We start from the raw sequence: 72,089 nt of genomic DNA on the forward strand, positions 1-72,089 counted from the left end.
TTCTTTTGTCTCTGCCCCTGACTGTGCTGGTTTCAACCCTGCAGCTCTCTTTCTCCCAGGTTTCTGCTCTCTACATTTTCTGGGATTTTATTTTTTGGTGGTGGGAGGGTGCAGTATGAGTCTTGAACACAGGGTTTTGCACTTACTAAGCAGGTGTTTTACCACTTGAGTCATGCATCAAACCCTTTTTACTCTGGTTATTTTAGAGACAGGGTCTTGCCTTTTGCCCAGAGTTGCCTGGATCAAGATCCTCCATCCTGCTATAGCTGCTTTGACAGGCATGTACCACCATACCCAGCTTTCTTCTGTTAAAATGGGGTCTTGCCATCTTTTTTGCTCTGCTGGCCTCCTGATCTCAGATTCCAAAATTGCTTGAGATAACAGGTGTGGTGTACTGTGTTGAACTAATGGTTGAGATGGGATCTCATGAACTGTTTTCCTGGTCTGGTCTTGAATCTTGAGCCTCCTGATCTTCACCTCCCAAGTAGCTAGGATTGCATGTGTGAACCACTGACACCAGGCTTGTTTTTTGGTAGTTGTTTAAATAAGTTTCCATCTGTTTGAAGTTGAAACTAAAATGGTGTTTGCTGAGAATTTCAGTCTTTTACCTTAGTCTAGACCTCCCCTTCCTGCATTCTTCAGTCACTGATACATTCTTTGTGTCCTTCTGTTCTGCAGGGGAAATAAAAAGAGTAATAGAGCTGGGGACCAGTGTTCACACCTGTAATTCTAGCTACTCAGGAGGCAGAGATCAGGAGTATCAAGTTTCAAAGCAAGTCCTTGCATACAATGTGTTATTTAATTCTGAGAACAATTCTAAAAGGTATATCCATTATTATTAATTCAATTTTAGTGATAGGAAACTGAGCTTATGGATAAGATACAATTTCCCCAAAAGTCATTTGTTTTATCACTTAACCAGTGCACAGCCCATAATTTCTCTATCCTTTCACAGAGTAAGGGATCACTATCTCACTTACTATCAAATGTTGCCATGGAGATGAGTCATGGGGACCATTCATGGATGCTTGGAGCCATAGACAGAAGGCAGTTCCTGAAGAGGGGACTCTGGGAGAAGAGGGTCTTGACATGACCCTCAGTTGCAGTAACACTTCTCCCAGTGGTGGCACCTGATGGAACACAGACTTTCTGGTGATGTCTGATACCCTTTCCCTCACTGAGTATTAAGATGGACACATTTCTCCCATCTCACAACTTTCTTGGCATGATGATAGCATCCTAAATACTATTTTTTGAGACTGTGTGTGTGTCAGACACTGCAATTGCACTCACAAACATTGTCTCACTCTCTTAACAGCTTTGGGGGGGGTATGTCTTAAGAATACACACAATGTATGTGAAAATCAATTCCCACACATTTGTTCCAATTCTGTTAATAAATTTGAAAAATTTCCCAGCTGAGTGGGCAAACATTGTACCACAATAGTTTTATTTGCTCTCATTTTTTTTGTCGTTCTTGTGGGATTTGAACTCCAGGACTCACATTTGGTGCTTGCTAGGCAGGCACTCTTACCACTTGGACCACTCTTCCAGCCCTTTTTTTGTGATGAGTTTTTTTGAGATAGGGCCTCGCAAACTATTTGTCCAGGGCTGGCTTTGAACTGTGATCCTCCTGATCTCTGCCTCTTGAGTAGCTAGGATTCCAGACATGACCCACCAGTGTGTGGCTCATTCTTTGCTTCAATATATCATTGAAGCATATAGCAGGGGACAAAATAGACCAAGTCATGACCCAAAACCCACATTCTTGATTGGGCATGATGGCTTATCATTATAATCCCAGTTAATAGGAAGGTAGATATTGGGAGAATCACTGTTCAAGGCCACCCTTTGCAAAAACTTAGCAACCCCACCCCAATCAATAAGCTGGATATGGTGACACAAATTTGTGATTCTAGCTATGGTTCAAAAGGCCATAGGTAGGAGGACTGTGGTCTGAGGCTGGCCCCAGATGGAAACAGGAGACCTTACCTGGAAAATAACTAAAACAAACAAACAAAAGTTGTGGTTGAGGCTCAAGTGGTGGAGTGCCTGCCTAACAAGTTCTAGGTCCTGAGTTCAAACATCAATACCTCAAAGAAACAATTTTTCTGGACAGAAGCCAGCAGCAGTATCCAATAAACAGAGAGCTACCACGTGGCAGTATGCATAAGAAGAAAAGTAAGAGAAAGCATATGGCCAGGGGTGTTGCTGTTTTCTAGCATAGTTGAGGGAAGGTGCTCAAGTATTCAAGCAGAAAGCCTGAGGCTGTAAAGAAGGACTCCTGTGGACAGTCAAGGGAAGTGTGTTCGAGGCAGAGGTATGTGTATATGTTCTGAGGCAAGAACCTGATTGGTGTGCTTGAGGGAAGGTAAGGATACTGGAGCAGGGTGGTAGAAGGCTGGCAGAGTGGCTCAAGTGGTAGAGCACCTGCCTAGCAAGCATGAGGCCCTGAGTTCAAACCCCAATATCACCAAAACCAAACCAAACTAACCAACCAACCAACCCAACAGTGGTAAAGGGAAAGAGAAACAGAATCTTTGGTCAGAGAAGAAGCAGAGCCCACAATGAAGGAATTTGTGGGCATCATACGAATGTTGGATTTCTCCCTGAATGAGACAGGGAGCCATCACAGGACTCTGAGCAGAAGCGATGTAATGCAGTGTGCATGTAGAAGGATCAATCTCCTTTACTGAGAAGGGTCAAAACAGGGAGACCAAATCAGAAGCTATGGAAACCACCCAGGTGAGAAAGAATAATCACGTAGATGCCAGCAGGATGCTAGCAGATACAGCCTCAGTGTTTTCCTGGATGCTAAGAGAGAGATGCTTTGAGAGTTTAGAAGAGATCTCTGATGCTGAAACTGTTTCTGCCACTGTAACTCCCACTGCAATTCCTGTTATAAATCCTAAACCAACAAGAAAAGGTGTCAATTAGACAGGTTTTGGGCTTGGGACAAAGCTCAAGTAGTGGAGCACTTGTTTATCAAGAGCAAGGTCTGAGTTCAAACCCCAAAAATTTGAGGGGTTTTTGGCAGTAATTACTGCGGTTTGAACTCAGGGCCTCACACTTGTTAGGCAGGTGCTTTAGTACTTGAGCCACTCCCCAAGACCTGTTTTGTGTTGGATATTTTTGAGATGGGTCTTGAGAACTATTTGCTCATGGCTGGCTTCAACCCATGATCCTCCTGATCTCTGCCTCCTGAGTAGCTAGGATTACAGGTGTGAGCCACTAGCAACCAGCTATAAGTGCACTTCTGAGAGTCATTACTTCACAGCTGGTAGATAAACTGGTGACAAAATTGTACTTACTAGCTATCATTGTCATTTCTGTTAGAGGGAAGAGGTACAGATGCACAGGAAATGTAGCATTTGAGTTAACTGTGGTTGTGGAAGGGCCAACAGTAGGGACACACATAGCTCTCAAGAAGTATTGAGTACTGACAGTCGAGTCAAACATGTAACAAATTCTCATTGTTGAAAGTTCTGGCATTGAAAATGGGAAGCACAACCTGCCTGTGGTCACCTGCCACAGTCTTCAGACATGGTAGAGGTGTCTTGATGGGCCTTATTTAAGAAGGTGACAGCTGGTGGAGTGGCTCAGGTGGCAGGAGCACCTACCTAGCAAGCATTAGGCCCAGAGTTCAAACCTCAGTATCACAGAAAAAAAAAGAGGTGACAGTCTTACATTGCTGTCATAGGGTAATATTCTGGTGTGAAAGGAGGAAAGAATATATTGATAAATAGGGGGTGCAGTACTATCTTCCCAGAGCATTATCTTGCAGAACCTTTGCATAAGTGAACCCAAAGCCTCTCCCAGAGTTTGTTTCAATTTTAGGCTCTTGTACCATCTCTATTATGATATGGCAGGAGTAAGATAGCACAAGTGGCTCCCTCCTTGATACGCTAAGTTGACACACACAGGTAGGTATAGGAGCCAGACCTGTACTCCTGTGTTTGACCTCTCCTGTCATGTTGCCTTTAGGCCATTGCCATCGGCTCCCAGAATGCAGCCTCCACTTTTCCACACATAAAAATTATCCCTCCAGCGGTTGTGGATGTAGTTCAGTGGTTAAGTGTTTGCCTAGCATTCACAAGGTCCTGAGTTTGATGCCCAGTACCTCAAAACGAAAAAACAAACAATGACCCCTCCAGACCTGCCTAGGGTGGGGTTGTCCCCCACAGTATTGGAGGAAAATGGGTAGCATTGTCATTCAGTCCATTATGACAAGGCAGAGGCAGAAGAGGGACAGGACCAGGAGCAATCCAGGATGCAAAGTCAGGGATTTGTCCTCGGGTGAAGGAAGTCTGAAGGCTTCCCAGAATCCAGGCTTTCTCTGTAGCTCTTCTCCTGAGGCCTCCACACAACAACATTTTTGTGTTCCAATCACACCAATACAGACTTTCAATACAGGCTACAAAGCCCAATCCACATTTTTAGGAAGATGTTCTACCAATATGCCATTTCTCTTTGCTCCACTGAGTTTCTGCCTTAGGTTGCCTTGTGTTGATGTAACAGGACACCTGAGATTGGGTAATTTTTGGGGTTTTGGTCACACTGGGGTTTGAACTCATACTTGCTAGGTAGGTGCTATGCACTTACACCACTCCACCAGCCCAAGAGACTGGGTAATTTATGAAAAACAAGAATCTCCTCAGTTTAGGAGGGTGAGAAGTGCACATGACAAGAGTGGTAGCAGTTAATTCCTGAGCACCTGACAAAAGGTTCTACCTCCCATTACTTTTGCATTAAGGACTGAGTTCCTTAAACGGGATTTTTGGGGAAAACATTCAGACCACAGCACATGATGACATACCAATTTAAATTTGGTGTATGAGCACTGGTTTCTATTTCCAAGAAGTCATATTCACAACATATTAATTTAAAAATATAGGAAAGCCAGTGAAACAGGGAAAGACTCCCATATCAATAAACCACTCTTATTGATCACATTCTACTATGATGGCTTCTATACCGTGCAACCTGCCATCATTTATTTCCTTTACTGTCCTTAATATTTACAACTTGTAAATGAGCATTTCCACATTTGTTCAGCACCTTACAAATCTTTAACACCAGAACTGGCAAAAGTAGTTTTTTTCTATAAAACGTACAGAGCATAGAGTGCCTGAATTATTCATGCTTCTCTCTGTATTGTATGGTATACTTGCAATTTTTGTCTTGGCAAATCTCCCAATGTTGCAAAATCCTACAAATCTTAGAAATATATGTGCCTGATTCAAATTACTACAACCTGAATGTTCCTGGTGAGTCACAATTTGAAAGAAATGTTACCAAAATCATTCTCAGTGGTTCATACTTTGTTGTTGTTGCAGTGAAGTTTAACCCCAGGGACTCACACATGATCCAGAAGAGCCCTCTACCACTGAGCTACATCCAGAGCCACCTTCTTTTCTTTTCTGGTTTAGAGATGGAGTCTCACTCTGTAGCCCAGGCTGCCTTGGAATTCACTATGTAGCCCCGGCTCACCAAAAACTCACGATCCTCCTCCCTTGAGCTTTCCAATTCTGTGATTAGAGGCATGTGCCAGAACACCCAGCCTGGACTACTGAGTTTCAAGTAAGGCAAGAGGACAATCAAATCTAGAGTGGGAGAGGAATTTTCTGGCTGAGTTATGTCAGAATGGAAAATGTTGTTGGAATTCACCAACAGCCTAACTTGCATGGCAGTTTACAGAGAAAGATTGAACCACAGGCAACACAAGGCTTACCAAAAATCCTATACTTCATAGTGATGATCTCTCAGTGCAATGTCCTAGTGTGTCAGCACACAACATTGGAACTGTAACAGAAATCAAGAAGACATTGGAATTGTAACAGAAATCAAAGAGATAACAGGAGAACACTGCAAATTTTGTGTTTGGTGTTGTTTTACAAATATGGCATCAAGTAGTCAGTGTTTAATATCCTTAGGAGTTGATAGTCTGCAGTATACTGTACTCAGTAAATTACATGAGATGTTCAATTCCTTATTAGAAACCAGGGTTTGTGAAGGATGATCTGGTCAGCCGAGGCTAATTGCAATTTTCTAATTATATTTCAGGTCGTCTTAGCCAAGGAGGGATAGTAGATTATGTATATTAAGTTAATTCTCACCATAATGATATTTCTTGCAATGATGGCTACATCAAGATAGAAACTCTTAGGTCAGAGAAAGTAGAATGCCTGGCTGAGAATGAGTTCCCCAAGATCAAGCTTCAGTACCACAAAAAAAAGCTAATCTCTTCAAAATTGTAGTTTCTACCAACTTATTCCTTGAAGTATTTTGACATGTAAATCAGCAGAACGCAATATTCTCAGATTTTTTTGTGCATTATATGCAAAAATTTATATAGAGTACTGCCCATTATAGAATGTATGATTGATTAATAGTGGTATCATGGTCATCCTTGTTTTAACATGACAAAGAATTTGAACATGGCACATAAACAAATGAAGGTCTGAATGGAAACCCATGGTTTCATGTGCCTGGCTGAATGGAAACCCATGGTTTCATGGGTTTCATGTGCCCGGCTGCTACATGGCTCTTACCCTTATATACAGTTTTTGATTACTTAAGAAGAAACAAATATGTGCATGTGTTTGATTTTCTAAAATCCTGAATAATATATCCAATAGGACAAGAGATATAAGGAATTAAGTAGGAAAATTCAGAGGGCAAGTCAGGCAGGCAGTCCCCATGGGCAATGGCAGGGCTGCTCTCTGGTCAACAACAGCCAGGTCCCCAAATCCCAAATACGTAGATCATTCGTCTCTTCTCAAGCCCTGAGAAGCTCATGGAATTGACTCACTCCTAGAAAGCAGGGAGGGAAGGAAAGTGAGGACACTGGTTCCCTGAGGTTGCCTCATCCATGGCAGTGTCCCTTGGGCCCCAGGATCCCTGTAGCAGAGGCAAGGCAGCAGGACCAGAGGAGTCAGTGGGCAGGAAGAGGGGGAGGGATAAATGATGGTGATTGGGCTCCTTCAGGCTCCCTGTCCATCTGACTATGCCACATTGGTGCTCCTGCACAGGGACTTTAAACCAGGGCCTCTTACCAGGGTTCGGCAGTAACAAGTGTAGGGCCTGGAGCTCCAGGTGAATTTCCTTTTCTCCCATCCACCTGACTAGGAAGGACCTGAAGAACTAACATCCAGAAGTGACACAGAAAACTACCTTTTACACAGCTCCTCAAGCAATTTGAGTCCATGGAGCAGAAGACATCAAGACAGTGTGATGATTGCTCAGCAGACTTTATCTTTTGTGGATTTCCTGCTACATCATAGGTGGGTTCTATGGAAAGGTGAGAAAACTGAAGTGCAGACAGAGGAGAGCTATTGCTCAGTCAGCCAGGATGTATATTGGCTTTTAACATCCCTTCTTGATCTGTCTAGCCAGAGACTAATAGAAAAATGGCTGGGGAGAGGCAAAAGAGACAGGGAGATTGAGAAAGAAGAGTCTCTATGTCATCTCTATGGGATATAAAGAATAAGGAAGACATCAATGGGCCAGATGAGGTGATGGTGAAAAGTTAAGGATGACATGACACAGACAAAAGACAGGGAGAAGATGGCTGAGATCAGAGATGGTCACAGAGAGGAAAGAAAACAGTTTCCTAAGAAGAGCTATCCATGACAGAGCAACAGGAAGAGCAAGATGGTGTCTGAGAGAAGGCAGACCCAACCCATGGTTCTGAATTGGGGGTGACTCTGTCCCCCACTGGACATTTGGCAATGTGTGGTATCTGATGGTCACTATTGGGTTATAGTACTGGCATCTAGTAAATCAAGGTCAGAGATGAATAAATACTACTGTCCTAATTGTCCCTATGCTAAACTTGGATTATACTAAAGGTTTTTTGAGCAGGACATGTACATGCCTGGCTTAGTCCCAAAGTTTCTGGATGTTAAGCTAAACACATCATACATTTCCCCTAAGTGCAAGAAAGTTCTATTTATGCCTGTTTCCCTTCAATTTTTCCCTCACCTCACTCTCTTTCTCTCTCCCTCTCTCTCACTTTCTATCTCTGCTTCTATCTCTCTGTTCCACTCACAAAATCCACATAGTATTATAGGTCAGTCTTGGCATTGTCTATTACCTGGATTTGACAAATGCTCAATAATAGATCTCCACCATTACAACATCAGACAGTATTATTTTACCCCCTTAAGAATCCTCCATGTGGTTCTTTCTCCCATCTTCCGTCATGAGACCCTGGAAGCCACAGACACTTTATTTTCTCTATGGTTTTACATTTTCTAGAATGAATAGATCTCCCTTTTAGCTACATCTAATCTGTGTCATGCCAGAGGGTGGCATTTTCAGCCTCAGCTGTCACCTCCAGATGTGACCCATCTTCATCTTCTCATAATTCATTCTTTTTGTGGATAATTGGGATGTTTGGTGACATGAAGAAAGACAGTGTGGGTATGATCTACCATGGGGAAGGGTCATCTCCTTCATCTGAGAACAGCTTCTGATTTTCATTAATAGCCACCAAGAAATAATGAGATAATAAGAGGTCAGGAAAACACATGCATTGTCATCAGACAAACCTAAGTTCAGATCCTGGTTGCCATACTGCATGGGGCATGGTACCTTGGCAAGTGAGAGTGCTCTGGGGGATTCAGCTTACTTATCTGTAAAACAGGGAACAGAGCAGGTACTTCCTATTTGGGGGTGGGGAGTATCAGAAAAAACCACCGAGTCATTGCTTGGTCCAGGGGACAAAGTCAATAAGGGGCGGCTATTAACATTGGGGATATTTCTGCCGAGTCTGTAGTATTGGTGTTGTACAAATAACAAATCTTGATGTCAAGGACTCACAGTCCAGTGCTGGGGAGAGATGTGGTTCCAATCTGATGCTGATCAGGAAGCACATGACAAAGTCATGAGCACAGATTTTATAAGCACTTAGGAGATGGTGTTTGGGCATCACCCAAAAAGAAGTGACTAAATCGTGGGAAGAAAATGTCCAGGTCTGTGCAGAGCAAGCCACACTGAAGCTATGTCTTAAGAGAAATAGACCTTTGCCAGGTGGAGAAGCAGTGGACAGGGAACCCAGGCAGAGAGAAGTGCCAAGAAGCAAGAAGTTGCAATTGTACACCCTGGGTCAAGGATTCTCAACTGTGGGCAATGTTTCACAACCCCATGAGGACATTGGTGTTGTTTGGAGATATTTTTGTTTGTCACCACTGATCAGATGCTATAGCTGGAGAGACCAGGGGTGCTACTGAAAATCTTAGAAGGCGCAGAACAGCACCTAAGAATGAATGATGAGGTCCTAAGTGTGAATAGGCTTGAGGTTGGGGAATCTGCACTAGAACATGGGAAAACATGGAAGGCCTGTAAACACAACATATAGGCTCCACGTTACCTATGTCGTCACTTCTTGAAGGCTCTTATTGTAAAGCCATTCATCCTCTATAATCTCAGAGGTCTGAACAGTAAGGAAATGTAAGGACTGCCTTCTGAAGGAGTTACACACAGGTGCTGACACTTAAGTGAGTCAAAATTCAAATGGTTCCAAAAGAGTGGCCAAGACTCTGGAAACAGGTGCTATTTGAGGAACACAGACTCCACTTACCAAAGTGCATGGCTCCTCCTTCATTTCTCATGATAAACCTGCAAGGGCTCCACCAAAGACCCAAGCCCACTTATGGGGCCATTCACTACGGTTATAGTTTTGGTTTCGAATGTACCTTAGAGGCCCATGTGTTAAAGGTGAGGTTCCCAGCCAATTGGACTATTGGAAGGTGGTGGAACTATTAGAAGGAGAGCCCAGTGGGAAGGCTTAGGTCATTTGATGTGTGGCCCTGAATGGATTCTGGCACCCTGGTCTTCCTGTATCTCATACCCATTAAGTGGTCATGGAGCTTACTCCCTCATGTGCTTCTCCATGGTGCACTGCCCCACGTTCAAGGTAATGGAGTCAGTTGGTCATAAATTGAAAATAAACCTTTCCTGTCTTTGAATTGATTTACTCTAAGTAATTTTTTTGGTCACATTGGAGTTTGAATTCAGAGCCTCACACCTGCTAGGTAGGAACTCTACCACTTGAGCAAATACACAGGCATTTCCTGTATTGGGTATTTGAATAATAGGATCTCATGACCTATTTGCCTGAACTTAAACAGCGATCCTCATGATCTCTGTTTCTGCAGTACCTAAGATAACAGCCTCTGGCACCCGGCACATCTGAGATATTTTATCTGAGGTTAAACTAACCAAAATTTGACTAACTACATGTTTTGAAATTGATATTTTTTATGATTATGATTTTTCCTTCTATTACAGAGGTGGAAGGGAGAGGGAAAAAGGGTCAGTAGGACAGGAAAAAAGTTCTAACCCCAGGCCCATCAAAAAATTAAAAAACAATGAGTTATGAGGTAATATAAACATTAATGGTCATGAGATTGATTTAATCGTACACACACACACACACACACATATCATGTGTACTCTATAACTGTATAAAGTTCTGGTTAGGCAAATGAAAATATTATCAATAATACATTTTATAAAACAAATCATCACAAAAATAAATAGTACATAAAATTAGTGGCATGAATCACACTTACAATGTTGTACAACTCACAACTCTATCTAGAGCTGAAAATTTCCATTACCCCCAAAGGAAACCCTGTACCCAATAGCAGTCACTTCCCACTGTCCCTTTGCTCCAGCCACCACTACCTGTCAGCTGCTTCAAACTTCTATAAACATGTGCACCCTTCACCATAGTCAGAAAACAACCCAGATGTGTATCCACTGAACTGTATCCATCTAGTGACATGTTTGGCTATAAAAGAACATGTCACTATGTAGATGAATCTTGAAACCTGATGTAACAAAATAAATGAGACACAAGAGACAGCATGTTGCTCATGCCTGAAATCCTAACTACTGAGGAGACAGAGATCTGGAGGATTAAGGTTTGAAGACACTTCAGGAAAATACATCTCGAGACTCTATCTGGAAAATACCCAACACAAAACAGGTGGCTGGTGGAGTGGCTCAGGTGGTATATCTGTCTAGGAAGCATTAGATCCTGAGTTCAAAACCCAGTACCATCAAAACCAAAAAGTCCACATGTTGTAGGACTTACAAACAGAAATAGAAAGCAGAACAATGGTGTACTGTTTTGAACTTTACACTGTCTAATTTTGTTCATTTTATTTTATTTTTGACAGTACTCGAATTTGAACTCAACAAACTGTACTTGCTGGGCAAGTGCTTTACCACTTGAGCCACACCTCCAGTCCTATTGCTTTAGGTTATTTTTCATACAGTGTCTTGCTCTTTGCCTGAGCCAGCTTTGGATGTAATCCTTCTACCTATTCCAATGCATACCAGGGGTGACAGGCATTGACCACAAGACCTAGCTTATTGTTGTGATGGTGTCTCATTAACTTTTGGCTTGGTGTGTATCTCAGCCATGCCTCCTCCTCATCCTCCTCTCCTATGCCTTCATTGTGACTACCCTCTGGAAGATCCCATCAGCTGAAGGGTGGCACAAAGCCTTCTTCACCTGTGAATCCCACCTCACCGTGGTGATCGTGCACTATGGCTTTGCTTTGGTCATCTACCTCAAAACCAAGGGGCCCCAGTCCCTGGAAGGAGACACTTTGATGGGCATCACCTACACAGTCCTCAGACCCTTTCTCAGTCCCATCATTTTCAGTCTGAGAACAAGGAACTCAAGACCACCATGAAGAAGACTTTGCTGAGCAAACTCTACCCAGAAAAAATATAATAACTAGGAATCACTAAATTGGGTTACCAAATTCTGTTAGAGAAACATTCCATCAACACATACTCATTTTTATTTTTTTAAATTCTTTCCAATTGAGAAAAACATTTGTAAATCAGATTTTAAAGTTGTCTGCAAGGGTACTCAATATAGGGATTTATTTTGGATAGAAGGATGCATGTTTGAGATAACACAGAGAAAACCAAATTTAACTATTTCTACTGATACAGTATATTTAGTCAGAAACAAACATTTAATTCTTCTCAGTCTGCCCAAACCCAGTGTCATCTAATATTTCCAACAACACAAACCCATTATACAATGAGAAATTGAAGGTTTTGTGCTGCACCTCTACCTGGCAGCATGAGGTAGGTATATCTCAGATTTATCAATCTACCAAAGATTTCTTCAGATTACTGCAGCAGAGCAAAAAACACCCTAAGTATTAGCACTGCCCACTCCTATGCAATAGAAATGAGAAAGCGCAATAGACAGATTGCTTGGCAAATAGTTGAGTAAACTTTGAGGTTTCAAGTGTGAATCATGGACAATTGTAGACAGACAGAGATGTGTACGTGGTAAATTAAGAGGAAAAGTCCCATTCAGATATATTGTGCACATGGGCCATCAAGGAAATCTCTGCTGTAGAAGGACTGAAATATGAGCCCCAAATAAAATTTTCTTCCTTTAACTTGTTTTTTTCTTAGGTATTTTCTCACAGGAATGCAGAGCCACCACTCTTCACTATTCAAGACTCCAGTAACTGAGGGATTACTAACCAGATCATGAGGAAGGAGGACAGTGTTTAAGGGTCCTACATGTAGGTACACTGAAAATTGACAGGCTTTGTACAGTAGTGGCAGAAATCACAATCTCTTTAATATACAAGACGAGGACAAACTGGCATCTAGTTACAACACACATTGTAATTCCTTCTTGTCCATGAGAATAAAGTACACATTGAATGGGGTAGATACAACATGAACACTTTCAGAAGTCACAAACATCTTGTGCATGTAAGAACAGTATGTTTCCTTATAAAGAAAAAGAAAACACCATACAAAAAGAATGGGCATCTTTAAATGTATGAATATTAATGGTCAGGTTTCAAGATTGTCAAAATAGAAACTCTCAGGATTATTTTGGCTCTTTCAAGGAATGGTGTGTAACTAACTGCTCCTAGATATGATTGCCTGCAGTTGGCTTCAGGAAAAAATCAATAGCATAGAAAAGGAAAGTTGCTTGATTAAAGAGGCTAAGGAGAAGAACAAAGCAAACTAATGAATGCCCAGGTTACTGGCACCTAGCACTATGGTGGGTTGAAGGGAATTCTCCCCTTGGAGGAGTTAAAGTTGACAGAGAAAGAATCACAGCATAGTAAAGAAGACTGCACATTGAAGGAAAAGAGTGAATGAACAGGTGATCTGAAGTCTGTACAATGAGGTAGCTCTGGAGAACAAATTTATTGAAGGTCAGAGCAAACCTTGATTGCTATAGTCAAGAGCCATCTGGAGAAAGGTCCTATTGTTAGGGAATGAACTGCCCTTGGGATCACCAGCCCCAGCAGAATCACACTGCAGGGTCCCTATGTACAAGCAACCTTTCTGCACTTACTGAGATACAATGGCCATGTGAACCATTTGTGGCTATTGGGGAGTGTCTCTGACACAAACACCCATACAGTTTTATGCTTCATGGGCTGTGAGAGAAATGGAGTGCAGTACAGCCAATCAGCAACACTGCCCTCTGCATTGTGATGCCAGGCCAGATGTGGATTTTTTCTCAAAGGAGTTGGACCAGGAGATCTGCTTGGGAGGAGACTAGATAATCACTCACTCCCAACAAGCCTCAGATCCAATACAGAATTGAGAGCTTCATTTGTTCTCTGTACCCTTGGTGAATTCCAGCAATGCATGGAGGTTTGGGCTTTGGTAATATTCCTAAGCACACAGTCTGAAAAGGTTCAGGGTACATTTACACCTGCATGGAATGTGCACCTTCTGTCATACCTTGGTTGGCAAGAAGTGTGCCCTGCAAGCTGACATATGCCACAGCTGAATATGGAACCTAAAAGACTCCAGAGAGAAAATGCCTCAGCTGTCACATCAGTATTTTACTAACATGTTCAGTGAAAAAGGTGACTTGCAGTCTACAGCCTGCTGTAGCTCATTTGGTGACATCTGAGACAAATTAGAAGCACTTGCATGAGAGACTGACAATTTCCCTTGCAGATTCCAACCTTACAAGACCTGGGTGAAATGTTATCACCCAGAGGAATTTTGGCTAGTTTATTTTTCCCTATCTATTCTTTTATCTTTATTAGTGATTTATCATAGTTTTTCTTTTATTTGTTTGTTTGTTCGAAAAGCAGGATAGTTTTCAAGATTGAAAGTATAAAGAAGAGTAGATCCACCAGAGATGGGAGGGGTCCCAAGAGAGGCTGCCCCTTCCTTTTATCTCATTTCATTATTTTTTTTCTATAACTGGTCTTTTCCTCCTCTCTGTCATGTTCCCTTCTGCATTTTATCCCCTTTTATAATTTGTATTTTTAAAAAATTTTTCCTTTGCATTCTACTTTGTGTTTTTTGTCTATTTACTCTTCAGTGATTCTTCTTCCCCTTTCTGGTCCTGGGGATCAAAAAGAGGGCTCTTTTTTCCCATTAGGCCGGTGTTCTACCTAAGAGATATTCAACCAGCTCAGCTGAGAGTAATTTACCCCAAAGAGGTCACAACCCAGTCTCATTGGTACTCTGGTGTATGCTTTAAACTAAGGGAAATCCTAGGTACTTGGGAGGCAGAGATTGAAAGATCTTTGTCATCCAAGCTTTATGGGGAATCACAAAAATGAAGGCCACACAGCAGGCCATCCTGGGGATAAAGCAAAAGTCTACCTCAAAAATAGCCAGTGCAAAAGGACTGGGGCATGGCTCAAGTGGAAGAGCGCTGCCTAGGAGGCATCACTGGACTCTGCATTGGGAAGAGATGCCAGATGCATATTTTTTCTCAAAGGTGTGGGAGGCCCTGAGTTCAACCCCCAGTACTGCCCCAAACCAGCAACAAAACAATAAAAACCAGTGGGGATGTAACACCTAGCTGTATCAGAACTTTCAGCAAAACTGGAGCAGCACATATCAGAATCACTTTCAAGTAAAATATTGAAAGAAACAGTGTCCATGGAATACACACCACCTAAAAGTGTTTTCCATGCCCATTGTAGGACTTACCTCAGATCATGTTCACCACATATTCTCTGTTCTATATCACACAATCCTAAATTACCAGAGGGACTCCACTCTTGGGAGACATAGGAGAACATGAGTTTCCCAGGCATTCACATAGAATGCCTTTTGTCACGATTCACTAATCACAGCTGAGAAGCCACAGGGAGATTATACAACAAAGTCCAACTGGAATTAAAAGAACACTAGAAAACAAACCAATCCTCCAATACACATAAGAGAACAAGGGGTATTTATCCCAACAGATAGCAATGTATATGCAGCAATCATATACAAGAAATATGCACCTTTTAAAATTCGTAATTCTATAAGAATGAATTCCAAGCATATTGAAATGGATGAAGTGCCAGATTAAGAATTCAAAAGATATTTTTTAAGGATTAATGAACTCTAGGAGAATGCAAAGAAATAACGGAAGACCATGTTGTACATGAAACAGAAATTCTAGAAGGAAATAGAGATTTTGAGAAAGAACCAAAGAGAAGTCTTGGAAAACAAAAACTGTGTCAGTCAAATAAAACTGCAGTGCAAAGCCACAGCAATAGAGAAGATCAAGAAGAACAAAGAAGCCAGGTGCCAGTGGCTCAGGCGTGTAATCCTAGCTATTGAGGAGGCAGAGATCGGAGGATTTTGGTTCTAAGCCAGCCAGGGAAAATAGTTCATCAGATCCTATCTTGAAAAAACTCATCACAAACAAGGGGCTGGTGCAGTGGCTCAAGGTGTAGGCCCTGAGTTCAAGTCCCCAGTACTGCAATAATTTTTTTAAAAAGAGCATAGAATATCAAAGATAAAAGATAAGTCTGATGAACTATCACATTCTGACCGTGACAAAGAGAAAATGGAAGAAACAATGAACATAACATACTGGATATCTTTGACGCCATTCAAAGACCACAGTTGCATGCAATCATAATATATGACAGAGAAGAGTTATAAGATAAAGAAACAGAAATCCTATCCCATGAAATAATAGCTGACATTTCCCCTAATCTTTGTGAGATTACAGATTTTGTTGTTTCAGATTTGTATTGACTGAATGATTGCTGGTAGTGGAGTTTGAACTCAGAGCCCCAAAATTGCTAGGCAGGCACTCTACCACTTGGAGACACTGCACCAGACCTCCCCAAAACTTGGGAAAGACTTGGACATCCAGGCAAAGGAGTCATTTAGAACCCCAGGAGCTGATGCTTCCCCTTCTGTCACCCCTGTTCTTCCCCACCTACTTTTTTGTGGTAATGGGGCTTGAACATGGGGCCTTCACCTTCAGGCAGCCCACCAGCTCTATTTTTGTGATGTGTTTTTTGAGACAGTGTCTTGCAACTATTTGCCTGTGCTGGCTTAGAACCATAATTCTCCTGATCTCTGCCTTCTGAATAGCAAGGAATACAGCCATGGACCACAGGCACTTGGCACTTCTCCCATTTTTGATATACGTCTAGAGAACTATTTGCTCAGGGATCGCTTGGAATTGAAATCCTCCTGATAGCTGCCTCCTGAGTAACTAGGATTATAAGGTGTCAGCGACCTGTACAAGGCTTGTGTTTATGTTTTTGAGGTTTTTTCTTTTTGGGGGGAGTACTGAGGTTTGAATTCAGGTCTTTTCACTTGCAATACAGATGCTCTATTGCTCTGGTTATTTTGGAGATGGGATTGCGATTCTAAACCAGTCCAAACAGTTGGAGACCCTGTCTCAAAAAATCCCATCACAAAAGGGCTGAAGTGTGGAGTGGCTAAGGTGTAGGCCCTGAATTCAAATCCCAGCATCACAAAAAAAGAAAAAAGAGCATCACAGCATGTGACTAAAGAATACAACAAATAACAAAGGAACACAAGATTGAAAGGAAAAAGTCTGTAATGAAAGTGAAGACGGCAGACTAGTACCATCCACCAATCATCTAGCATCTCTAGGAGATAAATGTTTTAATTGAAGAAAATAATTTTTCAAATATTACTGGAAAAGTAAGTACTTCATTGACATCCAGAATGTGTCTTACTATGTAGCCCAAACTGGCCTAGAACTCGTGTTCTTCCTGTCTCTGCCTTCCAAGTTCTGAGATTATAGATGTGCACTACCATGCATGACTCCTAAATGATACATTTGCTTGATGATTGCTGGTGCAAAACTCTGAGAAACACTGTGATTCTTGCCAGTTGACACTCTTTGGCACCATCGTCCTCTCTGTCATTGACTCATATATTCCATCTTGGGTCATCATTTGTAGGTAGTGATGTTGTCTCTTCTTTCCAATATTTATGCAATTTTTTTCTTCTTCTTCCCTTATAGCACAACGCACAGCTTACAGGTCAGTGTGAAAAGAGCAGAAACAGCAGTGAGTGTCCTTGGGTTCTTCCTGATCCTAAAATGCATGTAAGTTTCTCCATTCAGCATGCTGTGTACTAGTTTCCTGGTACTTAGGTAAGCAAGTCCCTTTTTATTCTGTGTTCCGAAGAGGCCTTTTAAAACTCAACAGAAATTACATTTTAGAAAACACATTTTTTCCAAGAATGGAGTAATCAAGGTATTTTTTGTTGGTGGGTAGTATAAGTCCTATCATAGGTTTTCTCATGCTGAGCCCCTTGTCATTAATAAGATTAACCACCCCCTGTCAGTCATGATAAACACTGTGTTAACACACATTTGTCCTTGACTAGGAAATTTTTACCCTGCATTTTACAATATTGCATTGCATACATAGCTGAAATAGCTCTACATCCCCCTTAATCTCCTTTTTTCTTTGTAGGACTGGGGTTTGAACTCGGCTTCATGCTTGCAAAGTAGGCACTCTTCCACATGAGGGACACCTTTAGTCTATTTTACTCTGGTTATTTTAGAGATGGGGGGTCTCATGAACTATTTGCCCAGGCTTTCCTCAAACCTCAATCCTCCTGCTGTCAGCTTCCAAAGTAGCTAGGATACAAGTGTGAGTCACTGACACCCAGCTTCATAAACATTTTCTTTGGCGGTGCTAAGGTTTGAACTCAGGGCCTGGAGCTTGCTAGGCAGTCACTTGACCACTTGAACCATACCCCCCAGCCCTTTTTGTGTGTGTTGGGTAATTTTGAGATAGAGTCTCCTAAACTATTTGCCCAGGGCCTCGGACCTTGATCATAGCTAGGATTATAGATGTAAGCCACCAGTATCTGGCATTATTTTCTTGATAAAATGTTTTGATAAATAAATGGAAATCTGGACTGATGGAGTTGCTCAAGTGGTAGACTGCCTGCCTAGCAAGCATGAAGTCTTGAGTTCAAACCCCAGTATCACCAAACAAAGAAAAAAAGCTTTATATTCCCTCAAAGTACTATTTTAGGAAAAAATGTTAATTACTTAAATTATCAGTTAATTCTACGTATTGTTAATTAATTTTATGATTTATTGTTGAAACAATATACCTATATAATAATATACTTTGCATGAAGAACATATAAACCCCACAGAATGGGAGAAAATATGCACCAGCTACACATCAGATATAGGATTAGTACCCAGAATATACAAAGAGTTAAAAAAAAAAGTTAAACACCAAAATAACAAATAATCCATTTAATAAATGGGGAAATGAATTAGATAGTTCTCAGAAGTACAAATGGTTAATAAACACATGAATAAATTTTCAGCATCCTTAGCCATAAAGGAAATGCAAATCAAAACCACACTGAGATTCCATCTCACCCCAGTCAGAATGGCTATCATTAAGAAACAAACATCAACAAATGCTGGTGAGGATGCAGGGAAAAACAGAACCCTCAAACACTGTGGGTGAGAATGTAAATTATTGCAGCCACTATGGACATCAGTATGGAAGTTCATCAAAAATTTACAACCAGCTGGGCACCAGTGGTTCATGCCTGTAATCCTAGCTACTCAAGGGGCAGAGATCGGGATCGTGGTTCAAAGCCAGTCTGGTCATACAATTCAAAAGACCCTATCTCAAAAAATATCACAAAAAAGTAGGGCCGGTCAAGTGTGGCTCAAGGTATAGGCCCTGACTTAAAACCCTGACACCACACAAAAAAATTTACAACTGGATCTCTATACCATTTGGGTATATAGCTGAAGGAGTGTAAATCAACATATAAGAGTATAAGTCAGCTTTCATGTTTATTGCAGCTGTCTTCACAATAGCCATGTTTTAGAATCAGCTTCCAGACCCAGCAATCAATGAGTGGATAAAGAAAATGTGGTACATACACACAATGGAGTATTATTCAATCGTAAAGAAGAATGAAATTATGCTATTAGCAGGAAAATGGATGGACCTGGAGGTCACATGTTGAGCGACATAAGACAAGCCCAAAGAGCCAAGTGTCATGTTTTCACTCATGCGGAATCTAGACACAAAACTGACGATGATGATGATGGGGAGGAGGAAGCATGAGTGTAAAAGGGAGTCTGGGAAGTGGGAATCAGGAGGAAGAGAGTGGGGAAGGGAGAAAGACTGTATGGGGGTATAAAAATGATCAAAGTACTTATAAACACACACACACACACACACACACACACACACACATATATATGTATATGTGTATATATACATTCATGTAGAGGTGGAATAATGAAACCCACCAAATACTATTTGGGAAAGGGGATGGAGAGAGGAGGGTTATGGGAATATTATGAACTTGTTCAAAGTACACTGTACTCATGTATAGAATTATCACAATGAAACCTCCTTGTACTGTTAATCTATCGTAATAAAAAATGAGAAAAAAATCAGATTTGAACAGCTATTCCTTTCCTAGGATTTGTGATTTTCAGCATTTCAATCTATATAATACTTTTGCTTTGAAATTAAAAGTTTTCTTATGTCCTAACAAAGGTCAGTTTTGTTTGTTTGTTTGATTGTTTTGTGGTACTGGGGTTTGAACTCTGGACCTCACACTTGCTAGGCAGGCACTCTACCACTTGAACCACTTCACCAACTATGTGTTGCTTATTTTCAAGATGGTTTCTGGCGATCTATTTACTCAGGTCTGGCTTCAAACCATGATTCCCTCTGATCTTCTCCTCCTGAGTGGCTAGGATTACAGATGAACCACTGCCACTTAGCTGAAGCTCAACATCTGAAAAAGGTGTATGTTTGCCTGAAAAACCATTTATTCTCTGTCTTATAAGGTATCTAACTATATCTAGAACTAAAGTCTGAATACTGTTAACTATACAAAATTCCATCAAGATGAGCTGGCAATGTAGCTCAGTGTGCACAAGGCCCTGGATTTGACCCCCAGCACTACAAAGTAAATATAAATAAATAAACCCATCACTCTGAAAATTGGATTTCTGAATTTTGGCTTAAAATTTGCAAGTACAGGACTGGAGGCATGGTTCAAGAAGTAGAATGCATGACCTTGAGTTCAAACATCAATACTGCCAAAAAATTAGCAACTATAATAATTTATGTATTGATTATTTATGTATTTACAACTCATTGAAGTTGTGTTGATTATATATTAGCTGATATTCTAAGGAAATAGTTATAGAGATTTTAAAAAATTTATGCTGGTTGGTACAGTGCTCTGCTACCCAGTATAAATATCATTATTTGCATGCCTGTAGGTTTGTGTGGCTTTTTAAAGTTCAGTATACATTTAAAAACTGAAAGATTTCCTTACATCCAAAATAATCAGACTGTGCGTGCAGATTAAATTGATTATGCCTCAATGTCATGCAGACCTATCATTCAAACTATAATCAACATGTTCTCTGTTGTCTAAAAGACACAAGAATGACTGGTTTATTTAAATGACAATCCAATCATTTTTTCCAGTGAAAGTGACAGTAAAGTCTATTAAGAAAGGATTACACATCCAGGCACCCATGGATCATGCCTGTAATCCTAGCTACTTGGGAGGCTGAGATCAGGAGTGTCATAGTTCAAGCCAGCGCAGGCAAATAATTTGAGCGACCCCCCCACCCCCAAAATAACCAGAGCAAAATGGACTGGAGGTGTGGCTCAAAGTGTAGAGCACCTGTTTTACAAGCACAAGCTGAGTTCAAACACTAGTCCTACCAAAAGAAAAAAAAGTAATACACTTCCAATAGGCTGAAAGCAGGTCATCTCTAGAGTGAGAATGAGGGTGGTCAACAACCCAGTCCTATGTCATGTATAACATTTGATTGCCATGCCCTTGAATTTCTCCCCACTCTATTAACCACCCTGATACACTGATGTGAACAGACACTTTTCTACTGATTTTTGCTGATTGTCATTAAGCTTGTTCATTGATATTTTGTGCAAGGACTGTTATCTGGTGTTCCTTTCGTCACAGTATTGGAAATAGACACGTTTATAGACAGAAACCTGCATTGTTTAGTACTTTTCTCACATATGGAACGCTTCACTAAATTACATGTCCTCCTTGCACAGGGGCCATGCTAATCTCTGAATCATTCCAAGTTTAGCATATGTTCTGCTGAAGAGAACACTTCTGCAGCGTTTTGACATCTTCCTTCCTAGATCTCCTAGGCTTGCTTTTATGTTTATACCCTAAATCAGCAACATTACCCAGATCTCTGCAATAGAAGTTATGAACACCAGTAAGCAAGTTCCTAGAAAACACGTGAGAAATCCTTGACACTTCAACGTGAACCTTGAATTCTGGTAGACAGAGGTGTCTTCAGGGTTGGTTCAAGTAAACAAGTCCCATGGAGAGATACTGTGTGCTGTATGACAATGACACATTACATGGGCCACAAAGGAAATCTCTACTGTATAGGGACAATGATTGTGGAGCCCAGGATGAAATTTATGTCATGGTCATACAGGCTTAAGCTCACCTGTTTCTCCATGAAGAGAGACTTAAGGTTGATCCCACTGAATGGAATTTATAATTAGTTTAAAATAGCAATTTTTGTGTTTACATAGCAAACTACACATCATTTGTCCTGAAGCATGAATTCAGTCTTTCTCTGTCACTTAGGCAGTAAAAACATCCTGGGGCACATGAAGTGGGAGGAAGTGGGGAACACTTTCACTCCTTCCTCATTTGACAGGGAATTCTGAGACTTAAAAGTTGTGTGAATCATCCAAGATTACACAGCATTGAAGAGCCAGCCTTCCAATATAGGTCAGTTTTTTTTTTCATGGAACTGGGGTTTGAACTCAGGACTTTGCACCTGCAAAGCAGGTGCTCTACTGCTTGAGCCACACCTCCAGTCATTTACTCACCATCTTCCCTTCATACATCCACTGTTTTTCTTAAAAGTTTTGAGCCAGGTACCAGTGGCTCCTGCCTATAATCCTAGCTACTCAGGAGGTAGAGATCAAGAGGATCAGGGTTTGAAGTCAGCCCAGGAAAGTAGTTTGCAAGACCCTATCTCAAAAAAAAACCAACACAAAAAATGGCTGGTGGAGCGCCTCAGGTGTAGGCCCTGAGTTCAAACCTCAGTATCCACACCCCCAAAAAACTTTTTTGAGACAGGAACTCAGTATGTAGCCTAGGCTGGACTTGAAGACTCAGTCTTCCTACCTCCACCTTCCAAGTGCTGGTATTATAGGTGGGTGCTACCAAGCCTGCCCAAATCTCTAACTCTTGAATATTTCCATTACTGTTATCATTGGTTCTCTGTTTCTGTCTCTCTCATTGTCTCTTTTTCCCCAGAGTCTTCCCTAGCTCAGAAAGCATCAAGTCAAGGTAAATTCTTTGGAAGTATTCTTGCCTCCACTTTCTTTTTTCACACTCCATGTCAAATCCACCAGCAAGGCAAGGTTGGCTCTCTGTCCAAAGTGTATCTATAACCTGGCCCGTTCTCACTGCCTCTACTACTACCATCCTGGTTTAGGTGATCATCCTCATACATGGATGGTTTTCACAGTTTCTGAGCTGTTATCGCCACCTCCAGCCCTCCTCATCGACCCCGCATTCTCAATAACGATTGAAGTTGAGCCTTTCCTCCACTCAGAACTGTGGTATGGCTTCCTGTCCTACTTAGTAAATAATCAAACATTCTTACTGAGCCCCAAATCCTTATAGCTGGGTCCCCACTACTTCTCTGACTTCACTTTTCCCTTCTTTGGCCACTCTACTCTTGTGTCTTGAACTTCCATCCAACACACCAAGCATTTTCCTGTCTTGAGACTTTTGCCCATTCGCTACCCTCTTGCTGAAACATTCAGCTGTGGACATGTCTCCTCCTTTACTGCCTAAAACTTCTTGCCTGAATATCAGAGCTCAGTGCTAACTCTGCGGGAGGCCGCTGTGGCTTCTCGGAAAAGGTAGGGCCCCACGCGAGGACGTAGGGACGGGGCTGCGGGGCCCAGGGCGCTTCCCGCAGCGCATGGACGGGCTCACGCACCCAAGTGCACCCGGCGGCGCGGTGGCCGCACCCAATCCCAATCTCCGCCCCGCTGACCCTGCCAGCGGGGGATCGCGGGGGGCTATGGCTGCCAAGGCCGCCTGAAGTGCTGGTGGGGGACAAGAAGGTCCCCAGGCCAAGGGGCGAGCCGCGCCCCACTGGGCCCGCGAGCCGGCTACGCCCAACACCCTAGGCCTCCAGGATGGTGTGGCGCTCCTCGGGAGAGAAGTCCATGGAGAAGGGGTGACCTGCAGGATGTGCCGCTTGAAGGTGCTCACCTTGAGCGTGGCCAGCGCGCCCCCTCACACCGCGCACACCTGGCCGCGCCGGCCTCCGTCGTCGTCCATCAGGTAGGTGTCGCCCCGCCAGCGCGGCTGGTTGTTCCGCAGCTGCTCCCGGACTCCTGGCCGTCCCCATCATCCTCCTCTTCCTCGGCGGGCCGCTCCAACGGAGTCCCCGGAGATAACGGGACGTCTCCTGGGCCCTTGGGCGGGCAAGCTTGGATGCTGACCCCTCCTCCTCCTCCTCCTCCTCAGCCCCTTGGGCCCCCAGCCCCAGGTAGGCATCCCAGCTGTTGCTGATGACTTCCTCTCCCAGGGACTCCAGTGCAGGGAGTAGGGGTGCTTCTGGCGGAAGTGCCGCTTGATGGTGTGGAGCTTGAGGGTGGCCCGCAAGCTGCTGCACACCATGCCATGCCGGGCGGGGTTGACGTCCCGCAGGTTCTCCAGCCGCCAGTGGTCCTGGAAGTAGCGCCGGTGATCACAGCCAGGGATGCGACTCTTTCCAGGCCTCGAGACCTTGGCCTCACAATGGTTAGCCTATTTCCTGCCTGAAGATGCTGGTCCCCTGGCCCTGGAGAAGGGCAGGGGGCTCCTCCCCCAGGACCCCAATGCACCCCCGTCCAGCTGAAGATCTTGTCTGCCGCCGTCCTCCTCGGGCCTATGCAAGCTGATGGAAGCTTCCTCTATGACCCACTCCTAATGTAGTCTTGAAACAATCCATACATTATCTGCTAAGGGTGTGTACTAGCTATTTATGGGAACCCAAATGAGAAAGAACTAAAATGTACATAAACATGTTCACACAATAGACTACATGCAGCTTGTTTATATTTGCAATTAACAATTTCACATGCTTCAGGTCTCCACCTACACATCACCACCTTCAGAGTCCTTCTGAAAACCTCCCTGATTTAGTTTTTGCACTACACTGAGCTCCCAGAGTCCTGGGATTCTCTTATGATTCTGAACAAGTAGCAAAAAAAAAAAAAAAAAAACCCAAAAAACAAACAAACAAACAAAAAAAACCAAAACTCAAAGAGAAAACACACCCCAAACCAAAACAATTCTGTAAGGGCTGATACACAAATACCTACCAAGGCTATGTGGACAAAAAGAATCAGGTGACCAGGAGACAGTGGATCATATCTGTAATTCTAGCTACTTGGGAAGTTGACATTGGGAGGATGGAGATTCAAGGCGGGCCCAGGCAAAATGTCTGTGAGACCCTCTCTCCAAAATAACCAGAACAAATGGACTGAAGATGTGGCTCAAGTGATAGAAAGCCTGCTTTGTGAACACAAAGCCCTGAGTTCAAGCCCGTCTCACTGGACCAAAAAAATCAGGCAAACATAATAGCACCACAGGAAAATTAAAGTTCCATTAATGAACCCCTTAGAAATGGAGAAACAGGAAATAAAAAGGTACGAGAGAGACAGAATGAACACAATGGAGGAGATAACATACAAGAAATGAGAGTTTAATGATAAAGAAACAGAGCTGGAAGAGTAGCTCAGCGATAGGCCAGTTAACCAGCACTAGGACTAGGGCTTGATTGCACAGAACCACAAAAGGTAGGGGAGGGCAATCAAATAAATGTTTGAGGAAAGAAGAAAATGGTCAGGCACTGGTGGCTCATGCCTGTAATCCTAGCTACTCAGGAGGCAGAGATCAGGATTGCGGTTTAAAGGCAGCCCGGGTTAAAGTTTGCAAACCCCTAACTTGAAAAAATATCCAGCACAAAAAGGGCTGGTGACACTCTACTCAACCTAGCAAGCACAAGACCCTGAGTTCAAATCCAAGTACCACCCAGCAGATGGATTTAGAGGCCTGGCCCATGGCACGGATAGGAGAGTGCCTGCCTTGCATGTGTGAAGCCCGAGTTCACCCCAGTACCACAAACAAATAAACAGAAGACTGCTTTCCACGTATTTGCAGATCAAGGGGAGCATTAGGAACGCACCCCGTCCTGACGGCCCCTCCCACAGCCTGAAGCCACTAACACCTTCTTAAGAATTCGATGTGAAGGGGGCGGGGCTAAGTGGGAGAAATGTCTGCAAAATGTATACACATATGAAGAAATAAAAAAATCGATGTGAATGAAGAAATAAAAAAATCGATGTGAATTTTTCCGGGGGACACAATTCACCTCGTAACATGTACAAGCCTGCTGTAAATCCTACTCCACTCTCATCTTCCAAACTTCGCTATCCACCTGTTCTAGGAGGAGCTAGGTCCTCCCTCCCAAACTGCTGCCTTGAAGGTGTCAGTGTGACCTAGCTCAGCTATCCAGCGATGGATTGGTGCGATGGAAAGTCACTCAGGGCCTCAAGCCCCGCCCAATTGGAGGCACGGCACAAGGACTGCCCAGTCAGGCACGGATAAAGAAAGGGGCGGGCTTCAACGATCTTGGGCGGCTTTTGAACTCAACGCAGCTGTCAGAGAATACCTGGGAATTGTCTCCAGGCTTTCTCCTCTGTTGAGGATGTTCAGGTGGCTTTGTCACAGCCTCTGTGGCCTTGAGAAAGGTCCGACTCAAGCAGCTTAGAGGGAGGATGCCAGGCAACCTAAAACCAAGGATAGGACATGCAGGTCAGTGTCCTGAGGAGAAGGGAGGCAGTTTGTCACCATCGGTTTGCGTCTCCCCACTCCGCGCCACTGAGTCCTCCTGGAGGGCAGCTGGACCGGGGTGGCCTCTGGCTTTGGCGGTTTGGGGTCGCGACCTCTAGCGCCTTCAGGCTGTGGGAGGGGCCGTGAGGACAGGGCGCGTGCCTAACGCTCTCCCTACTTGAGACGACGTGGAGGTGAGCCGGCTTGTGGACATGGTAGGATCTGTGTTCATGCCACCCCAGGCTGCCTTCCTCCCGTTGGGTCCACCTCTTTTGCCCCCTGATCTGCAAATATGTGGAAAGCAGTCTTCAATACAACCCCACCACCTCCCAGTGCAGCGCTTCTGTGCTCTAACCCGAAATCTCTAAATATCCTCCTCCCAAGCCTCATTGCCCAACACCGGCTTCCCCTGTCCTCGGCATTATCAACTATGCTTTTGCTCATGGCTCAGTTCTCACACCCGCTATTTCACCCTTTTCCTTTTTCAAACGGCAGCCGTACAAGAGGACTCACGAACACATAGTGGGGTGACACAAACCGACGGTTACAAACTGCCTCCCTTCTCCTTCAGGACGCTGACCTGCATGTCCTGTCCTTGCTTCTAGGGTGCCCGGCGTCCTCCCTAGAATATGTTTGACTCTTAGAGTTCTGAAGTGATCAGAGGATGAGGAACAAGCAGCCGGACATCCTCAACAGAGGAGAAAGCTTGGAGCTAATTCCTAGAAGGTCCCTGCTGGTCAATTTCACTTAAAGACCCGAACTGCGTCATTAAAGCCCGCCCCTTTTCCTCGGTGTCGGTGTCTGATTGGTCACCCCACACGCCATGCTTCCAATTGGACAGGGCTCGAGGCCCTGACTGACGTTAGAGTGCACAATCCACACCCGCGTGGTTGGGAAAGATCACAATGGCATTTGTAACACTGCAGCTTATGGAGGGAAGACCTAGTTCGCCATAGAATCGGTGGACGACCCTGCTATTGAAGATGATAGCAGACTATGAATTAGTAAGAAGGCTCGTGTATGCTATGAGCAGAAATGTGTCCTGCCCCAGCAATTTGCGTTCATTTTTGTACACAGTATTGGCGGATAAGGGAAATACGTGTCAGAGGAACAATGTTACTTGTTTAAGGCAGTTTGAAGTTGTGCTTTTCTTTTTCTTTTTTTTTTTCGGCTGCACATCAAAGACTGGTAGTTGCGCTAAGAGCGGAATTCACCCAGGGCCTCCAAAAGCAGCACAAACCACACCGCTTCCTGCCCAGCTACAGGAACTGCCGCAACCAGCCTGGGGCTAACCTGGAACAGGAGGTCATCTATCAGCTGAAACTCTAACGTGACAAGACAGTAACTGTGGCCACATTTATGAGCTAATGTAAGCTTCCCGAGCACTTCCTTCTGCATCTTGCTGTCTTTTCTTTGTCACGACGACCCAGGCTTATTGCATCCGTTGCAATGGTACTTCAGACTGGACAATGCTTTCGACATATTTCCCTCCAATTGATAACTCAAAGAAATTCAGTTAATTGGGGGCTGGGCCCTAGTAGGATTCAGGTACTTTCCCTGTAACTGGAAGGTAAATAACATCGACAGTCAGAGAAAAACGTGAGAAGGAAGAGATCAAGATGACAACAACAAACCAAGGAGAGAGATCTCAGGAGAAACCATTCCATCCAAAACCTTGATGTTCGGGAATAATGAGGAAAATCAATGTATACTATGAAATGACACCCTTCAGAAGCTCATAGAGCTTTTTAGGGGACACTTAGATTTTCTCTGCTGCAACTAGATGAGAATAGAGTTGAATGACATGAAATTTCTCTAGCATTGCAAGCCTACACTGCTAGAAGAATTGGTATTTCATATTGAAGATTGCTTCTCCCTTGGGCTGTGCACGTGCATGAGGCCACAGCTGTCAAGAAATTTGTGAAATAGTTTTATACCTTTTTTGTTGTAAACCTCAATCATCGTGAAAAAACTCTCGGGAATTACTGTTGATACGTAAGTCTTGGATAATTTCTGGAAGGGCCATGCAGCTGATTTGTACAGTTGGTACTTGGCACAGGTAAGTAAGAGCAGTAGTAGCCTAGAGATTCCTTTTGAGTAGTGTAATGTGAAAGTAAATGTATGATCTGAGATTCTGGATTTGTGTATGTTTGTTGCCAGTAGCAAGGAAAGGAACAAAGATTCTGTTGGTGTCTGTACTGTGGGTCATTCAAAGAGTCAAGCCCTAAAACAGATCAAAGAAGGGTCCCTATATTAGAATGTGAGACTTGTCCCACGCTAGTACTCTAATTTCTGTGCAATTAGGTATTTTTGTGATAGGGTGTTATTATTTTCCTCCACTGGCTTTGAACTGCAATCCTTGTGATCTCTGTCTCTGCTGTAGCAAGGAGTACAGGTGTAAGAGTCCAGTGCTTGCCTCCTTCTAATACTCAATTACCCTGATAGGAGTCATGGTCAATGTCATGAGCAGGCATTTAAGAGGGAGAGCAGTGTCTGTACTCTAATATTTACTGTTTGATGCGTGCAGGTTTAATAGAACTATTAATGCCAGGAGAGTGGCATGATTCACAATGCAGACAGGTGCTCCTATGCTGCTGTTGCCCTGAACAATAATTCAATTCTACATCTCAGTGATGGTAAGCAAAGACCTGAATGTAGAGAAAAAGATCCTGATGACCAACTCATGGATGTCGAGTTTGGGCATCAGAATCATGGGGATTTCTCATGAATTGTATGAGATCCTGTGCTGTCTCACCCGATCTGACTCTATATACATGGTGTTTCAGGAGTCTGGGACCTATAAGGATGTGATCTTTATTCTCACCCAGGAGTGTTTTAGCAGGCACATTTGTGGCTATTTCTCAAATGCTAATAGAAACCCGATACTTTCCATAAATGCCCCCCACACTTAGACCTTGGAATGGAGATTTGGTCAGACCTTAGGTCATCATACCAGTTTGACAGCTTTCTGTCCTTCATCTCAGACAACACACCTCAGAACCTAAATATGCAAGCATCTGATGTATCTATAAAGATTAATATCAGGCAGAAAAGGAACTATGTGTGCTATGTCTCATGGGAACATTTCCAGGAATGCCATGGAATCGTATGAGTGTGCCATGGATAGAGGTCAACTGAAAAATCACTGGATGTCCATGTGGAGTGCAAGGGTCACACTGAAGTGGTTTAGTACTTTCCTAACCAGTATGAGGTCAAGTTCAAACCAAAGTACCATCCAAAGACATCAAAAGCTGTTTAGAACTGAGTGTGAGTGACAGAACCATGTGAGGATTTTATCCAAAACTGATATGGAGACCACAATGAGGAATCGGAAGTAACAGGATCACTAGTTTCAGGTAAGTGAGCTACATGGCGTGTTTTGCGATACCCTGGGCTACATTGAAAGATCCTGTATCAAAAATCAAAGTAGAATTCCAAGGTGTGTCAGGCCTACCATCCTAACTACGGGAGAGACAGAGTTCAGGATGACCATGGTGGAGGGCAGTCCAGGCAAATTCTTCACCAAACCCCACTGGAAATGCCCAACTCAAAACAGGGATGAAGCTGTGGCTCAGGAGGTATAGCTTCAGCTTAGCAAGGACATGACCCTGAATTCAAATGCAAGTGCCACCAAAATAAATAAAAAGAAGTGAGGCAAACACAGAAGTTTAGGGCAAGGTTTTTATCCCAGCCTCACTCTAGGTGTTTTATGTCCAGTACAACAAATAGTTTTAGCACAACCTAAGTTTCATGTACTGTCACATGCATGTGTTGTTTCACATTTGGACTTGTTTTGAAAGGAACATTTGTGGATTTAGGATAAAATAAAATTGCAAAAACTTACATAAAAATGGGGTTACATATCTCATGTGTAGATAAACTCATCATAAGTTTAGGTTTTCACTCAAAAATCAAACTAAACGTCAACATATTTAATTTTTAATAAAGAAACAAATCAAATTTTAAACTCCTCTGAATGAGTGTATGTGTTTGTATCTATGAATTAGCCTAAAAACTTCTGTATTTTAAGGATAGGAATCCCCATCATATCTGACACAAGCGTACAGTATTAAGGTACAATACTGAAATACTCAACACCAAGGAATGACAACACACTCCAAATTCACAGAAGAGTGTATAAGAATATAAGTTTGCTATTTTTCACAATGTGAATCATTACATTAAATTTGTACTGCTATTCTAAGACAACACACATGAGGACCTCAATATGGTTGCAGTAGATTTTGTATGAGAAAAGATATTTAGAAAGTACAGATCTCTTCAAAGGTTTTCAGCACAGTCCTCCAGTCACTTTTATTTTTCCTGCAGTACTCGAGTTTTAAATCAGGACCTCTACGTTAAGTCACTCCTAAAACCCATTTGTGATGTCTTTCTCCAGTTAAGGTCTCACAAACAATTTGCCAGGGATGGCTTCAAGCTGTGATCCTTCTGCTCTCTGCCTCCTGAATAGCTAGGATTACAGACTGGTTACAGCCATTTGGTCATAACTTCTGTTTTGACCCTGGTATGCATTCTAAATCTTAGAAGATAAACAAAGTTAACAAAGTCATTAAATTAATCCAAGAAGCAAGTGTTTTGTGCTAGCCACTGACTTCCAGACTGTTGGATGTGTTGACATGTTACAGGTTTTTGAGAAAGCCTGATATACTCAGGTTGGACCTGGACCACTTTTGTCTAACTTAGCATAAGAACCTCTTTCTCTGGCCTTGAGGTGAGAGTATCCTCCAGTCTTTCTGTTACCCAGGAAAGAAAGGGTCGGACGTTAGGTCTGTGAGACCCTAATAGGATGTATTTGGTGCAGTCTTGAATTTGCCTCCTCTTTCATCTCTGGTGTTTCTTTCATTCTTCAGCCTTTCTGTTGCACTTTGGCAACCCATTCTCATACACAGGGATTTCATAAAACATGACCAAGAAGTCAGAAGAGCTAGTCGGTCATTATTTCTCACTGCGTGGATGCAGGGATCTGGTCCCTCCAGGTACAAGAATGAAGCTCTTGGACTTATAAATGGGCATGGTTAGCAATCATTTGACCCTGGAATTCTGGTTAGTTCAAGGCTAAAGTGAGTTTTATTATCCGTAGCTGAGATGACATTGTATGTGATCAAGGCATGACAAGAAAAGAAGTCCCAGGAATGAGTTCTATGCACTTTAGTAGCTGAAGTTTTCTGAAAAGTTCCGGCAGCAGAGTCAGGAGGAGTGGGCAGGGAAAAGTCTTACACTCTGTTAAACAGAGCTTTGCATTCTGTAGGTCAAAGGCACAGTGTTTCAAAATGGAGGGGGAAGTCATTGTGATAGAAGCGTAGCTAGCTGCCAAGAAGTCTGAGAATGGTCCTTGGCAATGCAGAGTGTTTGATGACTTAACAGCACAGGTGAGCCGGAAGTCTCAGAGGGAGGGAGTGTACCTGATGGAAACTGAGACAAGGGCTAGAGTCAATGTTTCCTAACATTTTTAATGTTTGGAATAGAAAGCTGAGAAATGGATTGAGGAGTGAAGGAAGACATGGAGCAAAGAGGGGGATTTTGTGATTAAATTAAGTATTTGTTAAGATAAGATATGTTATTACATGTTGATTTACTGTCAAAAATGATCCATTAAGGAGGAGAAATGATGATAAAAAAGATAAGAAGAGAAAATTGCTGCAGGGAATTACTTCAGAAAGGATCTTATCCAGAATGTAAGTGGAATATTGACATTACATACAACTTACAGAGCAAGGGGATTGTGGGGACACTAGGGAATTGTGATGCTCAATGTAAGTGATTTCCTCAAGAAGTGAGTCCACCGCTATCATTCACAGTTATTATTTGTAGGGTTTTGTAGTCAAATCCTTCTAAAAGTGATTATGGATACTATAATGTAATTTATTTTTGCTCTTAAATGATTAAGGCTCCCTGATACGAGCGTAATATACTACACATGATGCCGAGGGTAAGCTGATGGCTGTTTTACTCTTCAAGTTATCTTCGCAATAATATTAGCCATTGTTTTATCCTCATAGATACAAGAAATTTTCACTTTGTGAAAAGTACACTGATCATTGTAGTCAGCAATGAAAGCTGTAATATAATTTTTTACCTGTTTTCCTGTAATACTTTTAATGTTCCCAGGAAAATGGATGTTGAATGAGACAAGTCAAGCACCAAAGACCAATATAGTTTCACTCGTGCAAAATCTAGCCTAAAAAAAGTAGTGTGGCGTGACTGTAAAGGGAGACTGTTTGTGAGGAATCAGGGACAAAGGGAGAGAGGGAGATGAAGGACAAATATGAGTGAATTACATTTTATATGTGTGTGTGTGTGTGTGTGTGTGTGTGTGTGTGCAAACAGCTTAATGAAACTAAATTTACTAAAACGGAGGGAGTAATAGAGGAGGCAGATTTGATCAAAGTATATTACATGCAAGGAAATATCACAACGAAACCCCTTTGTACAGTTAATTTATGCTAATAAAATGTAAAAAAATGTTGCTTACAGGGAATTAGATCCTACAAAGAGATAGGACAGAACAATAAAGGACTGAGAGGAGTACCCAAGTATGAAACAAGCTTGGAAGGTGGCCCACCTACCCCATGTTGGGATCCATAGCTCAATGGACAAGGAAGGATGCAGTCTGGTGAATAGCAGGAAGCTCACTGGGGTCCCTGAGGCTGCTCCATACACACCTTATCAGGTTTATTCTACACTGTTCTCAGCGGACAGGGAGGACCCTGGCAAGCTGGAATCCTTGTATTAGAACACAAGAGGGCTGAGCCTGGTTGAATTCAACCCATGGGCTTGATGGGCAAGGAGGAAACTCTGTCTCAAGATAAAGAAGGCAGAGATTGGCAAGTTGATAGCCAAAGTCAGGAAAATCTGCCCTGGTGGAAGTCTGTGGGCTAGGAGCAGCTGTCACATGAGTAAGTGCTGCTGTGTGCCCTCAACAGCAGAGGCAGCAAATAGGTCAAAGGAAGGCTGAGGAGAAGCTCTATCCACCTGCAGTGCCCCACTCTCAGTGCCCACTCCTGGCCATCTCCAATGCCACAGAAGGACATTAATGTGAATGCTTGTAGCTGAGAGGCCGTCACCTGACAACTCACACAAACACTATTTTTTTTCCATTTTGATGTTGAATTTTTCTTAATATCCTGTGTCAGTTGTAGATTATCAGATCAATATTAAACTTGTTTGGTCAAATAAATATTTTGGAAGTTTTTTAAACTATATTTCAAACAAGGGAGATCAAAATGATAATATTGCAAAGACACAAACAAATAATTTAATCCACAACCTACTGTGGTAAACTACCTTAAATTATTTCTGCAAAGAGGTTTTCATAACTACAGTATTGCAACATATTTCTCAAGTAAAAGAATTTTTCCATGATTTTTGTACATGGACCATATTTAAGCAGCTTGTTCAGGTAAATAAGCAAATTAAACCACCTCTTCAGGAAGAGAATATCTGTTACCAATTTCATCGTAGACAGATCATTTGAATAACTGTCAACACTATTACATAATCTGCTGAATTTCATACCTGACCAACTTCTGTCATGAGTCTGTAATAATCAAATGCCTTAGAAGAGAAGATGAAGCAGTTTTCAGAGACATTACTGCCATTGTGTAATATATCAACATTTCCTTCTTAGAAAAGTCTTTTCTGGGATGCTTGAACAGCTGGGTGGAGGCTATTACAATCTGCCAGCACTGACTATTATGATGTAAGGCAAGAAGAGCCAGTGGCAGGCCTAAAATCTGTTTCTATCTCTTGTTGGTTGAGCTATGAAAGTATGTATATATATATATATATATATATATATATATATATATATATATACATACCTGAATCCATGAGTTCATGGGACATATTTCCAGATAAACTTTCGTTTAGTCTCCGGAATATGACAGCGAGATGTTTGAAGATTGGAGTAGCTTCCTTTTCACTAATGATTCACGTTCATTGCTTACACAAGAGACTGTATGTGAAATCCAACCAAAAACGTATCTTGCAAATAATTTTTGATGTGTGTGATAAGTGTGGTGCTGATTTAGAAAAGGCACTGATGATTGGTTTACATTTCTTTGTTAACATCAAGATTTATATGAAGTGTCTGAGAAAATGTATGCTAACTCTACAAGTTATTCTGGTCCCCCACAGCTGGATCACTGCTTTTTTGCTTGCCCTTGTGTATTATAAAGTGGCAAGTAATCAATTTTCATGGCAAAGTGTCAAGTAATTTTGGGAAAAGTAGAAAACACAATCCTGGGTTCACCTACTAAGAACAGAAGTTGTGGGCAGGTTGGTATTCCATTGGCCTTGAGGTTCTTCTTGGCATTTGGGTATTTATCTCCAGTGACACTTTTAAGTGTTTATTCTGGAAAATGTGAATATCTACAGGGTTCTCAGATTGCATGGGCTATGGTTGCCTCAAGAGTTCTGTCATTTATAAAAAGACATAATGTGACAAGGAAAAGAATAGCCAGACCATAAATGTTCTCTTCAGTTTGTGTGCCCTCAACCCACAAACCCATACCCAGAGTGTTCCCCAATACCCACAGTGTTCCCCGACACCCACAGTGTTCCCTGACACCCACAGTGTGCCCCAACACCTACAATGCTCTCCAACACCCACCGTGCTCACCGGCACCCACCGTGCTCACACAAGGCACTGTTAACAGTTTGTGGTTGGGACTTAAAACTAAGAATATCTAGAATCTGTACTGATTTTGATTTTAAATACAACAATGTATTTCTGATAAATGTATGATAATTTTTTGGTCTATTATTATTTTTCAATTTCTGTTTTGTCATACTTTCTGTTTCAGTAATTCTAATTTTAATGTTTTGTGAAAAATCATGTTATTAGGCAATATTGAACTCTAGAATAGTAGCATCATTAATCTTCTTCAAAATACTTTTAAGCATTTCACTATTAAGTGGTCACCTCGAAAAATCTCAACAGAGTTTCTGAGCCAACTTATTTCAGCAACTATCATACTTTGACTCAAAACATCTCATTTTATTTGATCACTTACATAATTAAGATGTTAGCTTTGGACCAGGCTTGGTGATTCATGCCTGTAATACAAACTACATGAGAGGAAGAGGAAGGAAGATCATGGCCTGAGATGGTAAAAAAGTGACCCATTCTGAAAAACAAAGCAAGAAGGACTTGCAGCATGATTCAAGTGGTAGAGTTCCTGGCTAGCAATTATGAGACCCTGGGTTTAAACCCTAGTATTAGCACACAAATCTTATCTTTAATAAAAGAATCAAACCTTCTAGAAACATTCATTCTTTAATTCCATTCATTAAGTACTAAATTAATTGCACAATGAAGTCTAGGCTCTGTATTCATTTAACAGGTATTGAGAGCTGACTGTATAATACAAGCCAGAGAGCCAGATTAAGTGGGATATAGAGAAGACCTCCCAGTGCTTTTGCATGGCGTTGCATTTGTCATCAATAACACCATCTTCCCAAAGTCATTACTTCCTGCAAACTACAAAATACACAATATTTTCACAAATGGTCTTTGAAAAGCTTTACATTGGGCTTTCCCCTCCATGATGCATGCACCTCACCTTCTGATGAGCTCCTAGTGTTTTCTCATCTCTATGTTTGCTCCTTTCACTGCAGGTAACCTCCAAGGGCTCAGGAAGTTTGAGCTGGACAGAAAAAAAATGAAGGCTATGTCACCATCTGTAATGATCCCAGAAGCACAAGCATGATAATGAGTTCCTGCTCTTTTTAAACCTTTCTTTTATTTTTAATAGACAAATTGTATATATTTTTGAGGTAAAATGTGATATTTTCATGTGTGTATAAGTCATACAATAAGCAAATTAGGCTAAGTATTTCATTTATCATTTTACATGCTCATCATTTATTTATAGGAATAACATTCAAAACCTACTCTTCCAGCTATTTTGAAATACTCAACACATTATCATTAACTGTAGTCACCATGGCATGCAATAGACCACGGGAACTTATTATCCTGTTCAAATGAAGTCCTGTGCCCTTTGTTTATCCTGTCACCAACACCCCACACACAGCCTCTAGTGACCCATACTATAATCTGTACCTGTGTGAGTTCAGCTTTTTAAAGTTCTACCTATAAGTGAGATCATGCAACATTTGTCACTGCTGTGGTTTTGATTTGAGATGTCCCCCAAAGGATTGTGTCTTAACAATTTGGTTAATAGCTAGTGGTTGTCACTTTCTGGGAGATGATTGGATCATGAAAGCTTTAATCTCATCAGTGCATTGATTCCTCTGTGGATTTTTAGTATGATTGCATCATAGCAGGTGGTAGAACCTAGAAGTTGGGTCTAATTGGAGGTAGAAGGTGATTGAATATATGCTCTGGGTGGTTGCATCAACTCCCTGGTCCTTTTGCTTTTTCTGCTTCCTGGCTGCCATGAGATGAGTAATTTACCTCCATCACAGCCTTCTACCATGTTGTACCTCATCACAGGCCCAAGAACACAAAACCAAATGACTGTGACTGAAACCTCCAAAACCATGAGTGAAAATAAACTTTCCTTCTTCCAATTGTTTATCTCAAGTATTTTCAGTATTTTGTCATAGTGAGAGAAAGTTACTAACATATTCACTTAACATAATAACCTCTGGGTTCGTCCATTTGTTGTAAATGTTAGAATTTCCTGGTTTTTGAAGACTAAGTAGTACTTCTTTTGTGTAGGTTATTGTTTTTGAGGATGGGGGATGGGACTAAGGTTTGAACTCAGGGCTTGCTGTTTGCAAAGTAGGTGTTTTATTTGAGCCACACCTCCCATCCATTTTGCTCTGGTTATTTTTGGAAATGGGGTCTTACAAACTCTTTGCCTCCACTGATGTTAAAATGTGATCTGCCTGAGCTCACCCTCCTATCTTGCTAGGCTTACAGGTGTGAGCCACCAGTTCCTGGCTTACTTTTGTGTAGTTTTTTAAAGAGCTTTCAAGTGCAATCACTTGCAAATGTTGATGGTAAATCTAATTGAATTCAATTTTTTCGATCTTACAGTCACACAAGCATAAGTATTAATATCTAATATTTTATTTTAACATTTTCTAAGGCAATAGAAATATTTTAGAAGGAAGGTGGTCATGAACGCTAGAGACTTGTTTACCTTCAAATATATTAACTTCATTTATCCATACATTTGTTACTTCAAGTAATAGTGATTTCCTCAGTGCATAGTATGGTACAAAATGTACAGACTATGGTAAAGAAAGACATTTTTCTTGCCATCTTAAAACTGGGATACCATAAAGTGAGATAGATATTCCTAAGGTAATCAAAACATCCAGAAGAAAGTATAACCACAACTGTGCTAATTAGTATAAAGAATGGTGCATTGAGTATGTGCTTTACATATAATGTATGAGATTTGACCTAATTCAAGCATTAAACATGGCTTCTTAACCATATTGTGATCAAATTAAGTTTTATATCAGAGCAGCTGGATGTGTCCATGTACACTTGTAATCCTAACACTTGGGGGTTGAGGCGGTGAGAGGATTTAGAGTTCAGGACCACCCTGTACTCCATAGGAGGCCTAATCTCATAAAAGCAAGCACTGGTGGGGTAGCTCAAAGGTAGAGCACTTGTCTAGCATACACAGGCTCTGGCTTTGATCCCCAGCTCCAGCAAAACCAAGAAATAAAATCATACATTTAGAACATTCCTAGGGTACATTAAGTGACTGAGTGCTGTGAGGGGATTTGCATCTAGGTGATGATTCTAGCTGTGGGTATTTGGGGTCTGTCAGAGGAAGATTACAGACTGCAGTTAGAAGTGGAATTTGGGCTAAACCTTGAAGGACATCATTATTTAATGACTAACAGAGGAGGGTAAATTTCAAATGAGAGTAAGATGGAGGCACAAGAGAGAGAGGTGGTGATAGTGATGATTGTGATAGATGTCATGTAGAATAATTGTTATGCTTTATCCAAGAATCTTCTTAGAGGGAATAAATGCACAACCTTCAAAGACAGCAGACATAGAAGCCACATTGGGTGGGCTGAGAGTTGAGCATGGGGTGTGAAAGTGGAGAGAGTGTACTGCAGGGAAGTGTGGCGGTAGAGGAAGGGATAGAGGGTAACTGCTGAGAGATAAGAGAATAAAAGAAGCAGAAGAATGCTGTCATTGCAAAAATAATTAGAGACATCAGACTTAACACCTTGCCAGAAGAGAGCCCGGATGAAGAAGTTGGGTATTTGAGGAAGAAATAAACATCTGATAGGGTGGATATTTCAGATAAAATATAATGGAAATTTCTTATGGACAGTGAAAAATATGTTATTTCATGTAAATTATTAAAATTCAGCAAGATGAAAACAAATTTCTGAATCTTCATTTGCTATTTTACTTTGTAAAAACTGAATTGTGTGTGAGAGAGACACTGTGTGTGCAAATATTAAATATTGAGACCATCGTAAATTTCCATTCTACCAGTAAGAGGCTGGAATTTGCTATTTTTCCTCTACCGTATTCTTCCATTTCTGCTTTGTTGCTTAAAATCCTTTGAGAAGTATGTTTTCTTTTCCTAACTAACTTCAACATCAAGGCATTGAAATTCCTCCATTTTCCACCCTGAAACATATGCGTACATTTGCTATATATGGCAAAGTTGGATAAACAGCTCTAAACTTACTGAGCTTTCAGATCCTTCCTAGAGGCTTCTAGGAACTCTTCTGTAATTACTTTTGGGTATCAAGGGACCTATAAAAATGAAAGAAATTGTTGCTTATTTCAGGCATTCTTTGGAGGTTAAAATATTTTCTTTCTCTTTGGCTTACACAAGAATTTAAGTCATAATGTTATTCTAAAGATTTTTGATGACTTACAAAATGTGTCCCATGTTTGAATATGTCCAACTGGTCAAAAAGTATGTGATAAATCTGGGTTCTCCACTCACCAATCCTGCCCTTTGATGACTTGGTATGCTTAGCTGGGTGGGGAACACACTATTTTGTGTCCATGGGTACATGGATCTTCAGGGTGACAAAGGAGATGCCAGAGAATGAATGAGAAGTGGTTAGGATGAAAATTCCATTTAGCTGTGAAAGTGAGGATCTCCTGTTGAAGTTCAATATAATTTTGCAAAAAGGTTTTGATTCTGATGCTTCTTGGGAAATTGTAGATTAATCAAAACTAGTGAAATAAAAGTAAGTTTTCCAAACCCAAAATCTAAAGCATAAGAACTTTCTGTTGGACTGCTTTCCAAACTAAAACTGTATAGCCCGATTTAGAACACTCAATTCTGATCGACTCCACTTTTCACTTTTCTCTCAAAAAATTTTTAGACTCACAAAATTTTATCAAAAGAGATGCAGAGTTCATAGGTACGTTTCATCAAGGTTTTTGCTAATGTTAAACATTTTAAATAACTATAGAACAATGATTAAAACCAAGACATTTTCATTGCTGCAATTTATTCAAATTTTACTCCTATTTTCCTCCAATCTACATTTGCTGTCCCAGAATCTAACTCAGATCCCACATTATGTCTGAGGTCAAAACTTCTCCTCAAACTTCTGCAACCCACAGGGTCTTTCTTTCTTTTTTATCATTCTCTTCCTTCCCGCCTTCCTTCCTTCCTTCCCTCCCTCCCTCTCTCCTTCCTTCCTTCCTACCCTTCCTCCTTCCTTCCTTCCATTCATTCTTCCCTCCATCTTCCTTCCTTCCTCCCTCCCTCCCTTCCTTCCTTTCTTCCTTTGTTTTCTTTCTTCTCTTTCTTTCTTCCTTTCCTTCCCTCCCTCCCTCTCCTTTTCTCCACTTTCTTCCATCATTTTTGCCTCAGTCTCTCAGTCCCACTCTCCCTTTTCTCCTTTCCTTCCTTCCTCCCTCCTTTTCTCCCTGCTTTCCTTCCTTCCTTTTTCTCTGGCCAGAGTGTTTGAGGAAGGAGATCTTTCACAATCTTTACATTTTTAAGCACCTTGCTCACTTGTCCTGTGGAGAGTGACTTCATTTAATTTTGTGTGATATTTACTAATTATTCTGTTGAAGTCGTTATTTTCTAAACTCACTGTGTAGTCTCAGCTGGCCTTCATCTCAGGATCCTCCTATTTAATCCTGCTGGAATTATACACACAGACCAAACTGTGCGCTTTTGACATGACTGTCATGCCATGACCTGCTCTTCTTGGAGCAACATCTCAAGGTACACAATACAAATGAATGCTATTATTGGTGATGCCATTGCTCCCTTGGTTTAGAAGCTGTCCCCGTGTTTCTCCACTCTAAAGTTACCGTACCTCTTTCTGTAACTAATGAGTGTCTTTGGAGAAATATCTGGTTATGTATAGACTTGCCTCACAATATTGGGAGCCATCAGTGGATCTAGCCTGTATCAGTTATCACTGTGCTTTTCTAATGATAGTAATGATTTCCCTAGTATTTGAATAATATTCTTTGCAATGATTAAATCAAATTTCTTTGTCAGGGATGTATGGCTGTTTATCTTAATCTGTGGATTACAATTGAACATTTTTGTCATTCAGTTTGTTATTCAAGTTGACCCGGTTTGTGAGGGACACACAGTCACAAATGCATACAGAGACACACACACATACACAAATACACATGCACATACACACTCACACACACATACACATACAAACACACACACATACACACATATACACACGTACATATACACAAATACAGACATACACAAATACGCACATTCACACATACACACACAAATGCACACACATACACAATCACACATATACACACACATACACAGATACATATACACATACACAAATACACATGCACATACACAGACACACACACATACACAAATACACACACATACACACTCACACACATACACATACACGCATACACATACAAACACACATATACACACGCACATATATGCACATACAGACATACACAAATACGCACATTCACACATACACATACACACACAGTCACACACACACATACACACACATACACAGATACATACATACACACATACACACAGATACAAACACACAAGCACATACACATAATACACGCTTACACACACAAACACACACATACACATATACACATGCACGCACACACATACACAGACACACGTACACAAGCACACACACATACACATGCATACACATGTACATACACACACCCAATTACACATACACACACATACACATACACACACCCAATTACACATACACACACATAGAACTCACATACACGTACACACATACATGCATGCACACCCCCATACACACGTACACAAGTCCATACAGACACATAGACACGCACATACAGACATATACACAAATGTATACACACCCACATACACACACGCACATACACACACACGCACATACACACATACACACACATACACAAATACACACACACACATACACAGACACACACACATACACACTCACATACATGCACACACACACACATAAAAACACATACACACATGCACATACACACATACACACAGATACACACACATACACATGCACACACACCTACTTACACATAAACATGCACATACACATTCATACACACATACACAGACACACACACATGCACACATGTGCACGCCCATACACACACAAAAACATGCACACATACACACACACACATACCCGCAAATGCACACACACACACACATACAAACAATCACACACAAACCCACACACCCGCACTCATTCCCAAGGGAATTAAGACCCAAAGATTTATTAAATTATGTAAATTAGTCACTAAGCAGCACAGAATCTACACTGTATTTTCATCACCTGTATCTAGGCGTTTTGTGTTGGGTTGTTTCATTTTGGCATTGGTTCCACAATCACAGTGCATGGTGATGCTGTGTCCAGTGTTTTCTGAATTTCTCCTCCGTGACTGTCCCGTTTCCTTGATAATCAGAAGGCAAGTATCACCATTCTATGACCAATGCAGACTCTAAATGGCGATTCCTAGGAAAACTTAGCACCACTGTGTGGAAGCAGATGGATGGGGATGTGGACCAAACAATGTGTACACATGTGAGTAAATTTTAAAATGCTAAAAAAAGAAAAAAGTATATACTTATGTGACAGTCATTAGATGACAACAGATGACTACTGGGCCAAGATTGGGTAAAGCAACCTCTCTGTTCAATTCCCTCACCTGGAAATTTGAAGGTGATGAAAACAGAGTGTACCTTTTTATACATACAAAACTATATGAACTCGATTCATGCCCATCTTTGCCAGAAGTAGACTGAGCAGGCTATTGAGTCTTGTGAGCATTAGTTTTGCCCACTATACTTTGAGGTAATCTGTGACTTAAAAACTTTATCTGTAAATTATAACTACAAGAGCTGAGCCTTATCCTTGAAGTATATACGAGATTGCATAGGTTATGACAGCAAAATGAAATACTCAATTGCTAATGAAATTTATGGAATAAATGATCTTATGCAAAAACAACCATGGTGTTTGATAGAAGAAGAAATCTATTGCCTCTTAGAGATGACTGAGCACTATGCCTTACACATGTGGGAAGGAACAAGTTCTGCTGGAGGTAATTATCAGTGTGAAAGTGAGCTGTTCACAAGTACAGAGTCTCCCATGACAAGGCAGAGACATCAGCCACACTTACATGATAGCTCTGTCATGTGTGAAGATGAAAATCAACAAAATTCTAACATTTCTAGAATTCCTCGAGGGATTAAATGTTCAGTTCCCCTTCTGCCTATTAAAAACACAAACCCACACATTATGAGGCCATCTCATAAGGAGAAAAAGACTTTATCAAGTGGAATTTTAAAAAACAATCTCAGGCATCCTGTCTACATATTTGTGAGAGTGGTATGCATTCGATCTCACCTAGGCTAAAGTCGTGTATGAACTGGCATGGATGAGTACTATCTGTTCCAAATACATAGAAATACTGAGAGAAAATAACACTTCAAGTGTATTTCTCAAGTGTGTAATCAGAAGTAAAATCAGAGGTTTAAAAAAGTCTGTATTTACTGATTTAGGTTCTGGACTCAGATAAGAGTGAAGAGTGAGGAGAAGTTTTATTAGTACTGAAGTGGGAACAGGAAATGAGAACTCTGGCTTGCATGAAGCAAGGAGCAGGAACACATGAGACATCTAGCATAAAACCTGTAACACCTGCACTGTTCATGAAGCTAGAGATAGAGAAAAATGATGGGGAAGGTGGATTGCAGGCAAACCTAAGTCACAGCTAGAAAGAGAAACAGTGGTGAGAAGTGAGTGATCTCAGGAAGGGTCAGGATATAGAGCCTTTGCAGCTTAGTTGCCTTAAAATATCAGAATGTGCCTATCACTGATAAAATTCCTTCTGCTTTGAAAGGCTCAAACTCAAAAGTACAACCACAGAATATCTCCACGAGCAATTTCATAGAAAATAACTCCACTAGTAGTGAACGTTCTCTCTCTCTTTCACACACACACACACACACACACACACACACACAGAGAGAGAGAGAGAGAGAGAGAGAGAGAGAGAGAGAGAGAGAAGAGGAGTTAAGATTCATGAAAAATAGAGTTGTTTCCTTTAGCATGAAAACAGGACTTCAAAGATAAGATTGCAGGTAGTGCAAATTTTCCAGACTTAAGTAAATGCTGACATTCTCAGATGGAAAGAATATTGTGTCACAGATAGGAGAATGTAAACAGTAATCAATAGTTGAAATTCTGAGACAAACCAAATCCTCAGAGTCAAAGAGGAAAAGCTCACATCTCAGTGGATAAGGTAGAAATCTAGGACCCACTTTCTGTTACTTTCTGACCATTTCCACTATCCTTGAACTGCTAAGAACTCCTCACTTGGGTTGACCTTATAGATTGCTCCTGTGGGTTTGCTCCCAGGCTTCTGGTTGGTGTCAGTAGCACCCCTTCAGAATCCCAGGTTGTTGACCCTTCTTGCAATATCAATACTAATTCCAACAGATTACCTGCAGATAAAAAGAAAATCAGACATTATAGTTTTCATCAGAAATAACAGAGAAGTCCCCTTCCAAATTAAAGGACTCTAGGGTAGAGACTCAAGGTAAAAACATATTTGTAATGGAAATAATGCTCATGAGTAAGTAAAAATCAAAAAGACTAACCGAACATCCACAATGTGAACTAGAGATATTAAATATTCTTAACGATTAATAAATGATGTGCTTCTATTAAAAAGAAAAGTGATCTCGTCTGGGACTTGGTATGAAAAGTTTCCACCATGGAATTTCCATATGTTTTGACATAAACAAAGTCCAAGGCAGATGTGGTAAATAACAAATTTGCATTAAAATGCTGACTCAACAAGGTGGGAAACCAGAGTCATATTTTTCTAAACTTATTCAATCCTTTAAAGAGGATTATAGCATTAGTTGGTACCTATTCGAAATCAAGTAAGTGTGTTAAAATGTTTCGGAAAAACATTGGGGAATCTAAACAGAATTCATATTTTCCAAACCAATACAGGGAGTGAAGGGGACAATATTTTTAAACACAGAAAGAATGATGGGGAATTAAACATTTTAGAACCCACTACATTGCAATGTTGCACTGTGCACTGTTTATTCCCAAGTAAGAGGGTCAGAAAGCTCTTCTATGTTATTTGCTTTTATATTTTGTCTAATTTTGCCACTGATTCTCAGCCTAAAGTCACTGTCATTACGTTCCGCTCATCTGCCCCATCAGAACGTATCTGCCCTCACAGTGGTTTCAGAAGTTTCCCACAGAGACCAGGTAAAAACTGAAGAAAGGATATGGAGCTGATGTGAGGAACAACACTCAGTTTGCACTTAGCTTCAATCTGAAGCATCACTTGATAATGTTCACCATGTTTAAGGAAGGCTACATGGTGCTACAAGGAATTCTTAGGAAGGAAGTGTTTGTGGATTTAAATCTTGTAATGTAAGTAAAACATAATCAAGGTCTGCAAAGAGATGAGAAATTTTAAAAACAGTGTTTATCAGAATTACAAGTTTTAGAATGCATTTGATAATCTCTAAAATCTCTGAGCTTCTAACTTTGTAATTTTCATGTTTGTCCTTTGATGTTATCATCGGTGAAAAACATGTGGTATTCCCATTTTATACAGAAATATTATCCAAAAGCGAAGTAAATGTTAGATAAATAAGCAATACTGGTTGCCTAATTTGCATCTAGAAAAATGAGTTTGGTTGGTTTCTTATCTTCTAAAACACTACAAATTTATTTTAGTACTTCAGCATTCTTAATATGGGTTCTCCCTCAGTGAGTTTTGAGATTTTTTTTATGAAATAAAAGAAAATCTGATCGTAAACAATGTTTCATTAATGTAAGGCATGAAGAGTGTGGAGGGGGAAATTTTGAGGGACATTATTTATAGTGTGGAACGAATGTATGGCATTAATATTTTCCTGATAAGTAGACTTGATTTATTAGTTCAGCCAAGTTTTCTTTACCCTATGGGAAGGCGTTTTCGATGAAAAGAAAGTCCACTGATTTACACTGCAGTACAAGCTCCTGAATACAGGAAAGTACGTTCGCAGAACATACTCTTAAAAAAGACTTCAGGCTACCTTTGTGACAACATAATTCTTTGCAGTTTTATATGGTTCAGAGTCGGAAGTGTTTGTCAGCAATACATTTGCAACTGAAGAATTCTCTGTTCTCCATTGGATTCAGATCTCTAGACACTGAAATAAGGCTTTGTAATATTTTTGTGTTTTTTGGGCTGAAATAATAAAAATTGCCTTCTATTGTTGATGTATTCTTCAATTAACAACCAGTGCCTAAATAAGATGAGTTATGGCATCTTGGAAAAACAGTTCTTAAACTACTATATTTTTGGCATATCCATTCATCATTTACAAGCATCCTTAATATAGATCTTTGCAAATGCAGCAACAATCTGATGTGATTTCTCATACTTAGAAACACAAAATACAACTATTCAAAATCATGAAAGCACCAATGCAAAATAATGGAACTTTTTTATGATGGGATTTTAATTAAATACTTTGTTTTCTATGAATGTTTTAGTTCAGAGCTTATTTTTATTTTTAAATGTAATTTATAGCTTCAATGCTTGACTATTCAATGAATCTTGAAAGTAACAGGATAATTATAGGATCCATTATTAATTATGATCACAAAACTGAACTTACTGAATGTCACTGATTATAAATCTGAGTAAAAGTAGAGCACAGATTTCTTCAGAAGCACTTCTTAATATATTTTGTGACTATTATTAATTTTAAAAAGAAGCAGCTTCACTTGACAAAAATTCCATTAAAGCTTGATTTAGAATCTGTATATTAAAATTGAGAAAAAAATGATTTTACATACTGTGATTAAATAATTTTTAGCTATAAATTGAACAGAACTGTGAGATTAAGTCTGAAAATGATAGTAAAAACCACAAGTTGGAAGCTAGTCCCAGATATTTATACCCTCTTAGATTATTATGAACAAAGCCACCTTAAAATAGCTCATATTTTAATGTAATGTAGTTGTATATCAGCAAAATTCAACTAATGCCCTATGGGATTTATCAGTGGACTTTGATGATTTCTGGACTAATTTATATCTTAATTTGTACATTGGTCAATGAAACCAGTTAATAATTCATGCATTCATCTGATACAGAAATTGCAAATTCCTTTAAAGCTTTCTAAATTCCCCTTCAGAATGCTTGTCTTATCTTACCGTGTACCACAAGCACAGCTCCTGGAAAAGAACCACTTTTCAAATCATGCTTCAAACAAAAGTTATTCAGTCCACGTGGAACCGTATCAGAAAGTGCTCTCAGGGATGAAGGTGAAGCCATTGCGCCACCTTCATACCTTTGATAGCAACCCAAGGAACATTACATCAGCTGGAAGTGGGGACCTCTTGAGCAGGGAATGGCTTGATCACTGTCACAGAGATTAGCAGGGCCACAGTGTTTCAGATGGTACAAATGACTGAGGGCAAGACAAGGAAGTATGACCAATCCAAAGACTGAGGTAGAATGGTGAAAATGAATTGGAAGTAGAGCAAGAGTGTTTTTTTTAAGTACTGGGGATTGAACTCAGGGCCTCACACTTGCTAAGCAAGCAATCTATCACTTGAACCACATCCCAAATCCTTTTGCTTTTTAGTTGGTTTTGCAGATTGGGTCTGTCTCTAACTTTGCTTAAGCTGGCTTGGACCACACTTCTCTTACCTCTGCCTCCTGGATTTCTGGAACCACAGATGTACATCAGCATCTTATCTTGTTTTTCAGTTGATAGAGTCTTCTTAAGTTATGTCATGGCTGGACTGGTCCTTGAATCTACTGTCTGTGCCTTTAGAGCTGCAGGGATTACAAGTGTGTACCACCCTGCGTGGCAGGAACAGGAACCCCGAAGAATCAGAGGAAAATGAAGTTTAATATTATCTTCCCTGTTTCTTCTGAAATTTGCAATAATGTATTATATTTACCAGGTCTCAATAAGACCAAATATATTCTTAAATACTTAAAATATGTTTTAATATCATCCAAAATTAAATAAGCATGGTGATGGCTCTCTCATCCATAAAAAATAAATAGTGTGAGGGGAAAATTTATGAAAAAAATCAACATTTCCATAACTATGAAAATTAACTAAAGGCCAGAAACGATCCAGAGGGCATTTAATACAAACAAACAAACAAACAACCCTCCCCCAAACAAAGAAACAAGCAAAACATACTTCTGCAACTCAGTAAGAGCTGTGAGCTTTGTAGCATCTTAATTTACCCTAAGTTTTTTCCCTTCCTTCCCCAGCTTGGTAGAGTTCAAGACAAAAGCCTCAGCATCTCAATGAGAACTAGAATGGAATATGCACAGGAGAGAAAGAAGGAGGCCAAGTTTAGCTCTTCCAAAGCCCTGCCTCCAAGGAATTGCTATTATTGATGTTTAGGAGCAACCCTGGCTCTGACATGTATCTGATTCCACCCAGTGGAAACAGCTTTTTTTCTCAGGAAAATTTGTTAAAAGTAATCAGTAATCACAGCTCAACATTACAAGTCCCTGAGAACAATGGAAGAAAATAAGAATGAACATAAAAGGGAAGGCTGAAAAGTGACAAGATGAGTAGTACAAGAGAGTTTTGAAAATTTTTGACCTATCTCAAAAAAGTGAAATCAGAAACATAAGTATTTTTCTGTATATTTCTAGGAATATACAAAAGCTCTGTATATTTCTAGGAAAGAGCTAAGGAGGTCTCCACCTTCCCTTGACCTTAAAGCTCTGGAAATAAGAATTGAAGGTTTAAGTAGATTCATCAACTGCTTGCCTGAGTGCTAAGTGTGTTCAAAAATTTATTCAGAGCTGATAAAATATCCTTGCAGATTGCTGGTTGTAGACATTTATGGAATGATGAATCCTCACCAAGACAGCTGAGCAGAGACTATGATGACAGCAAATAACAAAGAATAAACACTTTAAATAATTAGTCCACATAACTAGACACACAGCAAAAACAACCACAAAGAATCTTGGAAGCAGGCTGATCTGCTTTCCAGAGTTGTCAAATTACATAATTTAGAAGTGCAATCTACAAAAAGGAAGATGTGGCAATGTGATAGAAGCAAGGACTTTGGGAAAAAAAAGAGAAAAATCAAATAACTTTCCCTCAGATGGTAAAGCTGTTGGGTTTACTTGACAAAGACTTCATATAACCTATTTTGATGTTTCAAAGCTAAAAGTGATTCTTTATATATACTCAAGGAAAGATCAGAGTGATGTCTACCTAGATAGAGAGTATCAAAAAAAGATGTAGAAATTATATTTAAAAACACTTACCAATTATGAGGTTGAGAAGTAGAAAAACTAAAATGAAACATTTTGCAGTGAACCTCAGCATATTTGAACTGATGTGAAAAGTATGAATGGGTCAGTTGAAGTTACCTTTTGAGAAAGAAAAGAAGAAAGCTTAAGAGACCTTTGGAACATGGTAAAATGAGCAATATGCACACAGCCAGAGTTCCAACAGGAAAGGAGAGAAAAAAATGCACAAAATATTTGAGGAGCTGGTGGTTTAGCTCCAGGGTAGGAGACTTACCGAGAATGCACAAAGCCTTGAGTTGAATCACCAGTGTTTTTCCCCACTCACACACAAAAGAACATTTGAATAGTTAATGAATTAAAATTTTTTCAACTTAGATAAAGACATCAAAATAGACATCAAAAAATGAAGCAATCTACAGGTAGAAATGTTCAGACGTGTATTATGAGACACATAATTAAATTATCAAAAGGCAAAGGCTCAGACAATATTGAAGAAACTCATCACTTCAAGACATTCTCAATAATATTAACAATTGCTCCCTAAAACCATGTGTCTAGAAGACCACAGAACTGCAAATGCAAAGTGATGAAGGAAATAACAGTCAACCAAGAATTTTTTTTAAACTTGGGTTAGAAATGTTTCTGAGCCAGGAACTTCCCTACGTGTTTTTTACAGACTACGGTGTCCAGAAATCTTTTAATTTTTTCCTCCTCCTTTTCTTTGGAGTACTTTGAAGCATGTTCTAGTCCTTCCCAGAAATTTAAAGAGAGCAAAGAAAAAAAACGATGTCACTTCATTTTGCAATTACTGACTTCTCTTGGGAATATTTCCCCTGTTGTTAATTGTACTTCTTTCTTTCTCTTTATTTTTTTATTTCTGATTATGTCTGTCTCGTGTATGATATTCAGAAAAAAATTCTTTAGCACATGCAACATCTGCCATTGTAGATCAAGTGTTAGGACAAAAAATTTAAAAAATACATCACTTTGTGTATCTTAATGCACTAAAACTTGGCAATTAAATGAATGAATAAAAAGGAAATTAAAGCTTCTCTTGAAGTAGATGACTAACAATCAAACACAGGGTTTAGAAGAGCATGAATAATCTAAATTCAAATTTGGTAGAATTAAAAAACCAACAAAGATCAGAAGAGAAATACAAATTAGAGGCTAAAAGAGTACACAAAATCATATAGCTGATTGTTTGAAAAGATGAATAAAATTAACAAATATTTGGCTGTTTTAACCAAAAGAACAAAGAAAGTCCCCAAAACATAAAATCAGAGATAAAAAATGAGACATTGCAATTGACACCACAGAAATACAAATGATCATTAAGGACCATTACAAAAAATTGTATGTCAAGAATTGGAAACTTATAAGAAATGAATACATTTCTGTACACATAAAATCTACCAAAATTGAACTGGGAAGACAAAAAACAAAACAAAACAAAACAAACCTGAACAGACCTGTAGTGAGTAAAGACATGGAATCAGCAATAAAAAGTCTTCCCAAAAGAAAAGCACAGACTGGATGCCCTCATTGATTAATCAACTAAACTTCTAAAGAAAAGCTAAACCAAATTATTGTAAACAATTTCAAAAAATTGAAAAGCAGGGAAACTTTACAAACTCATTTGATGAGACCAGCCTTACCCTGGAATCCTAAATAACATGTCAGGGTGTCCTGAAAGCTCGTGGAAACCAGACAAGCAATTCTAGGCCACCCAGTGAGTGGCAAAGGTCTATAAGTTAACAACATAAGCAAATGCAGAAGACAGTATAACTGTGTTCATTTCTGATTCTTTTTCTCTTTTTCATAGCATACGATGAGTAAAAATGTACAAAGTATGAAAATGGTAGCCTGAATGAGAGACAGAAATTTTTCTGTAATATTAAAATTTCCTTGAAATTGATCTTAACTAGATTCTTGTAATTGGAATCTCCAGGACAACCTGTAAGAAAAGAAATACAGATGTAGTAAGATCAGTGGGAAGAAGACTTCAGCTTTAAATATCTAACATACAAAAAAAGAAGTAATCGAGGAATATAGCAATGGGAAAGATACATACTCTATAGAAAATAAATCCAATATCAGATGCGAATGCTATCTTAATGACTACATCAAAGTAAATTGATTAAATATTCTTATCAAAGGGAGGTGGTTGACTGGATGGAGTTTTGTAAAGCTGATAATATTATATCAAAACATGGAAATGGAATGGAATAAAATGGATGGATTTTTAAGAAATGCTGAAGAAACTCTAGCCAAAAGATAGCATGACAACTGAAACCCAAGTTGATTATTCTGTTATGAGCAAAAATAGTCTTGAGGAAAAAATATTTAGTAGGTAATAAAGAGAAAATTACCGGTGGTAAATGATAAAATGATCAATAAATCATAAAGATATAACATTTAGACAAATATATCAACCTAACGACAGAGCCAAAATAATTATAAGGCAAAAACTGACAAAACTGAAGAGAGAAGTAGAAATGTGACTCTCACAGCTGGAGAGGAGTGTCACCAGCATCGGAAGTGAACACACCAGCTAGACAAGAGTGATAAGAAACAGAGCCCTTGGTAGACATAAAAGACACAGGTTTACAGACTGCACAGAACACTCGCTCCCACATCTTCAGGAACTGTGGCGCCTTCTCCAGCACAAACTAGGAGCTGGCCTAATACAAAATTTCAACAAATCCAAAAACATCCTTGCTCCACAAAGAAGTCGTATTCTCTGACCGTAGGATCAATTTACAAAGGAATGACAGGGGGAAAGCCTCACAAATGTGGGAATCCAGTAATGCAATTACAAATAAGAATAAATTCTGAGAAACAGTTTGAAAGTACTTTGGAATTAATAAAATTAAATTGTAGGCTACTAAAGCTTGTAAAAGAAAGCTAAAGCAATTTATTGAAAAATTATACTAAATTCACCTATTAAAAGCAAAGAAATAAATTAATAAATTAACTTTCAGTACCAAGAAACTAGAAAGAAGACCAAATTATCATAAAGCAGAAAGCAAAAAAGAAAAAAAGATCAAACTGAAAATAAGCAGAACCACATTAAAAAATACAGAAAGCAAAACAAAAGTTATTTCGACAAACTTCAACAAAATTGAGAAATCTTTAGCAATCTCACCAAGAAAAAAGAGAGAAGGCTCAAATTAGTATAGTCACGAAACAGGAGGTGACATTACTATTATTAGTATTTGACCAAATAATTATTATGAATAGTGTGAACAACTACAGATTAAGAACAAATATCCAAGATAAATGTGCGAGTTACTTGAAAGACAGAAAACAATGAACATTCAAAAGTAGAAAAGCTGAGCTACAAGAGATTAAAATAGTAAAATATATCACCAAATCCAATCTTTGATCACTTCAATGGTGAATTATATCAAACACTAAAAGGAGAATTCACATCAGTCCTTCAAAACTGTGAAAAAAATATACTGGAAGAGAAGAAAATCTTTCAGATGAATTTTATTAGATAAGCATTACCTTGATAACCAAATCAGACAAAAGTTACCAGAAAGCATGTTATCAATATCCCATCAATATAGAAAACACTAGCAAACTGAACTGGGGAAAATACAGACTAAAACTGAATGGAATTTATTCCAGTCATCTATAGTTGGTTCAGCATATGAAATCAATAAATACAATAAATAATAACATTCTAGTGATAGTCATCTTACCATACAGTATAAGAATTTTGTAAAATTCAATCATCTTTTGTAATTAAAAAACCAGTCCCCAAACTCTTACGAGAAGGGAACTTCCTTTATCATGTCTAACCAGAAAGGCTGAGAACCTCACCTTAATTTCAGTGATAAGAACAAGTGTTTGCTCTTGGAACTTCTGTTTGTATTTTACTAGGGGTTCTAGCAAGGTGTAATTAAGTGACTATATATATAAAATTCTGATCCAGAATTTATTTCTGGAAGAAATAAAAACATATCTAGTTGTATGACAAGAAGTCACAAATAGAGAAGTATATATACAGACAAAGGAAATAAACAAATCTAGCAGAATTCAAAGGCTGTTGTATTTCTGTACACTTGCTCTGAGCAGTAAAAATGAAATTAAGAATACAGTTCCATCTATAATTGCATCAAAACATTTAAATATTTAGAGAAAAATTAGTAAAAACAACTTTAAGGTATAAATAAATGCACAGACTTCACATCAAAGTTTATCAAATAACTAAACACAGAGCTTGCACTATCGAAATCTTAGTAGAAATCAGAGGCGTCTATATGACCTTGGGTTCGTCAATAATTTGAAAGCATAGGCAATCAAAGAAAACTATAAGTTGAACTTTATCAAGTAAAATTAAACTTTTTTGTTTCAAAGGAATAAGACAATCTACAGAAAGGGGGATATTTGAAAGTGATATGCCTGAAAATGTTATAGGATTCATTATATATAAAAGTTCTTGCAATCTAGTAAAGTAATCCAATAATAATGGAGAACACAATTTATGGACATTTTCATAAAAAGATACTCAAATAATACGTGGAAAAGTCGTTGAATCCATACACAAAGGGCACAAACCACATGAGTCATGCACATATCCAGAAGCAAATCTGTAGACAGGAGGTGTCTTTTATGGGTTTCAGCCTGGGGCAGGTTTGTCAGTGTGAGCTGATATAGGCAGGGTTTCTTTTGGGGGTGAGAAAAATGTTTTGGAATGAGACAGTGGTATTTGTTGCATAACTTTGTGAACTCACCTTATTTTCAAGAAATGTTTTTCTGATTAGGTCCATTGACCATTGTGCAATTTAATATTAATTTTTTAAATGACTGTATATAGTTATAAATATATGCATACTAAAATACACATGCATATTTACATATATAAATTATATGTATATATAAATTAGTCCAGAAATCATCAAAGTACACTGGTAAATCCCATAGGGCATTAGTTGAATTTTGCTGATATACAATTACATTACATTAAAATATGAGCTATTTTAAGGTGGCTTTGTTTATAATAATCTAAGAGGGTATAAATATCTGGGACTAGCTTCCAACTTGTGGTTTTTACTATCATTTTCAGATTTAATATCACAGTTCTGTTCAATTTATAGCTAAAAATTATTTAATCACAGTATGTAAAATCATTTTTCTTTCTCAATTTTCATATACATGTACTGAATCAAGCTTTACTGGAATTTTTGTCAAGTAAAGCTGCTTCTTTTTAAAATGAATAATAGTCACAAAAAATATATTATAGAAGTGCTTCTGAAGAAACCTGTGCTCTACTTTTACTCAGATTTATAATCAGTGACATTCAGTAAGTTCAGTTTTGTGATCATAATTAATAATGGATCCTATAATTATCCTGATACTTTCAAGATTCATTGAATAGTCAAGCATTGAAGCTATAAACTACATTTAAAAATAAAAATAAGCTCTAAACTAAAACATTCATAAAAAAAAGTATTTAATTAAAATCCCATCATAAAAAAGTTCCATTATTTTGCATTGGTGCTTTCATGCTTTTTGTTTTGTTTTGAAAGCATGCTTTCATGCTTTGTGTTTTGTGTTTCTAAGTATGAGAAATCACATCAGATTGTTGCTGCATTTGCAAAGATCTATATTAAGGATGCTTGTAAATGATAAATGGATATGCCAAAAATATAGTAGTTTAAGAACTGTTTTTCCAAGATGCCATAACTCATCTTATTTAGGCACTGGATGTTAATGGAAGAATACATCAACAATAGAAGGCAATTTTTATTATTTCAGTCCAAAAAACGGAAAAATATTACAAAGCATTATTTCAGTGTCTAGAGATCTTGATCCAATGGAGAACAGAGAATTCTTCAGTTGCAAATTTATTGCTGACAAACACTTCTGACTCTGAACCATATAAAACTGCAAAGAATTATGTTGTCACAAAGGTAGCCTGAAGTCTTCTTTTAGAGTATGTTCTGAGAGCGTACTTTCCTGTATTAAGGAGCTTGTACTGCAGTGTAAATCAGTGGACTTTCTTTTCATCGAAAACGCCTTCCCATAGGGTAAAGAAAACTTGGCTGAACTAACAAATCAAGTCTACTTATCAGGAAAATATTAATGCCATACATTCGTTCCACACTATAAATATGTCCCTCAAAATTTCTCCCTCCACACTCTTCATGCCTTACATTAATGAAACATTGTTTACGATCAGATTTTCTTTTATTTCATAAAAAAAAATCTCAAAACTCACTGAGGGAGAACCCATATTAAGAATGCTGAAGTACTAAAATAAATTTGTAGTATTTTAGATGATAAGAAACCAACCAAACTCATTTTTCTAGATGCAAATTAGGCAACCAGTATTGCTTATTTATCTAACATTTACTTCACTTTTGGATAATATTTCTGTATAAAATGGGAATACCACATGTTTTTCACCGATGATAACATCAAAGGACAAACATGAAAATTACAAAGTTAGAAGCTCAGAGATTTTAGAGATTATCAAATGCATTCTAAAACTTGTAATTCTGATAAACACTGTTTTTAAAATTTCTCATCTGTTTGCAGACCTTGATTATGTTTTACTTACATTACAAGATTTAAATCCACAAACCCTTCCTTCCTAAGAATTCCTTGTAGCACCATGTAGCCTTCCTTAAACGTGGTGAACATTATCAAGTGATGCTTCAGATTGAAGCTAAGTGCAAACTGAGTGTTGTTCCTCACATCAGCTCCATATCCTTTCTTCAGTTTTTACCTGGTCTCTGTGGGAAACTTCTGAAACCACTGTGAGGGCAGATACGTTCTGATGGGGCAGATGAGCGGAACGTAATGACAGTGATTTTAGGCTGAGAATCAGTGGCAAAATTAGACAAAATATAAAAGCAAATAACATAGAAGAGCCTTCTGACCCTCTTACTTGGGAATAAACAGTGCAGTGCAACATTACAATGTAGTGGTTTTTAAATGTTTTATTCCTCATCTTTCTGTGATTAAAAATATTGTCCCCTTCACTCCCTGTATTGGTTTGGAAAATATGAATTCTGTTTAGATTCCCCAATGTTTTTCCGAAACATTTTAACACACTTACTTGATTTCGAATAGGTACCAACTAATGCTATAATCCTCTTTAAAGGATTCAATAAATTTAGAAAAATATGACTCTGGTTTCCCACCTTGTTGAGTCAGCATTTTAATGCAAATTTGTTATTTACCACATCTGCCTTGGACTTTGTTTATGCCAAAACATATGGAAATTCCATGATGGAAGCTTTTCATACTGAGTCACAGACGATATCACTTTTCTTTTTAATAGAAGCACATCATTTATTAATCTTTAAGAATATTTAATGATCGCTAGTTCACATTGTGGATGTTTGGTTAGTCTTTTTGATTTTTACGTACTCATGAGCAATATTTCCATTACAAATATGTTTTTACCTTGAATCCCTACCCTGGAGTCCTTTAATTTGGGAGGGGACTTCTCTGTTATTTCTAATGAAAACTATAATGTCTAATTTTCTTTTTATCTGCAGGTAATCTGTTGGAATTTGTGTTGATATTGCAAGAAGGGTCAACAACCTGGGATTCTGAAGGGGTGCTACTGACACCAACCAGAAGCCTGGAAGCAAACCCACAGGTGCAATCTATAAGGTCAACCTGAGTGAGGAGTTCTTAGCAGTTCAAGGATAGTGGAAATGGTCAGAAAGTAACAGAAAGCGGGTCCTAGATTTCTCCCTTATCCACTGAGATGTGAGCTTTTCCTCTTTGACTTTGAGGATTTGGTTTGTCTCAGAATTTCACCTATTGATTACTGTTTACATTCTTCTATCTGTGACACAATATTCTTTCCATCTGAGAATGTCAGTATTTACTTAAGTCTGGAAAATTTGCACTACCTGCAATCTTATCTTTGAATTCCTGTTTTCCTGCTAAAGGAAACTGAACTCTATTTTTCATGAATCTTAACTTCTCTTCTCTCTCTCTCTCTCTCTCTCTCTCTCTCTCTCTCTGTGTGTGTGTGTGTGTGTGTGTGTGTGTGTGTGTGTGAAAGAGAGAGAACGTTCACTACTAGTGGAGTTATTTTCTATGAAATTGCATCGTGGAGATATTCTGTGGTTGTACTTTTGAGTTTGAGCCTTCTAAAGCAGAAGGAATTTTATCAGTGATAGGCACATTCTGATATTTTAAGGCAACTAAGCTGCAAAAGGTTCTATATCCTGACCCTTCCTGAGATCACTCACTTCTCACCACTGTTTCTCTTTCTGGCTGTGACTTAGGTTTGCCTGCAATCCACGTTCCCCATCATTTTTCTCTATCTCTAGCTTCACGAACAGTGCAGGTGTTACAGGTTGTATGCTAGGTGTCTCTCATGTGTTCCTGCTCCTTGCTTCACGCAAGCCAGAGTTCTCATTTCCTGTTCCCACTTCAGTACTAATAAAACTTCTCCTCACTCTTCACTCTTCTTATCTGAGTCCAGAACCTAAGTCAGTAAATATATACTTTTTTAAACCTCTGATTTTACTTCTGATTACACACTTGAGAAATACACTTGAACCATTATTTTCTCTCAGCTGGAACTCAGCTATTTCATATTTTTTGAAGTATTTCTATGTATTTGGAACAGATAGCACTCATCCATGCTAGTTCATACACAACTTTAGCCTGGGTGGGATCCAATGCATACCACTCTCACAAATATGTAGACAGGATGCCTGAGATTGTTTTTTAAAATTCTACTTGATAAAGTCTTTTTCTCCTTATGAGATGGCCTCATAATGTGTGGGTTTGTGTTTTCAATAGGCAGAAGGGGAACTGAACATTTAATCCCTCTAGGAATTCTAGAAATGTTAGAATTTTGTTGATTTTCATCTTCACACATGACAGAGCTATCATATAAGTGTGGCTGATGTCTCTGCTTTGTCATGGGAGACTCTGTACTTGTGAACAGCTCACTTTTACACTGATAACAACCTCCAGCAGAACTTGTTCCTTCCCACATGTGTAAGGCATAGTGCTCAGTCATCTCTAAGAGGCAATAGATTTCTTCTTCTGTCAAACACCATGGTTGTTTTTGCATAAGATCATTTATTCCATAAATTTCATTAGCAATTGAGTATTTCATTTTGCTGTCATAACCTATGCAATCTCATATATACTTCAAGGATAAGGCTCAGCTCTTGTAGTTATAATTTACAGATAAATTTTTAAGTCACAGATTACCTCAAAGTATAGTGGGCAAAACTAATGCTCACAAGACTCAATAGCCTGCTCAGTCTACTTCTGGCAAAGATGGGCATGAATCAAGTTCATATTGTTTTGTATGTATAAAAAGGTACACTCTGTTTTCATCACCTTCAAATTTCCACTTGAGAGAATTGAACAGAGAGGTTGCTTTACCCATCCTGGCCCAGTAGTCTTCTGTTGTCATCTAATGACTGTCATATAAGTATATATATTTTTCTTTTTTTAGCAGTTTAAAATTTACTCACATGTATATACATTGTTTGGGCCATATCCCCATCCTCCTGCTTCCAGTCAGAGCCTGTTCTGCTCTCTTGTTCTCCGATTTTGTTGAATAGAAAACATAGGATGTAATAAGAAAGATGTAGCATTTTTGCTAGTTAGAGATAAAGATAGCTGTACAGAGTGATTCCTACCATTGCTTCCATGCACTTGTGTATTACAACCCACATTGGTTCCTCTCTATCAGACCTCATCACAACTTGCTAGTCCCCTTCTCATAGTGGTCTCTGGTTATTGAAGATTACTTTATTTGCTGCTCTAGAGTTAGCACATCAACCACATTGAAGTATTAGGTTTCCTTCTCTTTCCCTATTACTCCCGTGCATGTTCTCCCCTTAACATAAATATATTTTCCACTTTAAATTATTTTTCAAATTTAGAGGAAGTACTTTCCTCACTTTACTTTGTCCAGAGTCCCTACCCCCCCACCCTACATTATGGGATGCTAACTATGATGGTTTTCTGCAGCACTGAAAGACATATATGAAGAATGTAGCTGCAATAATTAGTGGATATCATGGATCAGATTCGGAGTCAACACAGTCTTTGTATTTGCATTAAATACAGGAAAGATGGTATCTGTTGGGAAGCTGAGCACAGTTAATACCACAGTCCTTGGTCTTTGTAAGCTTCGATGCAAGAGGAAAAATATGCATACGGTCCATAGATTAAAAGACAGTAGAAGTGTGAAAGGTGTCAAAATTAAAACAGAATCACTTAAGTCCAACCCTAACATAACCAGCCAGGAAGAGATTCCTCGTGCACATTTTCCTTGTCACCAAAACTATTCCAAGAGTCTCCACCAAATCAAATCCACAAAGACCCCCAACCTCGCCCAACAGCCTGTGTGATGGCATTTTCTCAGCACCTGTCAACCTGGACCAACGCTCTTTGCCAGAGTTTGTGACCAAAGATGATTATATATAAAGAGCATGTATAACTTTTCTCACCTCTTCTTTTTTATTCCTTTACATTTTATTATCATATTATTGCTGTATTGGTGATACACTGTGACATTTACAAAAGAGCTTACAATATAACATAGTTGAATTCACCCCTTCCATCATTCTCTTTAATCCTCCCTCCCCCCATTCCTAGAATAGTTTCGACAGGTCTCATTTTTCCTTTTAACAAAAGCATACCTGACCTTCCTTTACTTCCACAGTCTGTCATGCACCTATCTCCTAGGTTTCAGTTCCCTCATATTCCTGAACAAGCTGTTTGTTCTGGGGAGTGGGTTTCTGTGCTGCATATACGTGATGAAGGTGGGTCTATAGTATAGTCCCGAGCAAAACCATATCTTGGTGAAGGGTTTGTTAGACTTTATCTTCAGCAGAAGGATTTCTACCACTGCAATATGGTACAAATTTCCCTGTTCAAATAAAAGTACTCATGGAACCATGTAGATCTCCAAGCAGTTTTAAAATGCTTCTTTCACCATCTCAAAAATATCACTGAGTACCTGCTTTGTTCCAGAAGATATTGGGTAACAGATTTGAAAAGAAAAAAATAATTCTTGCCTCCAGGGGTTTTAAGTCTAGTGAGGACTCATTCATTAATCAAGTGAACTAAAATATACGTAAATCAAACCATCAAATCCCAACAGTTATGAGGGCTGTGACTCACGGAGACTTGCTTGTTCTGTTCCCTTTTCTGCTTGCCCATGGGATTGAGGAAAGCCTTGTGTGAGCAATAGATGCGTGATCCACAGTCCACAGAATATAAAGAATTTACCAATGAGAACTGGGGAAGAAGAGCGTTCCAAGCAGAGGGTCAGCATGGGTACAGAATTTGTGTGATCTTCCCAAGGACATACCATGGAATTAGACTCTCGGATGGCACTGCAGCAGAGAGGAGAGGATCAGGATGAAGACAGAGCAGGGTGGTAAGGACAATGCAGGTCAGACTTTGCAGCCCAAAGTTAAAGCTCTATTGGCACACCATGAGAAACTAGATGTGACACATGACAGACCTGACAACAATATGGAAAATGGAGCAGAGCAGTGCCAGAATGAATGCAGTTGGAAAGTGGGTGACAGGTCTTATAGCAGTCCAGGTGAGAGATAGTGGAAATGACATGGTTTGGTGCCCGTGAACCTGGAACCACACACACTGCATCACAGAGGCTTTCTCATTCTCTACTAAGCTCACAGAAACTGTTTCTTCTATTTTCACAAAACCAGGTTCAGGGATTCTTTACTTGAGAACGTTTTGCTCATAGCACAAGTCAATACGTCAGACACTGGATCTAAGACTGTCGGATGAATTATTCCATATTCCAAAAGCATAATATGCCAAGGAAGGTAACCCTGCCAATTTAGGACAGCTGGTTATTTTGAAATGATGATAATATCCCACACAGTGGTGCTAAGCTTTCCTAGGAATCGCCATTTAGCGTCTGCATTGGTCATAGAATGGTGATACTTGCCTTCTGATTATCAAGGAAATGGGACAGTCACGGAGGAGAAATTCAGAAAACACTGGACACAGCATCACCATGCACTGTGATTGTGGAATCAATGCCAAAATGAAACAACCCAACACAAAACGCCTAGATACAGGTGACGAAAATACAGTGTAGATTCTGTGCTGCTTAGTGACTAATTTACGTAATTTAATAAATCTTTGGGTCTTAATTACCCTGGGAATGATTGTGGGTGTGTGGGTTTGTGTGTGTGTATGTGTGTGATTGTTTGTATGTGTGTGTGTATCTGCATCTGTGGGTATGTGTGTGTGTGTGTGTGTATTTGTGTATGTGTGTGTATGAGCGTGTGTCTGTGTGCATGCACGTGTGTGTGCTTCTGTGTGTATGTGCATATGTGAGTGTATGTGTTTGCATGTGTGTGTGTGTATGTGTGTATGTGCGTGTGTATTGTTATGTGCGTGTGTATGTATGCATATGTGCGTATGTGTGTACGTGTGTATATGTATATGTGTGTGTCCACGTGTGTGTGTGCATGTGTGTGCATGTGAGTATGTGTGTACATGTGTGTATGTGCGTGTGTATGTGTGAATATCTGCGTATGTATGTGTGTGTCGGTGTATGTGTGTATATGTGTTTGTGTATGTGTATGTGTGTATGTGTGTTTATGTGTGTGTATGTGTGCATGTGTGCTTATATGTGTGTGTATGTGTGTCTGTGTGTCTCTGTGTATATGCGTGTGTATGTGTGTACATGCATGTGTATGTGTGTGTGCATGTGTTTGTATCTTTGTGTATGTGTGTGCATCTGTGTATGTCTACGTGTGTGAGTGTGTCTGTGTGTGTATGTATGTATGTGTGTGAGTGTGTTTGTGGGTGCATGTGCGTGTATATGTGTGTGTATGTGTGTGTAAGTGTGTGTCAATCTGTGTGTGTCGGTGTGTGTATGTGCGTGTGTGTATGAGTGTGTGCATCTGTGTATATGTGAGTGTGTATGTGCATGTGTATTTGTGTATGTGTGTATGTGCATGTGTATGTTTGTATGTGCGTGTGTATGTGTGTGTATGTGTGCATATGTGTGTGTCTGTGTGAGTGTGTATGTGCGTTAGTATTTGTGTGTGCCTGTGTATGTGTGTGCATGTGTGTGTATGTGTGTCTGTGTATAAGTTTGTCTGAGTGTGCATGTGTGTGTTTGTGTGCGTGTGTGAGTGTGTATGTGTGTGTGTGACTGTGTGTGTATGTGTGTGTATGTGTGAATGTGCGTATTTGTGTATGTCTGTATTTGTGTGTATGTGCGTGTGTATTTGTGTATGTGTGTGTGTCTGTGTATGTGTGTGTGAGTGTGTGTCCCTCACAAACCAGGTCAACTTGAGTAACAAACTGAATGACAAAAATGTTCAATTGTAATCCACAGATTAAGATAAACAGCCATACATCCCTGACAAAGAAATTTGATTTAATCATTGCAAAGAATATTATTCAAATACTAGGGAAATCATTACTATCATTAGAAAAGCACAGCGATAACTGATACAGGCTAGATCCACTGATGGCTCCTGATATTGTGAGGCAAGTCTATACATAACCAGATATTTCTCCAAAGACACTCATTAGTTACAGAAAGAGGTACGGTAACTTTAGAGTGGAGAAACACGGGGACAGCTTCTAAACCAAGGGAGCAATGGCATCACCAATAATAGCATTTATTTGTATTGTGTACCTTGAGATGTTGCTCCAAGAAGAGCAGGTCATGGCATGACAGTCATGTCAAAAGCGCACAGTTTGGTCTGTGTGTATAATTCCAGCAGGATTGAATAGGAGGATCCTGAGATGAAGGCCAGATGTGTGATTGTATGTGTGTGTGTATCTGCATCTGTGGGTATGTGTGCGTGTGTTTGTGTGCGTATGGGCGTGTGCATGTGTGTATGTGTGTGTCTGTGTATGTGTGTATGAGTGTGTATGTGCGTGTTTATGTGTACGTAGGTGTGTGTGCATGTGTATGAGTGTGTATCTGTGTGTATGTGGTTGTGTATGTGTGTATGTGTTTTTATGTGTGTGTATGTCAGTGTGTATGTGTGTGTGTATTTGTATGTGTCTGTGTATGTGTGTGTATGTGTGTATGTGTGTATGTGCATGTGTGTATGTGTGTGTGCGTGTGTGTGTGCGTGTGTATGTGTGTGTATGTGTGTGTATGTACTTGTGTACGTCTGTATGGGTGTGTGCATGTGTGTATGTGTGTATGTGTGTGTGAGTTCTATGTGTGTGTATGTGTAATTGGGTGTGTGTATGTGCGTGTGTATGTGTGTGTATGTGTAGGTGAGTGTATCTGCGTGTATGTTAGTATGTGTGTGTATTTGTGTATGTGTGTGTATGAGTGTGTGTCTGTGTGCATGCACATGTGTGTGCTTCTGTGTGTATGTGCGTATATGAGTGTATGTGTTTGCATGTGCATGTGTGTATGTGGGTATGTTCGTGTGTATTGTTATGTGCGTGTGTATACGTATGTGTGTCCACGTGTGTATGTGTGTGTATGTGAGTATGTGTGCGTGCGTGTATTTGTGTACATGTGTGTGTGTGTGTATGTGTGAATATCTGCGTATGTATGTGTGTGTCAGTGTATGTGTGTATATGTGTTTGTGTATGTGTATGTGTGTGTTTATGTGTGTGTATGTGCGCGTGTGTGTTTATGTGTGTGTGTCTGTGTGTCTGTGTGTCTGTGTGTGTATATGCGTGTGTATGTGTGTGTATTTGTGTATTTGTGTATATGCGTGTACCTGTGTGTGCATGTGTGTGTAAGTATGTGTCAATCTGTGTGTAGGTGTGTGTATGTGCACTGCACGTGTGTATGCGTGTCTGTGCATCTGTGTATGTGTGAGTGTGTATGTGCATGTGTATTTGTGTATGTGTGTATGTGCGTTTGTATGTGTGTGTACATGCATGTATATGTGTGTATGTGCGTGTGTATTTGTGTTTGTGTGTATGTGTGTGTATGTGTATGTGCATGGGTTCACGTGTGTATGTGTGTGTGTCTGTGTATGTCTACGTGTGTGTGAGTGTGTATGTGGGTGTATGTGAGTGTATGGTATGTGTGTGTGTGCGCGTGTATTTGTGTATGTGTGTTTGTATTTGTGTATGTGTGTGTATGTGCGTGTGTCTCTCTGTGTGTCTGTGTGTGTGCACGTGTGTGTGCATCTCTGTGTATGCGCATGTGTATTTGTGTATGTGTGTATGTGCATGTGTATGTTTGTATGTGCGTGTGTATGTGTGTGTATATGTGCATATGTGTGTGTCTGTTTGTGTGAGTGTGTATGTTCATTTGTATTTGTGTGTGCCTGTGTATGTGTATAAGTTTGTCTGAGTGTGTATGTGTGCGTGTGTGAGTGTGTATGTGTGTGTATGTGTGTATGTGTGTGTATGTATGTGTGTGTATGTGTGAATGTGTGTATTTGTGTATGTCTGTATTTGTGTGTATGTGTGTGTGTATTTGAGTATGTGTGTGTGTCTGTGTATGTGTGTGTGAGTGTGTGTCCCTCACAAACCGGGTCGACTTGAGTAACAAACTGAATGACAAAAATGTTCAATTGTAATCCACAGATTAAGATAAACAGCCATACATCCCTGACAAAGAAATTTGATTTAATCATTGCAAAGAATATTATTCAAATACTAGGGAAATCATTACTATCATTAGAAAAGCACAGTGATAACTGATACAGGCTAGATCCACTGATGGCTCCTGATATTGTGAGGCAAGTCTATAGATAACCAGATATTTCTCCAAAGACACTCATTAGTTACAGAAAGAGGTATGGTAACTTTAGAGTGGAGAAACACGGGGACAGCTTCTAAACCAAGGGAGCAATGGCATCACCAATAATAGCATTTATTTGTATTGTGTCCCTTGAGATGTTGCTCCAAGTAGAGCAGGTCATGGCATGACAGTCATGTCAAAAGCGCACAGTTTGGTCTGTGTGTATAATTCCAGCAGGATTGAATAGGAGGATCCTGAGATGAAGGCCAGCTTAGACTACACAGTGAGTTTAGAAAATAACAACTTCAACAGAATAATTAGTAAATACCACACAAAAGTAAATGAAGTCGCTCTCCACAGGATAAGTGAGTAACGTGCTTAAAAATGTAAAGATTGTGAAAGATCTCCTTCCTCAAACACTCTGGCCAGAGAAAAAGGAAGGAAGGAAAGCAGGGAGAAAAGGAGGGAGGAAGGAAGGAAAGGAGAAAAGGGAGAGCGGGACTGAGAGACTGAGGCAAAAAGGATGGAAGAAAGTGGAGAAAAGGAGAGGGAGGGAGGGAAGGAAAGGAAGAAAGAAAGAGAAGTAAGAAAAGAGGAAGGAAGGAAGGGAGGGAGGGAGGGAGGAAGGAAGGAAGGAGAGAGGGAGGGAGGGAAGGAAGGAAGGAAGAGAATGATAAAAAAGAAAGAAAGACCCTGTGGGTTGCAGAAGTTTAAGGAGAAGTTTTGACCTCAGACATAATGTGGGATCTGAGTTAGATTCTGGGACAGCAAATGTAGATTGGAGGAAAATAGGAGTAAAATTTGAATAAATTGCAGCAATGAAAATGTCCTGGTTTTTAATCATTGTTCTATAGTTATTTAAAATGTTTAACATTAGCAAAAACCTTGATGAAAGGTACCTATGAACTCTGCATCTCTTTTGATAATATTCTGTGAGTCTAAAAATTTTTTTGAGAGAAAAGTGAAAAGTGGAGTCGATCAGAATTGAGTGTTCTAAATTGGGCTATACAGTTTTAGTTTGGAAAGCAGTCCAACAGAAAGTTCTTATGCTTTAGATTTTGGGTTTGGAAAACTTACTTTTATTTCACTAGTTCTGATTAATCTACAATTTTCCAAGAAGCATCAGAATTAAAACCTTTTTGCAAAATTATATTGAACTTCAACAGGAGATCCTCACTTTCACAGCTAAATGGAATTTTCATCCTAACCACTTCTCACTTCATTCTCTGGTATCTCCTTTGTCACCCTGAAGATCCATGTACCCATGGACACAAAATAGTGTGCTCCCCACCCAGTTAAGCATACCAAGTCATCAAAGGGCAGGATTGGTGAGTGGAGAACCCAGACTTATCACATCCTTTTTGACCAGTTGGACATATTCAAACATGGGACACATTTTGTAAGTCATCAAAAATCTTTAGAATAACATTATGACTTAAATTCTTGTGTAAGCCAAAGAGAAAGAAAATATTTTAACCTCCAAAGAATGCCTGAAATAAGCAACAATTTCTTTCATTTTTATAGGTCCCTTGATACCCAATAGTAATTACAGAAGAGTTGCTAGAAGCCTCTAGGAAGGATCTGAAAGCTCAGTAAGCTTAGAGCTGTTTATCCAACTTTGCCATATATAGCAAATGTACGCATATGTTTCAGGGTGGAAAATGGAGGAATTTTAATGCCTTGATGTTGAAGTTAGTTAGGAAAAGAAAACATACTTCTCAAAGCATTTTAAGCAACAAAGCAGAAATGGGAGAAAACGGTAGAGGACAAATAGCAAATTCCAGCCTCTTACTGGTAGGATGGAAATTTACGATGGTCTCAATATTTAATATTTGCACACACAGTGTCTCTCTCACACACAATTCAGTTTTTACAAAGTAAAATAGCCAATGAAGATTCAGAAATTTGTTTTCATCTTGCTGAATTTTAATAATTTACATGAAATAACATATTTCTCACTGTCCATAAGAGATTTCCATTATATTTTGTCTGAAATATCCACCCTATCAGATGTTTATTTCTTCCTCAAATACCCAACTTCTTCATCCAGGCTCTCTTCTGGCAAGGTGTTAAGTCTGATGACTCTAATTATTTTTGCAATGACAGCATTCTCTGCTCCTTTTATTCTCTTATCTCTCAGCAGTTACCCTCTACCCCTTCCTCTACAGCCACACTTCCCTGCAGTACACTCTCTCCACTTTCACACCCCATGCTCAACTCTCAGCCCACCCAATGTGGCTTCTATGTCTGCTGTCTTTGAAGGTTGTGCATTTATTCCCTCTAAGAAGATTCGTGGATAAAGCATAACAATTATTCTACATGACATCTATCGCAATCATCACTATCACCACCTCTCTCTCTTGTGCCTCCATCTTACTCTCATTTGAAATTTACCCTCCTCTGTTAATCATTAAATAATGATTTCCTTCAAGGTTTAGCCCAAATTCCACTTCTAACTGCAGTCTGTAATCTTCCTCTGACAGACCCCAAATACCCACAGCTAGAATCATCACCTAGATGCAAATCCACTCACCGCACTCAGTCACTTAATGTACCCTAGCAATGTTCTAAATGTATGATTTTATTTCTTTGTTTTTCTGGAGCTGGGGATCAAAGCCAGAGCTTGTGTATGCTAGACAAGTGCTCTACCTTTGAGCTACCCCACCAGTGCTTGCTTTTATGAGATTAGGCCTCACTATGGAGTACAGGGTGTCCCGAACTCTAAATCCTCTCACCGCCTCAACCCCCAAGTGTTAGGATTACAAGTGTACATGGACACATCCAGCTGCTCTGATATAAAACTTAATTTGATCACAATATGGTTAAGAAGCCATGTTTAATGCTTGAATTAGGTCAAATCTCATACATTATATGTAAAGCACATACTCAATGCACCATTCTTTATACTAATTAGCACAGTTGTGGTTATACTTTCTTCTGGATGTTTTGATTACCTTATGAATATCTATATCACTTTATGGTATCCCGGTTTTAAGATGGCAAGAAAAATGTCTTTCTTTACCACAGTCTGTACATTTTGTACCATACTATGCACTGAGGAAATCACTATTACTTGAAGTAACAAATGTATGGGTAAATGAAGTTAATATATTTGAAGGTAAACAAGTCTCTAGTGTTCATGACCACTTTCTTTCTAAAATATTTCTATTGCCTTAGAAAATGTTAAAATAGAATATTAGATATTAATACTTATACTCGTGTGACTGTAAGATCCAAAAAATTGAATTCAATTAGATTTACCATCAACATTTGCAAGTGATTGCACTTGAAAGCTCTTTAAAAAACTACACAAAAGTAAGCCAGGAACTGGCGGCTCACACCTGTAAGCTTAGCAAGATAGGAGGGTGAGCTCAGGCAGATCACATTTCAACATCAGTGGAGGCAAAGAGTTTGTAAGACCCCATTTCCAAAATAACCAGAGCAAAATGGTTTGGAGGTGTGGCTCAAGTAAAGCACCTACTTTGCAAACCGGAAGCCCTGAGTTCAAACCCTAATCCCATCCCCCATCCTCAAAAACAATAACCTACACAAAAGAAGTACTACTCAGTCTTCAAAAACCGGGAAATTCTAACATTTACAACAAATGGACGAACCCAGAGGATATTATGTTAAGTGAATATGTTAGTAACTTTCTCTCACTATGACAAAATACTGAAAATACTTGAGATAAACAATTGGAAGAAGGAAAGTTTATTTTCACTCATGGTTTTGGAGGTTTCAGTCACAGTCATTTGGCTTTGTGTTCTTGGGCCTGTGATGAGATACAACATGGTAGAAGGCTGTGATGGAGGTAAATTACTCATCTCATGGCAGCCAGGAAGCAGAAAAAGCAAAAGGACCAGGGAGTTGATGCAACCATCCAGAGCATATATTCAATCACCTTCTACCTCCAATTAGACCCAACTTCTAGGTTCTACCACCTGCTATAATGCTATCATACTAAAAATCCACAGAGGAATCAATGCACTGATGAGATTAAAGCTTTCATGATCCAATCATCTCCCAGAAAGTGACAACCACTAGCTGTTAACCAAGTTGTTAAGACACAATCCTTTGGGGGACATCTCAAATCAAAACCATAGCAGTGACAAATCCTGCATGATCTCACTTATAGGTAGAACTTTAAAAAGCTGAACTCACACAGGTACAGATTATAGTATGGGTCACTAGAGGCTGTGTGTGGGGTGTTGGTGACAGGATAAACAAAGGGCACAGCACTTCATTTGAACAGGATAATAAGTTCCCATGGTCTATTGCATGCCATGGTGACTACAGTTAAGGATAATGTGTTGATTATTTCAAAATAGCTGGAAGAGTAGGTTTTGAATGTTATTCCTATAAATAAATGATGAGCATGTCAAATGATAAATAAAATACTTAGCCTAATTTGCTTATTGTGTGACTTATACACACATGAAAATATCACATTTTACCTCAAAAATATATACAATTTGTCTATTAAAAATAAAATAAAGGTTTAAAAAGAGCAGCATCTCATTATCATGCTTGTGCTTCTGGGATCATTACAGATGGTGACATAGCCTTCATTTTTTTTTCTGTCCAGCTCAAACTTCCTGAGCCCTTGGAGGTTACCTGCAGTGAAGGGAGCAAACATAGAGATGAGAAAATACTAGGCGCTCATCAGAAGGTGAGGTGCATTCATCATGGAGGGGAAAGCCCAATGTAAAAGCTTTTCAAAGACCACTTGTGAAAATATTGTGTATTTTGTAGTTTGCAGGAAGTAATGACTTTGGGAAAATGGCGTTATTGATGACAAATGCAACGCCATGCAAAAGCACTGGGAGGTCTTCTCTATATCCCACTTAATCTGGCTCTCTGGCTTGTATTATACAGTCAGCTCTCAATACCTGTCAAATGAATACAGAGCCTAGATTTCATTGTGCAATTATTTTAGTAGTTAATGAATGGAATTAATGAATGAATGTTTCTAGAAGGTTTGATTCTTTTATTAAAGATAAGATTTGTGTGCTATTACTAGGGTTTAAACCCAGGGTCTCATAATTGCTAGCCAGGAACTCTACCACTTGAATCATGCTGCAAATCCTTCTTGCTTTGTTTTTCAGAATGGGTCACTTTTTTACCATCTCAGGCCATGATCTTCCTTCCTCTTCCTCTCATGTAGTTTGTATTACAGGCATGAATCACCAAGCCTGGTCCAAAGCTAACATCTTAATTATGTAAGTGATCAAATAAAATGAGATGTTTTGAGTCAAGGTATGATAGTTGCTGAAATAAGTTGGCTCAGAAACTCTGTTGAGGTTTTTCGAGGTAACCACTTAATAGTGAAATGCTTAAAAGTATTTTGAAGAAGATTAATGATGCTACTATTCTAGAGTTCAATATTGCCTAATAACATGATTTTTCACAAAAACATTAAAATTAGAATTACTGAAACAGAAAGTATGACAAAACAGAAATTGAAAAATAATAATAGACCAAAAATTATCATACATTTATCAGAAATACATTGTTATATTTAAAATCAAAATCAGTACAGATTCTAGATTTTCTTAGTTTTAAGTCCCAACCACAAACTGTTAACAGTGCCTTGTGTGAGCACGGTGGGTGCCGGTGAGCACGGTGGGTGTTGGAGAGCATTGTAGGTGTTGGGGCACACTGTGGGTGTCAGGGAACACTGTGGGAGTCGGGGAACACTGTGGGTATTGGGGAATATTCTGGGTATGGGTTTGTGGGTTGAGGGCACACAAACTGAAGAGAACATTTATGGTCTGGCTATTCTTTTCCTTGTCACATTATGTCTTTTTATAAATGACAGAACTCTTGAGGCAACCATAGCCCATGCAATCTGAGAACCCTGTAGATATTCACATTTTCCAGAATAACCACTTAAAAGTGTCACTGGAGATAAATACCCAAATGCCAAGAAGAACCTCAAGGCCAATGGAATACCAACCTGCCCACAACTTCTGTTCTTAGTAGGTGAACCCAGGATTGTGTTTTCTACTTTTCCCAAAATTACTTGACACTTTGCCATGAGAATTGATTACTTGCCACTTTATAATATACAAGGGCAAGCAAAAAAGCAGTGATCCAGCTGTGGGGGACCAGAATAACTTGTAGAGTTAGCATACATTTTCTCAGACACTTCATATAAATCTTGATGTTAACAAAGAAATGTAAACCAATCATCAGTGCCTTTTCTAAATCAGCACCACACATCAAAAATTATTTGCAAGATACGTTTTTGGTTGGATTTCACATACAGTCTCTTGTGTAAGCAATGAACGTGAATCATTAGTGAAAAGGAAACTACTCCAATCTTCAAACATCTCCCTGTCGTATTCCGGAGACTAAACGAAAGTTTATATGGAAATACGTCCCATGAACTCATGGATTCAGGTATATATATATATATATATATATATATATATATATATATATATATATACTTTCATAGCTCAACCAACAAGAGATAGAAACAGATTTTAGGCCTGCCACTGGCTCTTCTTGCCTTACATCATAATAGTCAGTGCTGGCAGATTGTAATAGCCTCCACCCAGCTGTTCAAGCATCCCAGAAAAGAGTTTTCTAAGAAGGAAATGTTGATATATTACACAATGGCAGTAATGTCTCTGAAAACTGCTTCATCTTCTCTTCTAAGGCATTTGATTATTACAGACTCATGACAGAAGTTGGTCAGGTATGAAATTCAGCAGATTATGTAATAGTGTTGACAGTTATTCAAATGATCTGTCTACGATGAAATTGGTAACAGATATTCTCTTCCTGAAGAGGTGGTTTAATTTGCTTATTTACCTGAACAAGCTGCTTAAATATGGTCCATGTACTAAAATCATGGAAAAATTCTTTTACTTGACAAATATGTTGCAATACTGTAGTTATGAAAACCTCTTTGCAGAAATAATTTAAGGTAGTGTACCACAGTAGGTTGTGGAATAAATTATTTGTTTGTGTCTTTGCAATATTATCATTTTGATCCCCCTTGTTTGAAATATAGTTTAAAAAACTTCCAAAAAATTGATTTGACCAAACAAGTTTAATATTGATCTGATAATCTACAACTGACACAGGATATTAAGAAAAATTCAACATCAAAATGGAAAAAAAATAGTGTTTGTGTGAGTTGTCATGTGACGGCCTCTCAGCTACAAGCATTCACATTAATGTCCTTCTGTGGCATTGGAGATGGCCAGGAGTGGGCACTGAGAGTGGGGCACTGCAGGTGGATAGAGCTTCTCCTCAGCCTTCCTTTGACCTATTTGCTGCCTCTGCTGTTGAGGGCACACAGCAGCACTTACTCATGTGACAGCTGCTCCTAGCCCACAGACTTCCACCAGGGCAGATTTTCCTGACTTTAGCTATCAACTTGCCAATCTCCACCTTCTTTATCTTGAGACAGAGTTTCCTCCTTGCCCATCAAGCCCATGGGTTGAA

The 72,089-nt window shown here is 39.5% G+C and overlaps 1 non-coding gene and 1 pseudogene across 1 annotated transcript; both read right to left on the reverse strand.

Annotated features, from left to right (window-relative positions):
• Positions 1-21,311: 21,311 nt before the first annotated feature.
• LOC141417015 (U6 spliceosomal RNA) lies at positions 21,312-21,413 on the reverse strand. The gene has a single exon (XR_012441649.1). It is a non-coding gene; the product is annotated as a U6 spliceosomal RNA (small nuclear RNA).
• A 2,060-nt stretch (positions 21,414-23,473) lies between these two features.
• On the reverse strand, positions 23,474-27,570 carry LOC141416092 (zinc finger translocation-associated protein-like; annotated as a pseudogene).
• Between the last annotated feature and the right edge of the window lie 44,519 nt (positions 27,571-72,089).

This window comes from Castor canadensis, chromosome 14 (assembly GCF_047511655.1).
Source record: "Castor canadensis chromosome 14, mCasCan1.hap1v2, whole genome shotgun sequence".
NCBI lineage: Eukaryota > Metazoa > Chordata > Mammalia > Rodentia > Castoridae > Castor > Castor canadensis.